The sequence below is a fragment of the Centroberyx gerrardi genome, chromosome 5 (genome assembly GCF_048128805.1).
Source record: "Centroberyx gerrardi isolate f3 chromosome 5, fCenGer3.hap1.cur.20231027, whole genome shotgun sequence".
In the NCBI taxonomy this organism is placed as follows: domain Eukaryota; kingdom Metazoa; phylum Chordata; class Actinopteri; order Beryciformes; family Berycidae; genus Centroberyx; species Centroberyx gerrardi.
Window position 1 is genome coordinate 15,299,901 of NC_136001.1, and position 58,409 is coordinate 15,358,309.

Here is a 58,409-nt window from a genome sequence, read left to right on the forward strand (position 1 = left end):
GCAGGCAGGCAGGCAGGCAGGCAGGCAGGCAGGCAGGCAGGCAGGCAGACAGATGAGACTAAGGGATTCACTTGCGCCAGCACTAAAACAGGCTAACACATGTAACACATGTAATGTATTCTCCGGTGGTTATACCCATCTGATGTAGAGTCTAGCCAGATTGCTTTTTTTTGCCTTTGCCTCCTAACTGTGGGAGTGCAGAGCAGATGCTAAACCCCAGCCTATGGCAGGGCTATTTTTTTTTCTTTCTTTCAGCTCTGTCACTTATTGACACTGTGGGACACAGGCAGGATTGATGTTCCTGCCTGTAATAGTGTAGCAGGCTCTACTTGGGCTATCGATCCCACTGTTTCCAGCCTCCATCCCTACAATATACACAATATATTGTCCTCCACCCTCGGAATATGATTAAGGACTGCATCAAGGGAAAATAAATAGAGGGATAAATGAAATTAAAGTGTATTGATGGGTGTAATGTGACGGAGGAGGGGGTTAGGATAATCATGTCTCTTGATTTATTTAATGCACAAACACATAAGGGGTTTTCAACCTTAATAGATCACTTAAACTGTCGTTTACTGCTGTCTGCTTAGACCGCAATTTATGAGGGGATCACCACCATAAAATGTATCTACAGTGTTACCACCTTAACCATGAACCCAGTCCTGTTTATGTAGAAGAAAAGTTCAGCAGCCATGTCCAGTTTATCTACTATCATTTATATTGCAGGTTTTACTTCATATTGTGATATACTATTAAGACCAAGACCAATTCCATTTCAAAGGAATTAACAAGTAACACCACTAATCAATCTAATCAGTTAGAGCACAATGGGAATTACACAGGAGGTCTTAGTCAGAATCTATTGTCCTCTTGCTGTAGGTGTCGACGCGTTCTGCAGTGTCTGTCTGTAAAAGAGAGTATTTATCAGATAAACAGAGTTAATCTCATTTCATTTTCCACCTCTTTCCCCACTGACCTTTTTTCTCCTCTTCAAAAACCATAATCTCCCCTGTCAGCCTTCATTTTGATTGTGTGTGATGTGTGAGGGGTGAGTGTGTGCCGGTGACAAAGAGCAAGAGTGAGCGAGAGAGGGAGAGAGAGAGAGAGAGAGTGTTAGCTGTTCCAGACTCTGACCCTGTTTTCTCAATCTGACAGGTTCTCCTGGCCAGACTGTGTGACTGTCTGATTGGGACCTGGTGTGTGTCAGGAGGCTATGGTGAGGCGATGTACACTGGCTGGTTTGAGGAGAGACGTACCGGCGTCGGTGGGGAAAGAAGGAGAGGTGGAGGAGTGGATCTTCATCCATGGCTGTGCACCTTGCTGTTGTTCTCGGCTCTGTGGGGCCAGGTGTGCCCCCAGTGCCCGGACAGCTGCCACTGCGCCTGGGACACGGCCACGGTGCTGTGCTCGGACGCCGGGCTGCGGGAGATCCCAGAGGGGATCCCGCCGGACACCGTTTCCCTCCACCTGGAGCGCAACTACATCCGGAGCATCCCCGAGAGCGCCTTCAGCGAACTGCTCCACCTGCGGGACCTGCACCTGTCCCACAACCGCATCGACTCGCTCTCCTCGGGGGCGCTGCGGCATCTGGGCCCCGAGCTGCGCCTGCTGGACCTCTCACATAACCTGCTGAGGCAGGCCAGCAGGGAGGAGTTTGGCTCCACGCGCGCCAAGACGCGCCTCTACCACAACCCCTGGCACTGCGACTGCGCCCTGCAGGAGCTGATGGAGACTCTGAACCTGGAGCCCGAGACGGTGAACGGGATCATGTGCGAGAGCTCGGTGCGCGGGGCGGGCGAGGGGAGCAGGTGGGAGGACCCGACGTCTCAGGGGGAACACGCGGGTCAACCCCTGGTCAAACTGCTGGACTCTGGGGTGAATTTCTGCAGCCTGCAGAGGAAGACCACTGACGTGGCCATGCTGGTGACAATGTTTGTGTGGTTCTTTATGGTGATTGTGTATGTGGTGTACTATGTGAGGCAGAACCAAGCTGAGGCCCGGAGGCATTTGGAGTACCTGAAGAGTTTACCCAGTCCACGCAAGACCCCCATGGAGACAGACACTCTAAGCACTGGTTTCTGAACTCATGCTAGACTGCAATTTAAATGGAATAATCCAGTGCCATTTATGGAGAGCGACTGATGAACTTCAAAATGCTGTATTTGGACAGAGTTAACTGTAAGCTGGCTGTAGAAGATGCTTCTAGATAAGAAATGAACTGTTTACAACTGTGAGCTGTGATTGCAATATTTAATTTTTTTGGTAAATACTGTGCCCCCTATGTTTTTTTATTTATTTATTTATTTATTTCGTCAGGGAAAATGCACATCAATCAACAACAATATCACAAGGTAATGTCAATGTAAATGTTGAACAGGGTTAACTGTAAGAGCTAATTTGCACCCATAGTCCCTGAGCAGTTAACAGTTTTTCCAAATCCTGATGTATGTTTTCTTAATTGAATGAAAGTGAATATTTATTTTCTCCTATTCTACCAGGTGGAATGAGAGGACAGTGAGTGTAATGAACAAAGAAGTGCAGTGGAAGAAAGAATGAAATAAGAATGCAGAGCAAGAGAGAAAAGGGTTTCAACATCAATATCTTGTATCTCTGCTTCTAGTCCTCCTCCCTTTACTTCTGCCATTATGGCCCATGCTGTGTCCTTTTATCTCCCATTAAGGTCTAATTAGTGTTGTCTGACCAACTGGCCCTTAAAAGGCACACTTGAAAGGCACTAATCAGCGTGTGTGTTTATCAGGTCAAAAGGGAGTGTGTGCACCCTCATGTGTGTGTCTATTTAATTGCTTGTATGTGTGTGTGTGTGTGTGTGTGTGTGTGTGGTTAGTACATGTGTGTTTTTGCGCATCATACAGTAATTTTCACTTTGATATGATTGATTTTCCATGCATGCTATATAAGCATTTCCCATTAAAAGATCACTAAGCCAGTGAGAACTGCTGATCTAAATTTACTCTCAGGAAGCGACTAGCTGGAGGTGAAGTGTTTTGTCTCCAAGCTACAGCAATCAGCTCTAAAATATCTGGACAGCTTAGTGTACATACAGCCATCTCTGATATTGAGAAATTTCAAAAGGTTCAATTATTAAGATGCTCATTGTTAGAAATTAGATTAATGCAGCCCGTTATCCTGAGAGAGGCTCTGTTAGTTTAGATTTTAATGAATCTCTTGAGTGCCGCTTTTTCAGACCTCTCTGCACTGACTGCTGTGTACAAATTGTTCCATTTCTCTATTTTCCACGTAGACTGTCTCATAATTGATATTTTTTTTCACTGTGAAAATGCGAAAAACACTTTGATAATAAATGGAATAATTTTCTCAGTTAGTAAATTTAATGGCAGTGATGTTAAGGCTCTTTAATGCCATTACTGAAAAGCGGCATGCGTATAGGTACACTGAATATCCGGCTCAGTGTTCCACATAAATGGAAAAAAACTCGACTGGATTAACAGCCACCTTTTCTAATTTCACTTCATTGTAATCATATTTGCTGTGGCAATACCTGTGGAGCATTATTTTATGAAGGGGGCGGGGGGTGTATTGTATGAGTATTAGTCATTCTTCACTGTTACTAATATGAATTTTAAAAGGCCTCTCTCAATTTGACATTTGACAGTTTTTTATTTCATCTGTGGTCAAGAGGATATTTTCCACGTGTCTGTAACATGTACAGTTACAGCTTTTTGTTAAGTGTTCATGAATATCATAAAACGTCACTGTATTCCATTTTCCTCATCTGGGAATTGGACTGGTAAAGCAGTTAAGAGTTAAGTTAAAACTTAGAATAGGTTGACTTATACTGTAATGTGCTACATGTGGTATGTGTGCTTTGTTATGGTATGCAGAGAAAGATTCTGGTTGGTTGAGGACTGTGGTGTTGTTCAGGGTTAAGATATACTGTGAATTAGAGCTAGAATCAATTAAAATCTGCGAGTAGAACAATGTTGATATTGTTATGATAACTGGTAAAAGTGTAAAAGCTATATAGGCTTTGGTATGTCGTGGTCAACAAATCACGGGCCATGATCTTGGAATAAAAAGGTGGATATTGTCCTGTGACTTTCAAAACTGCATCTCTGTTCATAAACCTGTGGCGCACTGTTGGTGTAACTTTACATACTCTAGATGACAGAGTATTTCTTAGATGTTAGCTGTTTGTCTCAAATCATGAATCTAATGTTGATATACCAGGGTTCAGTTTCTCAAATGCATCTCTACCATTAAGATCATCTTTGGCCCACATTGGCACATCAAGGCACATAGATGCTGTTAGTGCCAAGATGCTGTGGAAACCCCAGTCCAGTTAATTGGGATGCCAGTAACCCAAAAACACAAGAACCAAGCATGTCCTCTGTGTGTAGTTTTTTGTATAGAATTTTTTATTGGTGATGTATTTCTGTCCCGGTGATTTGTTTTCTCTCCTGTTTGTATGCCAATAATTATTCAAACAAGGATTACATCATAGATTTGGAAACCAATACATTAAATAATAAATGAACTATCAAAAAGTGATTTCAGGAAAAAAAAAAAAAAGACAAAATATATAAAAAATAAAACAAACATGGCTCTGTTTTGTTCATAGAAATGCTTCTACCTTTTATTGCTAAGGTGAAAGGTCAGGCAAGAAAATGAAAATGAATAGGAGAAAAGAAGTACAGGATGACAATATAAATTCACAGAATGTGCTGATCATGGTTGGCAGTGTTTCCCATTTCTACTCTACCATGCGTTAAAAGCAATGGAAATAATTGAAAAACTATTTTACATATACAAAAAAAGTACATGATATGAACTTTTACCACCTCCTTCTCCAACTTTTTGCTTGTTTTTGCTATCACCAACAAACAAAAGAAAAACAAAATGGCCCGGCTATCATCCATCTCTCCACTGCCTTTCCTTGAGCGCTCTAAGCCGTTTCTCCCCCTGGAAAAATATCTGGCCACCACCACAAAAACACATAATGGAAATAGGGCACAGCAATAAGGTTAAGTATGACTTCTTTCAGGAATTTTGCACTGACAGAAAAAAGGAAAAACATTAGGGGAGAGTAAAAACCGTTGCCCCAGATATTTCTTGCAAACGTGGGGGAGAAATAACGCGGGGTAAACAAAACAGAAAATAAATCAAATAAAAAGCGACTTCAGTCTGTTACTTGGTTTTGTCTTTTATTTCCAATTTACATTAATTAAAACGTAACAAAAACAAGTCATGATCATAATAATAATAATAATGCTATTATTATTAATAATAATACTATTATTAATAATAAAAAATATACACAACCTCACACATATGCACCCTCTGCACTGGCCGACGGTGACTCCCTTCTCTCTATGGGAGCAGTGGATTGAGTAGTGATGTAGAACTGGAGCAATCAAGTAAGCCACGCCCCAAATCTCTTCAATTATGTGTGTGTGCCAAGGCAGAGGGCACGTCCTGTGTGAGGGGACAGCTAGGGACTGATGGGAGGAAGTCGAGAGGGATGGGGTCAAAGGTCATAGCAAAGGGGGCAGCAGACACCGGGCTTTCATGACCAGGCTTCTCACAATACGGGTCACATTGATATTTTGCCTGATATTTGGGTTTGTAAACTCAGATTCAGGGGTAAAAGGCCTTATTTTGCTTCGTGTAGTTGCTTTTTTTTTAGTGTGAGGTAGCTTTAAAATATCAAAACAAAAAAAATGAATAAAACTAAAAAGAAAATTCAATTCAGGATTCAGTCCAAATTGGACATGTCTTGATTAAAAAAATTCATCATGGACATGTTTGTTTATGTATGGGGGCTGAAGCAGGAGGGTGGGGCAAGGCAGGGATCGCTGGACAGGGACATTTATCACACTGAAATACAAAATCCCAGGGTGAAATGTACTCTCTGAGAAACTGTATATATATGTATACACACATATACATATATATACATATATACAAGTCACTACATATCAGTATCTGGTTGTTTAAAAAATACAGACTGTTTTACAACAATAGCACCATTGATTTTATTATAATACACAGTAACTTTCTGATACACTGTGGTGGTAGAAATAGGAACACCTGCACTTTCTAACGTAGCTAGATTTTTGGTTTCAACAAGATATGTATGTTTTAGTGGATATGGTAAGGGAGTGGGGGTGGGGGGTGGAGAAGAGGAGGAAGTAAGAGAGGATGTTGGAGGATAAGGGTCTTTTTTAATATGTGTAAGTGGGCTTTTTTACTTAGCAACACACTCAGTCCTAACATACCTGGGACCCAAACCTAAACAATAAATAAATAACACCAACACATTGTTCCTCACTCTCGTTCCCTGGCATGTTCCCTCACTCTCCTCGTACTTCCTCCTTCTTGTTCGTAGGGGGGGGGGGGGGGGGGGGGGGGGGTCGCTGTTCACCCAGGGGGGGGTGGGGGCTCTGCGGGATGCTGGGTGTCCATAAGGGGCGATTTAACTGGAGGCAATGCTGGATGAATCGCAGATGACAGTTGCTGGTGCCATTCAGTGCAGATATCCTACGGAGTACGACTTGGAAAAGCACTTTTTACTTAGAAAAAAAGTCCCATTTTAAAAAAAGTGTCTTGATCTTTCTTTTTCTCTCTTTCTCTCTTCCTTTATTTGAAGTGTGTTCTTCTCTCATCTTTTTGTTGTTTTTTTAATTTCCACTTCTTTCTTTCTCTTTTTCGATTCCCTCGCTCTTTACAAGAAGCAGACTGCTCCTACATCGACTCCAAACTCCTGGTCTGCTCCACCGATATCCATGGGGGCAATGTCCACAATGGGCAGACGGGAGGTCTTCTGCGATCTGTATTCAATCACTGTCTTGCCCCACTGTCCTGTGTGTTTCTGTGGAGAGGGAAAAATCGCAACAATTGTTAGATGACCTTTGACACCTCTAGACCGCCAGAGAATGAGATTGGTTTGGCGAGTGTGCGAGTGAGCAACAGAGAATAAGAGAGACGGCGCTTGAGTGTCTCTCATTTGTGCATAAGCGAGGGAACACGAAACAAAACACCGCGTGAATTTGTTTCATAGTGTATTGTGTACCAGTGTGAGTATGTCCTTCTCTTTGTGTACTGCTTGTCTGTTCCATTATATTATGTACCGATGCGTGTGAGTACTCACCGTGCAGCCGTCCTCCATCACGCTGTAGGTGAAGCGGCTGTTGCCCTCGGCTCTGATCTCCACGTCGTTGGAGCCCTGCAGCAGCACGGCCTTCTTCAGGTTGCCCGTCGAGGCGTCCATGTAGGCCACGCTGTTCTTACAGTGGTAGGTGAGGTTCTGGGAAGCCTCGGTGGACAGCAGTCTCAGGAAAGTCATCTGGATGGCGGCAGTGTTGGGCGCCAGGCTGTCATCGCCGTAGCTGAACTGCATGGGGCCGCCGGTGAGGGGGGAAGAGGGGAAAGTGAGAATAACAGTGTTATGATGGCTGTTACAATCATTTTGATCATAGAAACTGTCATGATCATGTCTCATATTTATGCTAAAATGCTCATACTGAGACTCAGATTGATTGATTACACTACTAACAGCACTGGAGGGAATATTTCAGCTTAAAGAGTAACTAAACCCCAAAGTGGTGAAACCTGATTATTGGCTGATCTTTGGTGCCAGGTGATGTCACCTTCTACAGAGTGGTACAGGTGGTGACATCACCTGGCACTAAAGACCAGCCAATAGCAGATGGCCAGTTCAGTACCCTACTTTTTACCATCAGATGTCAGACTTCACCAAAGATTTGGCTTTGGGGTTTAGTTACTCTTTAACTGATTGCATAGCAGACTGGAAATCATGTTAACGACTCACGTGGAATCCTCCGTTCATTGTCTCTCCGAACCAGACGTGTTTGCGGTCCTTGCTCTTGCTGGACCACCAGTTCTTGCGAGGGATGCTGGAAGGCTTGGGGTAGACGCAGGACTCGCCGGTCTCCATGTTGCAGAAGACCTTGATGGCGTCAATGGTGCAGCCCTGGTTAGGATCGATCCAGTACTCTCCTACAGGCAGAGGGAAAGAGGGAGGACCACAATGTAAAGACAACGTAAAATAATTGACAATCTTTGGAAATTTATCTTAGAATTCTGTCATGTTATGCTAATATTTCAAAAAATGGACTCTGAATCATCCACATCCAAACGTCCCCACACTACACACACTACACTTAACCCAAATCCAGACTTTACCAAACTTGAACTGCCAACATATACTGAATGTCTACTTTATTGTCTCACCCCAATTTGACCAATTCCTCTCCCTGTCACTCACCGCTCTTCCAGTCAGGATGGCAGAGCTTCAGGTCTCTGCAGGTGCGAGCGGGGTTCTTCTTGGATCCCTCGGGGCTGCGGATGTTCTCGATCTGGTTGTTAAGGGACTTGAGCGTGGCGTCTACCTCAGCGTCGTGCTGGCGGAGGTTTCCGGAGGCCTGGTCAGCCCTCATGTAACGCAGGGGATCAGGGGCCTTCTCAGGCTGAGACAGGCCAGCGAAGGCAGACATGTCGATGCCAGGGCCAGGGGGACCAGGAGGACCGGGGGGTCCGGGGTTTCCTGGGGGACCCTGAGAGGAAAAGAGGAATGGGGAGAAAGAACGAAGGGTTATACTTGGCTCCCCCTTTCTTGTGTTGTCATCACTCCGCCTGATCTTGAGTCTTTTTGGCTCACAAATGGTGGAATGACCTTTCTGCTCCAAAGAAAAAGACAAATCCCTCCCCATCTTCTGTCATAGATGTAGAAAACTTGTTCAAAACTCCCACTAATTGCTCTCAAAAATCATATTCTATCTCTCTCCTTAGCTGTAATTATTTTTTATTGTCCTAGCACTTCACTCTTACATGATCATTCTATGGTCACAGGAATATTGTGAGGGGTACTAATGCCCCAACCCGTTGTAATTTTGGTGATCTAGCAACTGATGCTAATTCTACTGTTGCACTCATTGTGAGCCACTCTGGATAAGAGCGTCAACCAGATATATATGTAAATGTAAATGCGTGTTACAGAAGAATTTTCCATCGTCACTTAGGATATGATTCAGATGGTTATAAGTATGCTGCAGCATGTGAGGTCAATTTTGCGCCACCATAGAATATTCCTTTACAAGTCAAACAGAGAGCGTGAGGAAAGATGAAAGAGAGTTATACTGGATGTATTCACTGGAAAGTGAATCAGTAGTGTGGATCGCCACGTTACATCATATGGGACACATTTTCATCTGCTGCATTACACTTTTCAAGTCGCTCACTTCATATCCAACACTGGCATCATTTAGCAAAGGGAATCATAATGCGATATTATGTGGTGTGAATTTTGCACAGTCAAAAGCTATTCCTGTTTGAATCAGAATACGCAATATGCATTTATTCCACCCGTGAAGGCACTTTGTATTCGTGAATGCATAATTTGCAATGTGCATGTAACGTATGTGTTATGCATAACTCATGGTTGCAATTAAGTGTTGTGATTCAAGTAGGTATCATGTGAAAGAGCCCATTTACCGGCTAAAGGATATTTTTTAGCATCTTATCATTTCTGCGTTAGCGGGACTCACAGAGGGACCAGTCTCTCCAGAGCGACCACGGGGTCCAGGGGGTCCGATGGGTCCTGGCATACCGTTGGAACCGTCCTTTCCAGCGGGGCCAACAGGTCCAGGTGGTCCCTATATACACAGATGGAGAAAAGCTGTCAATATCAAGCTCTAAAGACCTTGCATGTTAAAAAAAACCAAATTTGATTGAATTACTGGAAAGGAATTTGCATTAAATGTAATATTCATGAGATTTCTCACAGTACAAATGCCGACTGAGGATCATTTGTCAGATCGCATGACCACGTAAACTTAATTTTATCTTAAGAGGCAAACAGTTCTCAGATCAGCACTCCTATTCTTTGAGTATTTTATAAATATTTATACTCACTCTTGCTCCAGAAGGTCCAGAAGGTCCAGTGGCACCCTGGTCTCCAGCTTGACCCTTGAAGAGGAGAAAAGATAATGATGATAATGATAAATATAGAAACTGTAGTTGAAAACTATATCTACTACAGCTACAGTGAGGAACTGAATGTCAGAGGGATGATGACAAGGCAAATATACTCTGTAGCCAAAGCAAGGATCAATTCAACGATCCTGTATGATATCCTTTGCTTGGAACAGAGCTAGGACACAGATATGTTTACATTCAGTGTGGATACTTACGGGAGGTCCAGGCAGACCCTGCAGACCGGTGAAGCCTCTGTGTCCCTTCTGTCCTCTCTCGCCACCCTCTCCAGCCTCACCCTTGTCTCCACGGGGTCCTTGGGGTCCCTGAGAAGGAGTGCACAACATCCTTGTCAGGGAAAACTAACTAAGTATAAATAGGGCATGAAACTTTTTTGTCAACTGGCCGCAGTGGCTCGTGGATTCAGAATTTCACCAGACAATTTATTGTATTCGCGTTGTAGTGTTTGCCTGGTGACTAATGTTATTTTCAAGTCTTAATTCTGCTTTGAATTATAAGAATAATACTTTTACACAATGAGTTATGTGGTCTGGATAATTAGGATATATCTGTGAAACCTTGGGTAAAATTTTGCGATGGAAATATCAATTCTGTGTTAATTTGCTTTGGCCAGAGAGAATGCAAAACTTTTGTGTGTGTGTGTGCTGTATGTGTGTGTGTGTGTGTGTTTATATTCAAAAATATACATACAGCCATTCCTCTAGCTCCAGCGGGTCCTGAAGGTCCAGCAGGCCCTTGGGCTCCCTAAGAAAGAAAAATGAAACAAAGTTCTGAGTTTACAATAGAAATATAGTGCTCTAAAGGTTTCCTGGTGCATTGGTTTGAAATGACAGAGATGCATTTAAGATATAAATGTTGCTATATTTAAGAGTGGAATGCTGTCATCTACTGACAGTTTTCCTTTTTAAAAAATTATTTTAGTTTGTTTTTTTCCGTGTTGCCCGCAGCCAAGCACCTACATGCTGATGTGCGTACATATCACTCTTGTCTCAATAAATAATCATTTACTCATAATCTGTCTGCCCCCTTGTCTCTATTTCTGTCTCTGAATTATACAGTGTGTTCAACAAGATGGATTCATATGGTGCTGTCATCTGCCTGTCTTACTCGATATGTGCTGCTGTAGCTTAAGAACAGGGTCCGACTTTCCAAAAGCATCTTGGTAACTCTGAAAGCCAACTGTGTCCATTGACTTACAATGGAATAAGGACAACTTAAACGCTAAGGAGCATTTAGAAACACCCAGCCAATTTGAGCTGATAAAGTTAGTAAAATAGAAGACATTGATAAAGCTCTGCTGAAATGTAAGCAGTCAATAAATGAGAGATATTATTTTCATCTATCAATATGGCACCATGGTTATCGAGGCAAATTCAAGTCAGTCAGAAACACTTGAGACACCCTCCTATCCTATCCCCGCTATCACATTTTGTTATGGTTTACAGCACTTTATAAAATAAGTCACTTTATACAAATCATGTCTGTTCTTTACTAAGCAGTATCTAATTAACTTCCCACCTTACATTTTCACACAACTTCCACCTCTCATAAGAAAGAGCAATACATCCTCACCATGAATGCTCCGTGGGACAGTACTTTTTTATTTTTTATTTTCAATTTTGCTTTCAGTTAAGTTAGTACTCACAGCCTCTCCTCTGTCTCCCTGTTTGCCGGTGGGACCAACTGGGCCAGGAGCACCAGGAGAGCCTGGAGCACCAGGAGCGCCAGCAGGACCGGTGTTACCGCGGTCACCCTGCAGCACAGAGAGCACAACACAGGCAGAGTCAGTCATGGCAAAGGAGGTTACAAATATAGAGATCACTGTTCACAGTCTACCCTGTATTTGGAAATAATGTTGACATAAAACAAAATTTCCTCTATATACACATATGATCAAAGATGTTTAATGAAGACATTGTTAAAATTAGATTTTGTTTGAGTGGTTGCATTTAAAGTTATTGCATTTTCAAAAACCCTAACCCTGACCTAGTATAATATCTCTGCTAGATGCTAATTCTGATGAAGCATGATGCCGTTGATCTCACCTTGATTCCAGTGGCACCATCTCTACCAGGGGGGCCATCAGATCCAGCATTGCCCTGTCAGATGACAAAACAATATTGCGTGTTAAGTAGCTTCTACTTCCTCTAAGTGAGCTGTTTTTCAGAATACTGATCCATTGCATAATAAATCCTAGTCCAATTTAGACACAAATAAATAAGCGCATAATAAGGCGTACACGTAATATACTGATAACATACCCACAATTTGTCAGAGGACTTTTTCTAGGGGTCCATACATGACAAAAGTAGCAGTATATTTCAATCAACTTCCCCAGGCTGACACCAAAATTGACTTAATTTTATTCTTGGGATAACAACAGTTATGAGCCACTGGACTAGATATAAGGTGACAGAGTTGCATCAAAAACAGCCATGCTGTGTGGGCCATTCCCTGACCTCTCTGCCAGGCTCTCCAGCAGGTCCAGTAAGTCCAGGGGGTCCAACAGGTCCAGGGGGTCCGCGGTCTCCACCGCCGCCAGGAGCTCCCTGCTTACCAGGCTCACCCTGAGGAGAGGACAGGACGATGGTTAGAGGGTGAGCAACAGGGATTTTACTACACTTAAACTCAAAGTAATAATTTACAAGACACATCATGAATTAACTTGACACAAAAACACAACTCATTAATTGATCCACCCACTAACTTAATTCACACTCCATATTATATGAGTGTATTTGCTGCCATTGTGTTGTTGTCATGGGTTTACCACTGAGCTAAGGTAAGTCTGGCTTCAGAACACAGATGAAAATACATGCTGCTGCGTGTGAAGCTATTTTTCCTGTCAAAGAGTCATGAAACAATGAGAAGAGGTTGGCTCTACTGTAAACTGATCTTGGTTCAACTGTCAGGTTTTCTTTTGATAGTGTTTTATGTTAAAATTCTGATGGAGTAAGTGGATAATATAGTCAGCACATGTCAAATGAATGAATTCGGCATCCCTTCTTATGTATCTGTGGTCTGTGAATATATATATATATTCAATCTAACATCCAAATGAATTGTAAATGTTTTTGTAAACATCTGTGTGAAGACAGCTAGCATTAGTCCAGCGTATTGGTTTGCCGATATATCAGGCCAATATTGGCCATTCAATAAAAATAAAAATATTTCCCACTGCTGATATGATGGAGGTGAGGATATGCTTTTACTCAGCCAGCTTTAGGTGTAGCAGTCTGAAAATATCTGCAATGAAATCTGCCTAACCCTGCCTTAAAGAGCTGCTTACCTGCTGTACAAATTTCATTAGCATGAATTTTATAGGAGAGTTTTAGTGTCTCATGATGTAAATGTGTTTCAGAGGCTTTTCCATAAAATTTAGGGAAAACACTGGATCATGAAATTTTGAGGAGTTTTTTTTTTTTTAAATATCTTGGCATGAAAATGGTCAAATATAAATAAATAGAACATAAGCACAAAATATTGGTCATCAGCAGCTTCAGTCCAAAAATATTGGTACTGTTATTGGCCTTCAACACCCATATCAGTTAAACCCTAAACACAGTTGCTGCCTTCAAAGAGACCGACTTGTAGAAAACTCTTCTCTACAGAAGCTCATAGATATCCTCAGATAAACAGAACTTTACATCATTAAAAATATATTCTCTGCTTGAAGCATTCCTGAGTGGGTTTTGTCTCACCCCCACTTTCTTTCCCTCTCTTTCATGTGCATTGATAAATAATTAATGGTGCGGACGCGCCTGCTGAGATGCTGTAAGTAGGGAACATGGCTCATGTCATATATCAAATAGCATGAGATGTTGTTAGTCGGGGGAGCTTCTTGTCTCATGTCATATATCAAATAGCATCGGTTCACCAGGAGACGAGTCCTGGTTCATGTGAGATTTTAATTACGATTCTTGTCCAATTAGGACACTTCAGTAGACACAGAAGCTGTCTGCGGGTTGTCTACCTTTCCTAATATTGAGGTACAAAACAGTCAGTGTTGTGATCTTAAGGCAGATTTATGAATATTTATGTAGTTAACAGCCAGTTTATTTTATTGAAGGATACAGAACAGTATGTCACTTGCAATAGCAAAAGAGAAATAGCCCTTGTCAAGACCATGACTCATTGGCAGCGATGTTGTCATCAACGTTAACAGACAATCTAACTAAGGTTTAGTGTAAGAAATGTCTCATAATCAAACCAAAAAGAACGTTTATACATATGAATCATACAACTTAACTTAGAACCATTTTGGAGCATTTGGTAGATTATATAATTTCATAAGGTGATCATTAAGGTACTTACAGATGGTCCAGGCAGACCGGGGAAACCTCTCTCACCACGCTGTCCAGGCAGACCCACAATACCACGCTGGCCGGCCAGACCCTGAGGACCTGAGGGACCATCGGGACCCTGAGAGGGAAGAGCAGGGAGGAGAGAACAACAGCAGGGAAAGGGATAATTGTATAGTTAATGTATCAATAGTTAATAAGTAAATATTTAATTTTTTTCTATCATATATCCTTCTCCTAGGGATGGGACGATACGCTTATCTCACGATACCAATCGATACGCGATATGGGGTTCACGATTCGATACAACCACGACACGATGTAATAAATAAAAGTTCAGTGACAACAAAGTATGACTGTGCAGAATTATGTTTATTTCGGAGCCACAAATCTTTCTAGCAATGGCATTGGCTTGCTAGAATGTAAACAACAATTTAAAAATGTCCTTACAAAGTGCAGATAATATAATTTGGATGGAGAGCTTGTGAAATTGTGATGGTCAAGCCGTCTCATTTGTGATTATGACAGCAGAATAAAATGTAGCTAATACTGCGATTCATTTTTCTGACCCACGATACGTATTGTCACATTTTGTCCCATCCCTACCTTTTCCCATTCCGGTCATTTTTATTTGCCTACAGAATTCTGTAATATTGTGTTATGGTGTGTGGTTTTCGTGTTGTTGTGTTATAACAAGATTTATCTCTGTTCTGCTCTACTCCTGCAAAGATCTCTGGCTTTCTTCTGCCCCACACCCTCCTCCTGTGACTTTACGACCCTCAAATGCAGCAGCTCAGATCAACATCAACTCCCACCGCCTCTCTCTCTCTCATCTCCCTGGTCTACTTGAGCCACATGACCACAGTCCACTCCGCCACGTCCTGCTGTGCAAAAGTGAAAGCTCCCTTAACCTTTCAGATGTGCTTACTATAAATACCTGACTCCATGTGATACCTCAGACATACAATTCGGTCTGACAAAGGCTATTATGTGTTGATTTGTGGCTCAAGATTTCATATGAATAATCTATAGATGGGAAGGATCTTGACACAGCTGGTATCTTTATGTTTGAGGATGCAATCAACTGTGATATGTTATTATCTTGTCAGGGCTTGTCATGTGTTTATGTTGGATGTGTATGTAATGTTGAGTGCAGGAAAGGTAAAAGCCTGAGGTCCTGTCACCAGGCTGCCTGTCACTGGGTTTCTGCCGGCCTGTGATATGTCTTGGTCTGCTATTATAGTCAGTGATGGACACTGACAGCTCTGTGTATTAATGGAGAGTGCGCTAGGCTGCTGTCCATTACTGATGAAATTGCCTCTTTGGGCTGACAGAGCTACATACAAGTCGATTGAAAAGTAGAAAGCAAACACATCAAAGTATTTTCTTTTCACCGTAATGAACACCTGTGGTCATCTTCATGGTGTGCAAGGAGACGTGTGGTCAAGAGAGAGAGTGAGAGTGTGTGTGTGTGTGTGTGTGTGTGTGAGTGGCTATATGTGTGGGTGGTGGTGGTGCCAGTGGAGGAGTGGAGTGATATTTCCGTGTCTTAAGGTAAGAAGACGCTACAGAGCTTGTAGAGACCCAGGAGCATGATGAACTTACAGGGGGACCGTCCTCTCCAGGATCTCCCTTCTCTCCTGAGGCACCAGCAGGACCGCGGAGCCCAGCGTCACCCTGTCTGCCGGGGGGACCGCCGTCTCCCCTCACACCCTTGGGTCCGTCTTTACCAGGAGGGCCGGCGGGACCAGATGGTCCAGGATTGCCCTATAGGACACGTAAGGAGGGTGAAACGATCAGTACGTTTGGATATGAATACTATGAAATGCACTCACACATGCACACCACACAAAGTGTTCACAGATATTGGGATTATTGAAACAGCAGCAGGTCTTGAAGTGTGCAGATAGATAATCCATATCTATTTAGTAATAATGCATGCTTAGATTCGTTTTACCACAACGTTTTACTACTTTTTAGCACCGTAGAAAGGCAGGAATCACTCACGTCATTGCTTAACCATTCATTACATATAGAGATGGCAATACAGTTTGACTTGGCGGTATGGTTCTACCCTTGGTGATGCTACCTGCTGCAGCAATACAGCATAACAGCATAGCACATGATAAATACGATGCAGGGAGCAATGCAAATAATGCCCCATGGGAACTAATTTAGAAATAAAGACCCTCCAGGATGCATACAATCAGAGCAGAACCACAGCAGGTGCAGGCTGGGTGGAGGAGGCAGCAGCCGTAATAGCAGCAAAATACACATCAGCATACAGAGTGAATGTGAGTGTGAAGGCCTTTAAATAGACCGCCAAGTCACTGCAGTGAGATGTGATGCAATAGGTATGGCAGCAGTCAGCTGACACAGCGAAGCATGACTTAGAGTGTCCTGCCAGAGCTAGGTCATTATCAAATAACACACTGTAATGGTTGTGTGTGGGTGCTGAGGCAATGAGACTAACTACTCTTCAGCACGGTTATTCAGGTGAGGTCGGAGTTGTTGGGTGTAGTTGGCAGGAGACTGAACTTACATTGGGACCAGGAGGTCCGACTCTGCCAGCAGCACCAGGGAAACCAGTAGCACCCTGACAGAGAAAGGAGAGGTTAAGGTGGGCAAAACAAAACAGGATAACAGTCCGAAACAAATATGGTTTCTCCATCTAGGAAAACTATAAAATGACTGCAAAATCACATAACGTTTTCAATGGTTTATGATTGAAGTAGTAAAATCTAACAGAGACAGTCTCATTGCTGAAGATCGTATATTCAAAAGGTTAAGGTCAACACTTACAGGAGGTCCCTGAGCACCACGAGCACCTTTAGGTCCAGAAACACCCGTAGGACCCTGAAATAGAAAACACACCTTACTGTCTGGTATTGGTGAGAGGTTTTATGACAGAAGATTAAAACGTCTCTAAAACACTTTCAGCGACCTTGAAGTTATATTGGATTCCATTTGGCTCAGTGGGAGGTGTGCCAAAGACATGTTTTATTCTGCTTGAAAACCACAATCAAGGACAAAGAGAGACCAATTTTCTCCCTGACACAGTAGCTGTTACCTGCTCAGCAGCCTCACTGTGCTGGTCCAAGTCGTTCCTACTTACAATACACAGTTCCAGCCACTGTGATGAGTTGTTAACCAAAGCTCAACGGCTGATTTCCCCACTGTTCAGAGCTTAATTTAGATATTTGTTTATTTAATTTTAGGGATTTGCTGGATTTTTATTGGATATCTTTCTATCTTCTATCTTTCTTTCTTTGTTTTTTTTCTTCTCATCATAAAGACTGACTGTCAATTGATTTTACAACAATCTCTGTCTTGCTGTAAAAGATCTCTGACAATGAAAAAAAATATTGATAATGGGCTATGAACATTCAGGGTTTTGGGTATGAGGGTTCATTATCAAAAAGTCTTGTTTGGTATCGGTTTGGCAATGTCAAAAAGCATGGAGTGACACCTACTGCAGGTCCGGGGGCACCAGATGGTCCCTGGGGTCCTGGGGCGCCAGCGTCACCCTTCTGTCCGCCTTCTCCCTGCTCTCCCTTGGCTCCAGGCTGACCGTCAGCACCCTGAAGGAATAAACAGAAACAACTATGAAATATGGCAGCGATAGACATACAACAACAAAACGTAGTTCAGAGGGACACAGCAGGTTTATGAAGAATTGTGAATAAGTGATTTGTTCAAAATTGTAGATGCTAAGGTAAATTGTTGTTTCCCCAAAATATATATGGTTAAAAGAGAGAATGCATGTATAAATTCATACTAATAAGGGAGATGTTGTACCCTTTAACCCCCATAAAATCAGCTGTAAGCACAACAGACACACTACAACTATCAAGCTGTACTCATCTATATTATATATACAGATTTTCTATATAAATATATATTTCTATATTTAAACTCTCACGTATAAAAGAATATGGGACTTTTAGGGTGAAAATAAGTCTTAAAATAAGCAGTGTGTGATGACATTTGTTTCTGTCACAGGAGACTTGATTATGATTGCTTAAACAGGAATAATAAAAAAAAAAAGATAAAAGTATGTACTCGGATTTCAAAAGATTAAATAAAAACTGCTGATGTTTTAAAAATACCAGTTCTATTATAGCGTTTGTGATGATTAGGTGTTATGAGATTAATTACATGGATAGTTTAGTCTAGTTTTACGACATGTTACAGTCTGTGAACTGTGAGCCAAAAATGATTTAGACACCTCGAATACTTATTCATCCTGACATTAATTCAATAATTAATCATATCGCAACCTTGGAAAGAAAAAAAACACTTTCATGATAAATAGCAGTGGCCCATTTTTACGAAACAGCTACTGAAAAATCTTTTAATAAACATCCGTTTGGGAGGATGCAGCCTATCAAAAACATTTATTTGATGTCAGCCGTGAGTCTTTGGTAGGAACAAAATGGATGACACTGAGTGGCACAAAAAGACTTCAAAATGGCTAAATATCTAATGTCTCTCCACCCCTGAGTTCCACAGTGCAATACACTGAGGAAACAAGACATTTGTCAAGATCAGAAAATGATTCACTGAGGCCTCAGACAGACGTATTGTAAAGGTAATTGGATATCAAAGTCTTTCCAGATACTAGTTGTAGAAGGAGGATCTGAAATAACGTGTTGTAAGACAAGCTGTCAGAGTTCAGCTCATGTCTTGTGATGAGGAAACATGTATAAACTAAAGCTGGAGTCTCATTCTCTAAATAGGTAAACTTTCATATCCTAGTTTTTCACCTAGAGAACAGATGCAGTAGAATATTGTGCTGATGCCACATTTTAACTACTGCTTGATTTGATTAACCTGTTTACTGTTATATTATATAGCACATTCGTCTTATTATCATTGTCAAGAAGGTATTTGTTTTTGTATATCTACTGTGCTATAGTTCTATAATAAAATATTATATCTTTCTAATGCAAAATATTGGGGGGAGTAACAGTATTTCTGTACTTATTACTTTACTAAGTAACTTAGTAATATGGCCGACTACTTTTTAAAAAAGTGTTTTATTAGATAATTGTTAGTTATTTTCTATTTCTGTATTCTACATTTCTATATTCTATTTCTATTATATAGATTCATATTAAATATACAGTATATCCATCTTTTTCTGAGTGTTATATACACAGATTTTAAAAGCCAAGCTGTTTATCAAATTCATGCTGTAACTAATTTTCTGTTCTTGTAAAATGATATGATCAAAGAAAGATGGCAGCTTTGATGGATGACAAAATACCTTGTTTGTAAGAGTCATTTGTGAAAATGATTCAAATTCAATTTACTCCATATAACGTAATTGAGTATAATCTAAAACCATCTAGTAAGTCTACAAAGAGAACTACAATATGTCTTACTATTTTGATTAAAATTGTATTTTTTTTTCAGATAACTCCCTAAACCCTGCTACTAGCAGATCTCCTGACATTTACTGTAGAAATACACAGCATGGCCTTGGCTCGATGTTCTTGAGTTTTGCAGCATGACAGAAAACTGGTAGAAGAGTTATTTTCTGTCATATTTGGTCTTGTTACTTACTGGGGGTCCGGCAAATCCAGCAGGTCCAGGAGGTCCAGTCTCACCCCTGTCACCCTGAAAGAGGAAGGAAGAGAGGAGACAGTGAGGTCAGAGGTCAGTTTAGGCTGGAAACTGCACAGCGAGGGTCCTCAACTCTAACACTGCCAACTGAAAGTGATGCCAGTGGCTCATTTGTTCATCAATGAAGAGCTTTGTTCCAAAACACACATCTGCCATTATAAAATTGTGATGGTTGGCACTAAAGCAAAACTCACTATTGAGTATTGTTGAAGTTGTTGACTCTCTGTTGGACTTTCCCCTTCAAATGAACATGAGGGGTGGTGGAGAGGTAAATCAGTGGTTTTTCTCAGGTTTTTCTCATAATCTGAACTCACAAGGGGAATGGGGATCCCATTTTATCCCCTAAAATCAACCTCTGGAAATCTTTCATCCTTCTCTATGACCGTCTTTGAATGCACCATCTTAGGGAATAACTAAATAGCTCAGTGTGAAATATCGCTGGTTGAAGGGTGAGCGACACTTACAGGAGCGCCGCGGGTTCCAGCAGCACCAGGAGGACCGGAAGGACCAGATTCACCCTAGAGGAAGACAAAGAAGCTTTAGCCACACACATCCAGCTATGAACGATGGGTTCAGATACACAGTTAGTGGCAGTTATGGCCCATAAACCCCAATCAACAATGAGATGCAACAAATGCAGAAATCATACAAACTGGGAGAGAAAATTCTACAAATTGGGACAGTGAGCTATCTAAGTCTTTTTTGCTGCTGACTCATCTAACAGATTTCACATTGGAAGATGAACGTGAGGCAAAAGAAACAATCATAGCTTTGGCTTCCATGTTTTAACAATGTCAAAACAAAAGCACCAGCTAAAAAGAACACTTTTAGTCCACTGTACCAATGTCGATCATGAAAAAGGATAAAATGTTCACCTTCTCGCCGTTGGGACCAGAAGGACCATTAGGACCAATGGGACCAGTGAGACCCTATGACAGGAAACAAGTGAAAGATTTTAGTGCTGAAATTCTCCATGAGCTATTGAATACCGCCACATGTAAAAAACAAGGATATGAACTGCTGACATTTGTGACACGTGAATGAGGGGAACTCAGCCCGAATGAATATTCAACATTGACTATCGGCGGTCATGAAAAACAAAACGGGTGACGATCACTCACTCTGGCACCGTCTTTGCCGGGAGCACCCTCAGGTCCTTTCTCTCCATTGTCACCCTATAGGGGAAAAAACAGATACAAAGACAGTTTACCTGCCTGGGGGAAATGAAACAAATCTAATCACATAGGAACAAGTAGAAGTCAATTCAACCAATTAAACATTTAAGTATTCTGTCATTGAGGCTTTGACGGCTTACTCTGTCTCCTTTGGGTCCGGGGATGCCTGAGGCTCCACGCTCTCCTGGCATACCCTGCAGGCCGGGGGGACCTTGGGCTCCGCCGGCGCCGGCAGGTCCAATGGCTCCCTATTATGGAGAGGAAATAAATGGAGGTAGGGTAATGGAGAGAGAGAGAGAAAGACAGACAGTGAGAGAGCAGGAGGGGCAGACAGAGAGAGAAAAGGTACTTTAGGTCTCTGTGTGTAAGCACTTGCTACAGATATGATGAGGAGCCACATTATTACTGATGCACCGCAGGGTTTTATATTGAAACAACACACTTCTTATCTCCGCCTAACGCTTTTCTCAGTACGTTCTGTTGTCTTCAGAAAATGTCTTCTGTCAGATTGCTTAAGCTGAGGTTTAATGTATCTATATTTACTTATGATTCATCATCATGGAAATGGTGTTGTCGCAGCGTGAGAAGACATCCAATCAGTCAACAAAAGAAACCCCCGCACGCCCTTTTTTCTGTGTTAGAGGATATCAGATGAATGAAAGAATGAAAGAAAAGGGCTGCACGCTGTGAAGACGCTTACAACATTCAAAGCCCTAATCCTGACTTTATGACCATGTAAATTGTGGCCTACAGTGATTCACACTGATTGTTCACTTGTTGGCAGAAAATAAGCAACAACTCATGTTTGGCTTTTGTGTGCTGTTTGTCTTTATATCAACAAATCAGTAAAAAAAAATTGAGACAAAAAAAAAAGTCTCCAATCTCATTTTCCTTTTGGTGGCGGGGCTACCTTCTGTTATCATAACAACATCTCGAATCAGAGCAGAACATCTAAGCAAAGGAAATGGAAGCAAATGCACGCTTTTTCCTTCGATTTTATAAGTCGCTCCACCAGGCCCACTGCCGGTCCAAAGTTGGCAGGCAACTGTTATCAGCACCGCTTTCTGTTTCAGCCTCAGACTGGAGATCAAACACGCAAATACCAACTCTGCTGCATATCTCCCACCATTAAGCTGTAACCACAAGCCTCACACAGCCTTTCTGCTGGGCCAATACCTTCAAACTGTGTTTTATCAGTTTTAAGATAGTGGATTTGTCTGTTGTAGCAGACTTGCTACAAAAACTTGCTTCTCCCTCCAAACCTTGTTTGTTCATCCCGCCATCCCTCATCACCCTCATGTCAGGTCTATGATCCCATCCTCTATCTTTCCCCTCATGTCTGACCTTCAGGAAAACCTTTGAACTGGGATTAAAATCTGACCAGACAACAAATAAAAAAAAATAGGGATTCAACCTGTTCTGTGTTCTTTCTCTACACATCATAACAAAGTTTGTTTGACTTTTTAAAGGTTGGATTACCTTATGGTTGTGACAAATTACTGAGGGCTGCCATTTGTTGACAGCAGCTACACAAGTGACTGTGTAGCTTAATTGAAAATATAGTCACTTCATAGGAAAAGTCTTTGAAGGACATTTGGCAGCTTGATTGTTTCAAGTTACAAGGTGTTGATTCCTGAACACAGACAGCTGTGCTAAGCTGCTCTCTAAGCCCAAATGCCAACCATTCATCCAAAAGAACATCTTGATTTTCCTGTCACATGTACGTGATTTCAAACTACTGCCGCTATATTAATCAGTAAAACGTAATCCCATAAATAAATGGGTATAGCCCAGTGACACTGACTGCAGATCAAGGCTTTCAACTCATGGTGGTCCTTGTTATGGTAATCACATGGTTTTCTATTCAAACCCAGCATAAAGTGTCAAAACATGGCCAAAGCTCAACTTTCAAACACCAGAGTCCATTAGTATTCATTATGCTAGCATTGCTGTGCCTGCAAGCTCAAGGATCATTTTGTTTCATAATGTAATGTAATAAAACTTGCACACTCCATGATCCACTATCATCTAGACTCTCCTCATATTAGGCCAAACAGTGGACTCACCTTGGGTCCGTCGGTTCCAGGAGTTCCAGGCAGACCACGAGGTCCCTGCAGACCCTGAGGGCCAGCGCCTCCTCTCTCTCCAGGGAAACCACGCTCACCCTGCACAGACACACATCCAGGAGCGGGACGGACAATCAGCGGTATGTTTCACAATCAGTCAACCAATCAGATGTAAAGTTAAATGAGCATAATCGACTTACTCTGGGTCCAGTAGCACCAGCAGATCCAGCCTCTCCAGGAACACCCTTGAAGGAGAGAAAGAGAGAGAAGATATGAGGTTGTCATACAAGTGGATGGGATCAGCGAATGAGAAGTCATGTCATGCATCCTTTGTAAAAAGAAATGAATGTTACAATGCTGAATTATACTTGTTTTTGTTTTTACCATATTGATGTACAGCAGTTCGGTATCTAAGACAAATTTCACATCTTATCTTATCTTATCTTATCTTATGAACTGCAATATAGAGGTTAGATATAGATAGGGATATGACAGTGGGCCAGCTAACTCAAAATTAATCAGTGAGAGTAAACCATTTAGGGGATGGTTGTTCTAATAACATTTCAGTATTATATAAGATGTTAAGAAAACATGGACCTGGTTTAACAACATCATCTTCACACTAAGTTAATCTTTTTCTATTGGCAGTGAGACAAAGATGATCTGAATGGTAAGATGAATGTGGGAATAAATACTGCCAATTTAATGGTAAGATGCTTTTATGAAACAGCATTGCAGGTAGGCTTAATGTTCCAAGTTTCATTCATGTGGGGACAAAAAGGCTTCAAGGTCCTGTACCGCTAAACAGGTGGAGCAGGGCACTAACACTGCCAGGGTTAGGAGTGAGGTAACAGCAGGGTTAGGTACTGTAAGGTAATTTGGATAGTAGCATCCGCCAAACGGCATGGCTAACATGTACAGCTTCCTTTTGGAAGCTTTAAGTCTCTTCCTAGTGTCCAAACCCATGAGCTCTGTCCCTGTCATCATGATAGATGACTTACAGATGGAGATAATTCAAAAGACAAATGATAGTAGTTCCTCTAAGTCAGTTTATGTGACTTCATCAACTCCATTTCATCAAAAGGTGCACCCACCTGGTCTCCGGGCTTGCCTCCCTCACCAGGGGGGCCAGGAGGTCCGGGCAGACCCTGTGTACAAAGACAGAGACAAAGACATGAACAAAAACAAATACAGAAACAAAACATATGATGAATGATGTTAAGATTTTTTATGTTATTTTACAGAATAGATGCATAGCAATAAAAAATAAATAAATAAAATAAAAACATCTGGATATCCCTGGACAAACAATGCATAATAGAGGAATTTTCAATCAGATCAGTCAGTTTGTATTTTCAATCAGATCAGTCAGCTCCGTCAGTTTGATTTTAATTCACACTGTAGCCGCTGTTTACACAGCTCAGTGGGATGTCAGACAGAAACCGAGTGACTGATGTATTTGTCAAAGTGATAGATGGAGAAAGCCCTTGCATGTGAGGATACAGTCACCGCTGCACTTATAGACACCATCGGAGTTACAGCTGTACTCAGTTGCATTTACACTTACAGATGCAGGTAAAGGTAGAAGTGCGAGCGGACAGACTCACCTGGAAACCTGAAGGACCAGGCTGTCCTTGCTCTCCTCTCTCTCCAGCAGGGCCCTGTGGAGTTTAAAGGTGAACAAAGACAATCAGCTACTATCACAAACTAAATGTCAGGAACGCCACATATGACTTTCATGTAACAGATGGTGATTTGTTCTTGTGCTGATACATGTACTTGAACAAGAACAACGAAAACTTATATTTTCTCGAACAGGTCAGCAAAAACTGTTCTCATTATCTTGGGAAACAGACATTATAGTATAAAGATGTGAAAGTAGTAATAGAATTTTTACATCTTACATTGCATTTTTATATTAAATACATTATTAACTTCAGACTGAACATCTGTGAGTCAGTGATGCTGGCTACAATGGCCAGACTTTTGTGTCAAGGACTTTTTTCCAGACATACAGTAGCTATCGACGAGGCAGCCTGGGAAATGAAGATACTGCAGGTTGCTTCTGAGAGCAAATTGAGGGGGGATAAGATCAGTGTTGAAGCTATGGAGTGGGATGAGTGAGATAGAGATACATACAGCAGGGCCGGGGGGTCCAGCAGCGCCGGTCTCTCCGTCCTTACCAGGCAGACCCTGAGGAGGGGAAGGGAGAGAGAGGGGGAGGGAGAGGAGGAGGGAGCAGGAATGGAGGACAAATAGAAAGATATCAACAGTTAGGCCATAGGCGATGCTATCCACTAGATAGAGGTCTGATAGCTATAATTAAGCCTTTCAACGTGCTTCTCATGTGGAGATTGAGCCACCGATATGACAGTGAATCAATGGTTGGGGAAAGAAGCCGTGCAAAACAAAACGCCCTGTGTAACGTTGACAAACCAATGTTTATTTTGGTTATCTTATTAATAATTTGGACCTTTCATAATCACGAACATCTAGATTCTGAAAGCATGGTCTACAGTATTTTAGCATGATTGTAATTACCTGGTAGCTTGCACGTTTTCTATACTGTATATTATGTAGCAGTCATCTAATTTCTGTTTATTACCTGCTTAAAAATGTAAAACCATCAAGTTATCTTTTATATAAATATGGAAGTTTAGAAATCAATGAGTGCTCAATGAGATCTTCAGTATAGTCAATCACAGGTAGGCTGACTTAAAAGTGTTATGAAATGGAAACATGTTTGTATGTGATATCAGTCAAATGCTTTTTTTTTTGGTTGAATTTGGTTAAACTTCTGCAGTGGATAAGTGAAAGCAGGAAAGGTGGATAACTTACTCTCAGACCGGGGGCACCGAGCAGTCCCTTCTCTCCAGCCTTGCCACCTTCACCCTGATCAGAGCAGAAACAAAATGCTGCGGTTAGTCACAAGGCCACCGCTGATTTGCTTTGTCATGCACCTATTTCGAGGGGAGAGAGCGCATTTGTGATGCTGCACATCAAATGGCGTGAAATTGTTCGTTGATATGCCAGGTATGATGTGAGCATCGCTATTATCAGGTCAAAATGGTTCACAATATTTATGGTGTTTTTTTAAAAATTTTTTTAGATTCTTACTTTAAATAAGAACAAACAAGGCTAAATTCTAAAGTTCTGTTGGCCCATAATGTAGGATCGCTGTCATGAATCAAATATCTTTAAAATAAGTGGAGGCCATATTTTTTTCCATTTAGACAATTTTTCTGGCTTCATTACCTATACACATTTTCTGGACCTAATAATTAGACTTTTTTCCCAACTTTTGATGTAATTATTATTACTCACAGTGGCTCCCTTGGGTCCGGGGAATCCCATGACACCAGGCTGTCCGCGGGCTCCCTGCGGGCCAGGGGGTCCTGGGCGACCGTCCTCACCAGCAGCACCCTAGCAGAGAGAAGTAAAGCAGAGTCAGAAGACATACAGCCAGAACTTAATCTGTTCAAATTTACAAAAGGGGATGGTGGGTTTGAAAAGCATTGTTTTCTCTCAGTAACTCACTATGTCATACTTTAGTGGATGCCTTTCTCAAAAAATAAAACGTGGGGTAAAAAACTATGGGTGAAATCAGGAATCCATCCATCCGTCCATCCGTCCACCGTCAGTCAGTCAATAAATCAACCAATCAATCAATTGCTTCATCAATATGATTAAACTGTGAGGTTTTGAGTAAACTCAATCCTCAAACAGCTCACTTTGTAGTGTTATAAAATGTGAACATATTCTCATCCTCATGCTCATATAATCAAAGTAAATCCATGAAAAATCTAAATTAAATATAACTGTCTTACTATAGTGCAGCAGTAATTCTCATAGTAAAGTATCTCAAATAACTAAAGTCATAGTAATTCATAAGAAAAAAAAGTGGGATGCACAACACAACAATGGTAACAGAATGAGTTTAGACCAATTTCATCTTCTTCTGAAAAGGCAATTTTCCCTAAACAATTTGCCGACCCACAGAAAAGAATTCAATTTGTATAGGTTTCAGTGCAGAGTGTTAGAGCCACTTGGTCTACATGCTGTTTCAGAGGACTTCCCACTGAGCCGAGAAAAAAGCCTGGGGGAAACAGGACTAGACAGAAAATAAAGCTTAAATACACTTCAGGATTAAGGGCTATCATGAAAACCATGAGCCTATCTGGCAAATTGAACCCCAAGTGCAGTTGATAAATCTATGTTCTGAGCCGAATGCGAACGTTGAAGCCAGTTATCGATGTCTATCTCAATGAGACTTTCTAGTCATAAAAAAACAGCACAATTAAGAATATTTGAAACACAAACCACTCTGGGGGTAAGGCCAGTAGATAATGGGCGGATAAATCTCCTGCAATTCAATTTGATGAACCACTTATGAGTCATTAGGTGATGGGAGCACATTTGGTAAAATTACAGCTCCCCGCCAGGCTGTTCCACATGTGATATCACAGAGCTTACAGCCCCTAAATACTGCATGAGGGTGCATACTGTGTGATTACTCATACTGATTTACAAACACACAACAACAACAACAACAACAACAACAACAACATTACAGATGTTACAGCATGCAGAAGTGCACTTACAGATGGTCCAACTTTGCCTTGAGGACCAGCATCACCAGGACGTCCAGTGAGACCCTGCAAGTGGAGAATAGAAACAGACGAAATCCACATGAGCCATCAGACCTCTCTGTGCAGACATGAGCTAAACTGAGGCGGTAACATATGGCACTGTGGGAAATTGATTTTACACCACTGATTGAGGCCTTTTAAGCACCGAGCAACAGTTTTAACACCTATTGATGGAAATGATTAATGCTTGAAACATGAATGAGACAACATTTGTGTTACTGATTTCAATGGGCTAGATTTATAAAGATATTTGCCTTTTTTTTTTTTAAATAGGTGCACTGGACAGAATGAAATCAATCCAGGAGTATGCCATTTTTATATACCTGATCCACTGTAAAAAAAAATAGTAGGCTTCAAGTGGGTTTACTTGCTATCTACAGTGGCATACAAGTACAAAACAATGTATTATTACAGTAAAACAGACCCTGTCTAACAGTAGATTGTCAGTTAAGAATTGAAGCTCTGTAACAAATCAGCACCAGTCCGATGCTTCAGCCATTAGGCAATACTTTATTGATGCCAACCAGAAACCTTGTATCTTCAATTACAGTATTCATTCTTCCTATCAATGACTGATATCAGACATTGTCTCTCACCTGTATATCTCATAACCTGGAACCAAGCCAAACTGCCTATTGTAAAATGGCCAAAATATATGGGCATCAGTCTGAAAATCAATTACTTTTTCCTTATTTATGAAAAGCTGCATTTTTTGACACCACCAACATCAAGATTAGTGGTAAAAAAAAAAAAAAGGTTAATTGTCATCAAGGAAGAGCTTACCCTAGCACCAGGCAGACCAGACTCTCCAGGACGGCCAGGGTCACCGTTAGCACCCTTGGGACCACCAGCACCAGAGGGTCCGCGCTCACCGGGGGCTCCCTGTGTTAGGAGAGAGAGAATAGAACAGGAGTGGGCCACTCAGTCATTCACTAAGGAGGAGACATTTCAATTCCCTACCCTCTGGGGAAATGAGTTTTTCTTTTAATGGTGTGAGCGAGCTTCATTGACTTGCTGAAGATGAGAAGACTAAATTCTGACAGATTCATTTTGGTGTAAATGAAACAGCATGGGGGTAGATAATGTTAAATGAGATGTCTGTTTTGTGGTGGATATGGGACATGTGGGTCACTAGTGCACCATGGGTTTAAGAGCTATGCTGCCATCTTATGGCCACATGGTGGAACTGCATATATTACTGTTCAGCAAGCTTTAGGCACGTACCAAACACTCTAAGAAATAGGCGAGTTGACCAATTTGACTCTTTCTGTTGGTCTTCACTGAAAAATAAAGCTGATTAATGATGTACCTCATTAACTCTCAGAATGAGAGAGTGCTGATCTGGGACCTGTGTGAACCTTAAAGGGCCACTTCACTTATTATGTGCCTCATTGAACTCGTAATCTCAAAACTGTATGCCGCTTTGTGCAATTTAACTTGGTTTGAGAATTATTAAGAGTTAATGAGGTGAAAAATTATCTTCCAGAGATGTCATCACGGACCACTGAATCAACAAAAGCTCAGTGAAACCTTCTGCCAAAATGATGTTTAATGTTTCATCCATTTATTTTGGCGATTGCCCCCTGGTTAGATAGTGAAGGAAAAAGTGCAATAGCTTTTCACAATGAATTGGTAATCTTTGGTGTTCTAAATCCACTGTCAGGTCTCACCTCTGATGTTGCTTTTTTAAGTAACCTTTTCTTAGTTCAATTCTTTATTCACAATTTGGAAAGCCAGTTTTAATGCTTTTAAATGAATAAATTGTATCAGTGGCAGGGACAAAACAGGGCATTCAGATGTTTTATGGATAAAAAGTCACAGTGAGTTAATATGGTCATATGACACACTTGCAGATTTCTTAGTGTTTTGTTTTGGAAATGTTTTAGTTAAGCGGTTTCCATTTATTGTGTACATTCACAAGGTGTGAAAACCACAGAAAGCTTATCATCAGATTGTTCACAGTGTGGCGACTGACAGATTCAACCACGGCAACACTGTCAGGAATGATTCATGCATGAACTGAGAGTTGCTATGGATATGAATCTTCCTTCATGATAACAATTTTTTCTCACTGTGCAATGTGTTTGAAAACTTCAAACACATTATAAGAATAGAGAAATTAGAGAGTAGCTATAGCTTGCCAGATTAAATTATACCTTCAGAAATAGGTTCGGAATCGTTTTCATGCAGAGTGTGAGACATGATACAGAGAATCATTTGTATAGGTGTTCCTTGTACACACCTAGATTTAAAGCCCTTAGGTGGCTTTCAAACTATTTTCCAAACCAGTGCCGTATTGGTGCAAAGTAAAAGGCTTTTGCAACCCCTGGGAGTGTGTATTTGATAGGTTTAACAAATCTAAAATCTTGTCAAAATGTTTTGATGAGCAAGTGTGTACAAGTCCTTAGAATCTCATGGGTACAAACCCAGATACTTGATAGTTTTTCCACCGTGATTATCAAACCTGAACTAAGCTGTATTAGATCTTAGTCACTGGACTAAAGCTTACTATACCAGATAGTATCAAAACAATACAATTAATACAACATGATCATGCATGTGCTTGAGGAGATCATGTGCAGGAGATGATCTGGGAGAAGGTAGTACAGACACTACAGCACTAGTTCTTTAAGAGTACTATCTTCTTCATGGTTCAATTTGAAGGATATTGAGTCAGACTGAGTCAAATTAAATTGAAATTCATGGAGATGTGATTTTTAAGCAAATACGAGTCACCTGTGTGACAATATTATGATTAGGTAATTCAAAAATGTCATTTTCGCACTGTGACTAGCACAAACATACAGGAAGCCAGATTAGAATATTGGACCTGGTTTGTTGACAGCAATTTCCAAATACAATCAGCGGCAGATGGACCACATAATTATTAGTTCCACAGATTTACAACCATGACTCCTGACGCATCAGTTTCATACAGTTTCTTATCTCTTCCTTCCTCTGCCAGATTCAGATGTTCTGTTTATCTGAATGCATCCCTGTTCATTTCCTGTTTCACAGCAGATTTTCCATTCCTACAGCAATAATAAACCCTCCTCTGGGACGGGTGTAACCATGGTGACACTCACCTTGGGACCAGCCAGACCATCTTGACCAGGGAAACCACGGTTACCGGGAGATCCCTAAATAGAAAACACCAGACCAGAGTTAGGATTAGGATAAGAACAACAATATTATCTTAGTCATTAGTTCTCAAAGTGCGGTCTGGAAACCCCCAGTGGTCCTTGATGGGGTTCCAGGTTGACCCAAGCAAAATGAGGAATAGCTTAATTTTACTATAATTTAATGCACTTGAAATTATCCTGATTAGACAATGTATAAGCAAAACTATTCTGATCATAGGTTTCACTCTCACCAATATTATCTCCACATGTACAATATAGACAGGTATGAAATTCACACTATAACATCATTTTCCCTGGGACAAAATCGTATCAAATGGGGGTCCCTGGCCTAATGTGTGTCTACTTTGTGTCAACCTCTGATCTAAGCAACTACACATATTAATTAATTCATTAATTGGGATTGTATTAACTGGGATGGCTGTGAAACAAAGCAGAATGTTGCCAACCAGCACAAACTTTCATAAACAACTATAACCTGGTTTTAACAAATTTGATGGTACTCACTCTCTCTCCGGGAGGTCCCAGAGGTCCAGCAGCGCCGGGCTCTCCCCTGGGTCCACGCTTGCCCTCCTCTCCTGCCGGGCCATGGGCTCCCTGAGGACCACCTGGTCCCTACAAAACACATCCAGGACAAACTAGGTTAGCATGGAAAAAGGAATTGTTTATGGTCGGCTTTAACAAATCAAAAAAACACAATTTCCAAACTTATACTTCAATATTACACATTAACATTCCACATGAACTGTTTTGTGATTGTCATGAAGAAAGGTGGACAGTGATTTTAAAGATGAGTGAGTTAGATGAGTAATTTTGTGTGCTACTGATTAGTGTCATGATTGTACATGCCAAAAAATGATGTGAAGAAAAAAAAAATCCTATTTCTGCATGAGGGAGCAATTTTCTTTCCTTTGGGTTTCTATGTTCTGTATTTCTCAAACCTTCTGAGAAACTGTGAAAAGCAGAATGGGTAGCAAACCAAGCAAATAGTGTACTTAGTTCTATTGAGGCAGTATTTTGTATGGAACAAGTAAGATAGTATGAGATTGTCTGGTGAATGAATCAGATATGGATTTGGTCTGGATTTGGGCAAGAGGTCCAAACAATACGGAGTACATGAACAAGTGTCAAAGCATAGTTTCCATATTCATATTTTCATATTCATAGGAAAAACTCACAATCTCTCCTTTGGGTCCAGCCTCTCCCTTGAACCCTGGAATACCTAGGTCTCCCTGAAGAGAAACAGATAGATAGATAGATAGATAGAGAGAGAGAGAGAGAGAGAGAGAGAGAGAGAGAGAGAGAGAGAGACAGAGAGAGAGAGAGAGAGAGAGAGAGAGAGAGAGAGAGAGAGAGAGAGAGAACATTTTATTATGACTAAAGATATAAACTATTAGTGGTTATCTAATTATAATTGCTCCAAATAGTAACAAGGAACTTAAAATGTATACCTCCCTGCGCACCAACAATAATAATGGTGCCCTACATTATATATCTAGGGTTAATGAACTATTCGGTGAATACATACAGCTGTTCCTTTGGGCCCAAGAGGTCCAGTTGCTCCCTGAGGCCCAGGAGGCCCACGAGGTCCAGGGAAACCAGGAGCACCAGCAATACCAGGAGCACCCTGCAGAGAGAAGCAGTGATGGCAGTCTATCAGTGTAATCATTCTATCATCCATTCATGCATTCACTCATCCATCCATCAAACTGGGTATAGCCTTAGAGGGCAATAGGTTGCTACTGATTATAGTATCAGTTAATAACTTGTGTAACATCAATGAGAAATGTATCACTGAGAAAATCCTCCTGTACAGATTGCAGAAGCCCCACTTTTTAAAAAAATATTTGCTGCTGTGAGGCTGCATTGTTGGTCCACCTATATAAATCCTGCACTATTAATGCAGGACAGATACACAGTCAGGTGATGTCAATGACAACAGTGGTTCTAACTGTAATGTTTGACTGACTGGTGCATTAAAGATGCTTTTGAGATGCAATAAAAAGCTCAGTGAGAGTGTTATTCTGTTCAGTGGACACATACCACCAGAGTGGATCTGATTCTGGCTATTCAGTTAGTTTACTTTACGGACCAGCTCAGTTATCGTTAGACAAGCCTATAGACTGGTGCTCTGACAAGTGTTACAATTTCATTTACAAAACAATCGGCCAGGCTTTCTGTATTTTAAATGCAAATGTGTTAGGCTATGTAGATGATGTCAGAGAAGCAGTGTCGGTGGAAACATCACCTGTCATTTCCACTGTAGCAAAGTGGCAGAATTAGAGCGTAACAGAGTGGCAATATGAAATACAGATGAAGTGCAGTTTTCTACTTACAGCTGATCCTTTAGCTCCGGGGATACCATCAGTACCAGGGTTTCCCTGCAGAGAAGAAGAGACAAAGCAAGTGAACACACTGCAATAGTCACAATTGAGCCTGATTCAGTTACTTTTCTGGGATTGATTGATCTAGCTGTACATATGATAAGAAAATATATTGTTTTCATCTTGAAACTTCTTTTCTACAACTCTCAACTCTCTCAGTGCATTAGAAACAGTGCTCATAATACCTGAGTTCAGTCACTCAGAAATACATAAAAAAAAAAAATGTAGAAAACACAACAGGATATAAGAAATAAATTATTCAGGATAATATATAGTTGGTGGCATAGCCCATCTGCACTGCATATTGCTTTCGTATCATGGCTTTTAGATGACAAAGAGTATTTCCTATTGACACTAAAGCCTATAGCTTTTTCTTTTTAATATATCTTTATTGCTTCACTCACAGATGCGCCAGAGGGTCCGGATGATCCTGGAGTACCAGACTCTCCACGGGGTCCCTGAGCGCCCTCAGGTCCACGAGCGCCGGTGGGGCCAGCTTCTCCCTGGTCAGCAGCACAGAGGAAACAGGAGGGTTGAAATTACATGAGTATTTATTTGAAAAGTCAATCTACAAATAATTATCGTCTATCTGCTCAAGTTGTCTGTAGAATGGACAAATTCGCTGGTAGCTGGTGCAAATTTTCCAATTTTTTATGTAGCCTGTTCATTCTTTGACTGCATTTGTGACTGCTATGATGAGGGACGATATTAGACAAATAAATACTCAATTACAATATAATTAAGTATTTAAATAATTAAATTAAATTAAATTGCTCAAGTAGAAGTAAAAGCACAGAAAATAAGTGCTGCTCTAAAAATCTAGTAGTTAGAGCTATTTAAAGCTTGAATTTATGATTTGGAAGGCTCCATACATTCAAAATGTCCATACATTCAAAATGTATTCAGCTACTCTGCCTGGGCCTGGATTGATTAAATGCATAGTGTGCAACAGAATATAATATCAGTAAGTAAGTTGAAGACAAGGTTCTACAAAGATGCACCATTTGAGAATCATTTAGCATACGCAACATGATATATAATGACTAGGAATACACAAAAACAGAAGAAAAATAAGGATCAATAGATAAAGAAACTGATGGCATAGAAGAGGGGAAGAGGCTCCAAATGAGGGCTTGGAGCTAAAGAGTGTAAATGGCATAAAGCGTGAAAATGAGTTTCATTCTGCATAAAAAAATAAAGCTCTTGGTGAGACCAAGTATCAATAAGTAGAAAATATTTAAATTGACCTAGACATTTGATTTGATTTTGGCTACAAGCCTTTTTACAATATTTAAGTACAATTTTAAAGAAGCTCACTTAAGTTGGTGACAATTACAAAATTCAAGAGCTATCTTAGAATAATAAATGTAACTAACAACACATTAGTAGTATTTCGCAAAATGACTGGCATGTAATAAGCTACGCAGTGAGATATCAATATTACTACTATAGTCCGCAAAAAAATATAGAAAAAGCTGTAATATATTTTTAATTAATGATGAATCATTTGTAACAGTAAAATTAACTAATGAAATTATTAATTAGCATTTGTCTTAATTTGTTTGAGAAAAGAAACAAACAAACCATTGCTCGGAAACCAAAGTTTCCACATTTAATTAGCAAAGTTTACACGTTTTAGTGGTAAACCAATGAAATTAGAGTTGAATGTTTACAGAACAGCACCATTTAAAAGAAAAAAACAAACAATTAGCTGTCCTTTCAATAAACCAAATTAATGTGGGTTTGTCTCAAAAGTGTACTAGTCATAGCCAAGCATCTAATGTTTTGCAGACCTTCTGGTCCAGTAAAACAGACTCGGGCCAGCATTCACAGACACTCAAGTAAATATTTTGAGCCCCCGCCCCCTAATGGACATCAGCCAGAGATTTCACCACACTGCGAGTTTGCAGCTTTTTCAGCATGTTGGTGAATGGAATTCCTTTGCCATTGCTGTAGCATTTTATACATCATGACTCAATAGCATGACATAATAGAGTTTGTATGTGTTTGCAAACACGGCGCTGTGGTGGCTGAAATCTTTCTTCTCCCACAGCCCATTGTCAAGGCCAATACACTACTGGCTCTGAAACTGGGTTAAAAAGGGTGCATATGGGGACAAAAGGGGGAACATCTGCCAGTTATTTTAAGGTTATGGAAAAAATTCTCTGCATTTTAGAGGCGGTGGCAGCATGGCTGTTGCTGGATAATAAAAGTACAAAGTTTACTCTGTTCTAGGTAAAAACATGGCAGTGTTCTCATCTGACAATATTTGCATTGTGTTGGGTGCAAGACACATTCAGAAGTGCTAGGTTTATTCAGCTGAGGTTAAAACAACTGTGGCGTTTTTGTGTTTCTACATTTTACTGTGTTTGTCTTGGGTCCTTTTAACTGTGCTAAGCCTTGCACAGAGAGTAAAAAACTGTAAACAAGGCTGGATTTCATGAGCACAAAGGGAGTTAACAGGCAGGCCTGATCCAAATAGACAGCACATGGGATCCTGCAGGTACTGCTCAATAACTCATATTATGAGATTTCTAAGGTCCCTCACCATGGGACACTTCCTGGAATATTATTAAGTCTACAAACACACACAAACACACACTCACAGGCACACACACACTCCTGCATACACACATAAACATATACATGCATAAAGTGTTTATGGATGTAAGTTTGTACAATGCACACACGCACACACACACACACACACACACACACACGCGTGCATGCACCCACCCACACACACACACACACACACACACACACACACACACACACTTCCACATCTTGAGCTTAGTTTGCAGTGATTACTTCAAGGCATTCTTGGATTTTGTAAACAGAGACTTGCATTTTTAATTCCTAAACGATTTCCCTGACTATCGAGGGGATAGAAGAAGAAAGCAAACCACCAGCACAGGGCCCTCAAGCACCGAGCTGAGCCTGTCTGCCGAGCAGGAGGAATAAATCAGTCCCAAATAAGCAGAGAGAGAGAAGAAGAAGAGAAGACAGCGAGAGAGAGAGAGAGTGAGAGAGAGAGAGAGGGAGAGAGTAACGCTTTAAAACCCCCTCCTCTCTAATTTTCCACACAGATGGAGGCGTAGAGCACTTTTCAATGCAGCGCAGCCTTCTCCTATTTCACTAACACATTTCAACTTGTCCCCACAAAATCCTCCCTGAGCTGCCACCATTTTCTGAGCCCTAAACGTTCTGATTTGATTCACTAAGACACTGTCCCAACTACATGGACCGTGCGAAGTGCACATTTTGGCACCTTTTAAACACTTCATGCAAGTTGGTTTGTGTGCAAAGTGCCCAAAATAAGTGGCAGAAAGTTCAGTGGCGATGGTTTATTTTTTTTAGAGAAAGAGAGACAGATACACACACAGAGACAGACAGACAGACAGACAGACAGACACTCTCTTACTTACTCTCTCACTCACAAACTAAAGACAACAATGGTGAAGGGAAAGAGGAAGGGGGGGGGGGAGGGACCAGTAAGAGAGCTGTGACTTACCTTAGAACCAGGAGAGCCGGGGAAGCCTGGAGCTCCAGCAGGACCGACGGGGCCCTGCAGAGAGGAGAGGACAGGCTGTCAGCTCAACTACCGATCACTGACACTAGAGGTTACACTCGGCAGCTCCCAGGTGTAACTCTGCAACCCTCCCTCCACACACAGACCTACGGCCCCCAGGCAACTGCTCAAAATAAGAACTTGTTGGTGAAAATGGGGATAAAACATAGGCTACTACCATACAGGTGAGAGAGAGAGAAAGACGGGTGTGTGCGGGGAGAGAAAAGAGGGGAAGGCAGGGAGAGATAAGGGGAAAGAGAGGGGTGGGAAAGGAGATATGGATGCACTAGGGAAGGGTGGGGAGGAGTGAGTGGAAGGTGGAAAAAGGAGAGAGAGGGGCATGTGGGGGTTAGCATGGGGGGGGTGTTGTGGGAAAAGGGAGGGGGTGATCTCAGAAGAATTGAGGAAAGATGGAGAGAATGAATGATGGGCATAGAGGAATAAAGAAGAGTAGTGAAGAGGAGGAGGGTAAATAAACAATGTCTTCTATATTCACAAGGTTTGAAGGAGTGTTCCTATTTCTAACTAAACCTAAAGGAGATAAACAGGGAAAGTGAAATTAAAAAAAGACCCAAAATGATACTTACAGGAGGACCAGCGGGACCGGGCAAGCCATCATTTCCACGTGCTCCCTGGATATCAAAAACAAAGCAGTATCAGCACACGTCAGAAAAACACCTGGTTCTTATAGTAGAATGTAAATAAAGCGGGGATTTTGCAGTTTTACACAAACTATTCATACAAAGATGATTTACTCAAATCAGCGGACAGGTACAGGGGGAGTAATAGATTATGGCTGACACATGAAGATATAATATCTACTGCAAATTATGACTACAACAAGTGCTGATGTTTGGTGTAGTGAAGGTAATACTCAGCACTGAATTATACTCTGAGTTATGCTCTCCGCCTCTGAGTTTTACTCTGAGTGAGCAAAGCGTTGCACCTAATACATCTGCTGTGGATCAGATGTTAGTTTCTGTGTCCAAGTAGAGTTTATAGACAGAAAGATGGCACTCACAGCGGCTCCGGAGGGTCCAGGACGGCCTCTCTCACCAGGCAAACCACGAGGTCCCTGTGTAAAGGAGAGGGGGAGAGGGAGAATGGACATATTACAATCTGTGTAATCCATAGCATGACTGAAATCTTATACCTGATGTGTTATGACATTTTAGCATGGCAAGCCCATTTGAGAGTGAGAAGAAAAGACTAATGTCTCCTACTCCTGAGCAAATAGTCTCTGTAATATTGTACATCTTAGATTAAATTTGTGTAATCTAGAATTGTATTTGTTGACTGTAGCTAATAGGATGTCATTGTGAATTAATGTTCTTTGATAGATGTTGTTAATGTCCAGAAATACGCACCATTGGTCCGGGAGCGCCGTTCTCTCCAGGAGCACCAGACTCACCCTAAAGAGAGAAAAGACTCCAATCATTGCAAGTCAAATTTATATGATAACAGACAATCCATGTTTGGTGGATTACTCAAACCATGAAATCCGGTCTGATTACAGAAAAATACTCCCATACTGACTGTTACTGAAATTGTTGTAGCATTTTGTTCTGCTGTATCTTATCTAGCTAGGTCACCATCAACATAGAAAATCATACAGAAAACAATAGGAGCGTGGTGAGTTAAAGAGAAAGAAAAAAAGTGGGCGCAGACAGAGAAAATCCTACCTTAGAGCCAGCAGCTCCAAGCTCTCCCTTTGTACCATCAAGACCTGGATAGCCCTAAAAGACAGAGGAGGGACAAAACACACCATTAGGAAACCAAGAATAGGGACTAAAACAACGATCTAGTTTGTTTGAAATTGGTGAAACGTCTGTTGACAGTGAACACACTCACTCTGTGTCCCTTGATGCCGGGCAGACCGGGAGTTCCTGGGAATCCACGAGCTCCCTTTTATGGGACAGGAGAGGAGACAGAGGAGCACAAAGTGGAGACAGAGGAGATGAAGATAAGAGCGTGGAACAGTATCACTATCCAGATCTCTTTTCCTCCACTGGGTGGGAGCCAGTGGGACAAATGACATCAGGGCAGATTTTCCCCAGACAGACAAAGGTTCTTCGTAGACAAATTAAGGAACAAGATTCAAACCAAACTGTTTTCATTAGCGTGGAATTATCTATTGAAATACACTTTGAAAGGTTAAATCCAAAAGCTGATTCTTCGGAGTGCCAGGCCGCTGCTAAGAGGTTTGGCCATGTGACACTCTCAGAGAAAAAAAGCTTTTATTGACTTAATATAATCGACTCTTGGCTAAATGATTCCACCTTAAATTGATAACATATTTATAATATAATAACACTGAATCTCAGCTTGACATATGGTTTTCCTCAAATACAGAATGGACAGCTCAGTCTGTATAGTGAACATTCACTACTGTCAATCACAAATTAGAATCTGAGTTCTCTGGTCTCTAATTTTCACCAAAACCTATCCATTTTCACAAATTATTACTAGGCTAGTCTTTGGCCTTTAGAAAAAACAAACAAAAAGAAAATCTTTAAATCAAGCGTTGTTCACCTTTAACAAACTACTCAATATTCATGTATATATATCATCAGAAACATGGCTGATATCAGTAATCAGAATAAATCAAAAGCATGAGAAATCTTACCTGAGGTCCAGCAGGTCCACGCTCACCACCCTTGCCAGGTTTGCCAGCCTCACCCTAAAACAGAAACAGACAGGAGCAGTGATGTGAAAATTGCATTGAAATTGTTTTGAATTCATTCATTTCATGTGATTGTTCTTTATAAAATCCACAAACTGATTAGCAATACTAAGAAAAGAAAAGAATCACGTATTTTTCCCCATCTATCCACTGTATATTCAATTTTAGTTGTTTTGAGATTGAGCGCCCCTAGTGGACACAATCTGACATATCAAGTCTGCTGCCATCAAGTGGTGAAAAGTGGGCATGAAATTTTTAAGTTTTCAATTAAATCATTGCTTCAATTAAATGAGTAATAAAGTAGTCAATTTGTTTGAACAAGTTGGATGAAAATGCTGACATTGCTTAATTGAACAGAACAGGAGGCCAGAAAAAGAAAAAGTAATGTAAGCTACAAGAAGAAAAGTTAGAGATGCCCTGTTGTTGAGATTCATCCCATAACACACCATGTTGCATTTATACCAGGCTTTAGGAATTTGATCACAAGAACAATAAAGACAAGAGATTTTGGCAGGCAGTTTCCGTCTGATTTGTACAACACAAAGTGCAATCTACTATAGAGAAAGTTTCTATTGTGTAGTGAACAGTTTAACATTTAATGAAGATGGCAAAGACCCACATATATGTTTAGACAACTCAAAATCAATTTCTGATTAAAACACTACTGTTAAATAGTTTCACAAGGATGTTCAAATCATATTGTTTTTTTTTCTATGCTGGCATAGCAAACAACACAAAGGCATAACACAAAGTAAAATTGAAGTGAGTAAATACAGTAGGTCTGGCTATGGAAGACCAATTGGATGTTCATAATAACAATAGCCGGAAGACACATTATGGTAGAGCAGCAAACTAGAGTGAGTGTAATTGGTGTGCGAATGGAGTTTGTGAAAGCAATGATTGGCCAGCTAACAGTGAGATAGATCAAATGGATTGTTAATGGAGGGACTTTGTATTCACACTTTACAACATTGATCTTATAAATGCAAGCACACATTCAGTATTTGCATCCTTTGATGTGACAGATTGTATGTAATGTACAAGGGAGTGGAGTGGACAATTGAGAAGCAGTACAATTCATCATGATAATTATGAACAGGACACAGTATGGATGTGGGTGTAGTCATGGAGGGCCATGAGGAAAATGCTTTATTACTTTTTTTGATTGTTTTAGGGAGAATTTATAGGCCGTTTTCTGTGAGTCTGCTGTAAGATGACAGTGACTGAGCTTCACCCAGTGGCAATTGTATCCTTCTAGAGCAATCACATATGAGTGGGAAGTAGGTGGGAGTGGACTGGACACAACAGAGACAGATACTTTTGTGGCAGAGGGATTGTCATGGTTTCTGGTTGTTGGTTGTGTTTTGACAGTTGTGTCTGTGACAGAGATACTTACATCATCTCCAGGTTTGCCAGAAGGTCCAGGGGGGCCACGGGGACCCATGGGGCCCTATTAGGGAAGAGAGAGAGAAAAAAAAAAGCCAAGGTGAGACACTATTACCTTTCATAACCAATAGGGGGCAACGTTACACAGGTTAAGCCTGGAGTCTGGAGTAATTCATAGCATGTGGTGACAATGTTTTTTCTCCTTTTCTTTACAAGCACCCCTGGCACAAAACATTCTTCAAAGAGATGCCAAATGAGATATAAAAAAAAGCAGGACTACAGACGATTCTCATTATCAATTGGATTGCACGAGTGTGTGTGTTACACTCGCTGACAAAAGCTGCCATTAATAATGCATTTCCTACTACACTAATCAAAAGCATTGAGCCACCTATTGTGGCTCACATTAATCAAAGCAATCCTATCTTGCTGATTTGTGTGGATAGTTTATCAGCTGACTGAGAGAAACTAGCTTGAAAACTGACATGAATTAGTCAGAAACTAACATTTATTTGCACCTAATCACAGCACAAATGTCAATGAACTCTTTAAGAAACACATGAACTTCACTTTCCAATGTAGGCTTCTCTTCTTCATCTAAAAAGTGTAAAAGTAATGAATTCTCACACAATTCTGACAATATTACGGCCATCTTCATAAGACAATTTTTCTATGAGAAGAGTTGAGAATCAGTAAGATTTACAGGTTAGATTAGGGAGGAAAAGGGAACAGATACTTCAATATCCTTATCCAGATTACTTAGTATGCTGTCCAGCTGTTTCCTTCTCTCTCTCTGTTCCTGTCTGCCTCTCGTTCTCTCTCAGCTTTCTCACTGAGTGTGTGTTTGTCTACGTCCTTTTGTCCTTTCACCATTTCCTTTCTGTCTGAATGTCCTCTCATTCTCTCTGTCTCTCTCTCTCTCTCTCTCTCTCTCTCTCTCTCTCCCTCTCTCTCTCTCTCACTCTCTCTCTCAGTCTGTCTGAGCTCAGCAGGTTGAGCCGGAGGCAAAAGCCTATTTCACTTTGCTTAAGTGCTATCATAGAATGAAACACTGACCAGCAATGATATGAAGGATCTTATAATAGGAATACTGATAGGTTTTCCTGTTATCATCATTATGATTATCGTTATCATAATGAGCTCATTAAGGAGACCTTGTCGTTGATCCTAGTCCCTCTACTCTGCGGGAAAACATCATTGCACGTTTGACCGTTTATTATGACTTGAAAGACTAAGCTGATCACTGGATTTCATAAATACTTAGCCAATATAATGACCCCTCTACCACTGCCAAGCCACGATCTGCTAGACAGCTTGATTTTAATCACCGATAATGATGTACTGCAACATTTTGTCTGCGGCTGAAGGTTAAAAGAGGCTGTCTGCCTGCACATCTGAGCTCCACAGGAGCAGATTAGCACAGCGGTGGGGAGACCCTGCTCCGTCTACCTGCTGAGGGGGGGGGGGGGGACAGTTTGCTGGAAGCTTCAGGAGGGGTAAGTGAGGATAGAGAGGGGTAAGAGCTGGGGCAGCGAGGAGAGGGAGAAGCCTAAACAGAGAGGGCAAGGGAAGGGTAAGAAGAAAAGGAAGTGGGGAAAGGGGTAATGTTGGGGGTTGGGGGGGAAGGGTCTGTCTGAGAAGGGTTGGTTGAGGATAGAAAGCCAGCTGTAGTTGGGGAGCGGTGGAGATTTGTCTGAGGAGGAATATGAAGGAACAGGAAAGGTTCGACAGATCTAGTGGCGCTGTCAGTAAGAAGAGAGGCAAGGAAGGCTGGGAAAAGCCAGAGAAGGGTAAAGGCCTGACTCAAGAGGGTTGTAGGAGGGGGAGGAGCTGTCTCAGAGGGGATAGCGAAGGATATAGGAGGTAGGGATCAAGGTTAGGAGGTGTTACAGGCTTTGGAGAACTGGGGATAGCTATGGAGGGGAAGGGACAGCAGCATATTCTACAAGGAGAGGTGATAAGAATAGTGGAAGGTTGGAAAGACAGCATCCAATCCAGTTGTGTCTTTGCTTGTCATCTTGATTTTGTTGCTGTTTCTGTCTCTTGTTTCTTGTCTTCTTGTTTCTTTTCTTTTCTTGTCTTTTAAACTAAACTAAACTAAACTAAACTACAATGTATTTTCTACCATTTTTTTTATACTAGGCACTTTCATTCAGAGCTAATTCCCATGTACAATGACAGCCTGAGAAAAGGCAAAGAGACAAGAGAGGGCAGGGAGGAAAGAACAGAGAGGCTTATGGGAGGCTGCAGGGGAGGCGAGACACCTAGGGAGGTCTGAGAAGGGCTAAGGAGCAAGAACCTATAATAAACCATCTAGGGAGGGCCGCAGGGAAGGAATTGCACCCTGTGGGATACTTACAGATTGTCCGGGCTCTCCAGCCTCTCCTGGGTTGCCTTGGAAACCTTGTGGGCCCTGGGATGTAGAAAGAAGAGAGAGATAGAAGAGACTATCAGGTGTTTTATACATTGGTTGGTGAAAATCAGAGGAGGCAAATTAAAAATGTATGGGTGACTTTGGACTTATAACCAATGATTATGAATTGGCTGTACTACAGAGCGGTTATATAGTGTAGTATCTCTTTGTATCCCATTTCCACAAGATGAAGATGGATATAAAGATACAGTGACAGTCAGAATACAATCTACCCCGTTTGAATGCTATCTAAAACCAGACGAAGGTGTACATGGAGAGATTATGTCTCCCCAAATGTGGGTTCAGTGTGATTAAACCATCAAGTTGAGACAAGTCAGCTGCCATTGCCTACAACTTAATAGCTTTACTCTGGAGGCTGGGAGGGCTGCAAGGGCTGCAGGTAGAGCTTGGTTGAGGGCAAGAGAAGAGAAGAAAAGGGGGGGGGGGGGGGGGGGGGCAGCCCCCAGGTAAATTGTCAGGTGTTGCATGTCTGGGTTGTGGCATAGGAAAAAGCCCTGCAGCCTGCAGCTGGGAGATGAAAATATTCTCAGTGTGCCACCTTCCTCCGGAAAGCAACAGATACTCACAGCACAGTAAAACAGGAGTGTGTGTAAATATTTATCTGTCAGTTTATGGTATGTCCTCCTTTGTTGGAGTGTGCAAAGTGGCCTTTAGTCACAGGTCATTTTGGGGTCATCATAGTTATCAAAAACGCTCAGGGGAAGTAGACAATAGCACAAAAGTACACAACAATATGCAACAAGTTACAATTATACGAGGCAGCCTAGAATATACTGCCTGTCATTGGACAGAGGATCTAGTGTACAGGTGTGTCTGGCCTGTGTGTTGTTTGGAGAGTGCAGGAGGTACTTACAGGTGCTCCGGAGGGGCCAGGTGGTCCTCTAGGACCCATAGGGCCCTGGGGGAAAGAAAAGAGACACGAGACACAACATCAGGATAACGACAGGTAATCACATCCTCCACCAATACACACACCGTAACCTCCACAAACACACATAGAAAACACGCTTAAGCACAGGTATGTTTCACATTTCGCAGTTCTGTATGTGGGTTTGAGGAAAAATAAAACCTAGCTTTCTTCCAACTTTTTCAGGAGCTATAAAAACATTTTGCCTGCTTTGCCCCAAAGCTACTGAAAACTCAACGGCTCTGCCTGTCAGATCCATAAATCGCTTGGAATTCCACAGTGGCATTCAGACTTTCTCTCTCTCTGGTCTTATCACTGTCAAATCTCCCTCCCACCCCTATCCCCCCTTTCTCTCAGTCTCTCTCTCTTTCCCACCCGCTGTGCATTTCTATAGTTCAAAGGTCATCAGCAGTAGTGCTGTACTCCTGAGAGGAGTGCTTGAACTCTACATGACTTCTTCTCACACCTTCACATGGGATGAAAAACAATGTAATACCGAACTGTTTGGTTTCCATAGATAAATTCTTAATCCCATAAAAGTTATATTTCAGGGATCAAAACAGAGGGTGTGATTTCTTCACCTAAATCCTCTCTGACTGAACCTTAATCTGCCATGTGAGAGCTTCTGGCTGGAATCATAATGTCAAAGTAATTTTTACTTCACCTCCATGCCTCATTGCTCAGCAAGAGAAAATCACATTCTATGGAGGTGATGAGCCAAATCCCTCTCTCGCTTTCTCTCTCTCTTTCTCTCTCCCTCTCTCCCTCTTTCTCTCTCTCTCTCTCTCTCACACACACACACAAAGAAAACCATTAACTGTACAAGGAATGATGGACTGTAGGTTTTCACAAGATTCCCAGTTCCTCCATGAAAAAAATGCTTTGATTAGGCTTACTTGTGACAACTCTCTTCATGGATAAAAAAAAAAAGTATTCCTTTCAATGGACTTCTTTTTATAAACCTCCCCTTTCTGCATCATGATTATGCTTGAGAAATGTGGGGTGGCAGCCAAAGAAAACGTCAAAACGCGGCACTGCACAGTGGTTCTCAGAAGGGAATGAAAGTCACCTTTCAGTGGGTGTGGGAGGCCTACACCGCAATGGGTAGGGACTCGTCAATGGGGCTCTATATCTTCAGGACTGTTTGTATGTGTGTTTAGGGGATGTGCGTATGTGGGGTTATGCGTGTGTGTGTTTATGCGTGTGTGTGTGTGCTTACATCTCAGTGAGAGCGTTGTTTTAGTGTCTGGTATGTAGGTGCAGGGATATGGGTTGGGGTGAGGTGTGTGTGTGTGTGTGTGTGTGTGTGTGTGTGTGTGTGGAGGGGGTGGGGGGTGGGGTGGTTATGACTTTGACTTGTGATTTAGACGTCAGTCCAGTCTGTCCTTTCACTTCTCTCTCCCCCATCAGGCTGGCAAATGCCAAGCTAAATGTGGGCTGGCTTCAAAAGGACCCAGTATTGTGGTGAGCACTCAGACTCAGGCAGACACGCGAATGGACAGACAGAGGAGTGAAGCCGCAGAGGCTGCAGCTCGCTGTGGGGATCTGATCGACTCCAGCCCCCTCCTGGCGTCTCAGACTTCAGCTGAGCTGAGCCGGGGCCAAGCTGCGCTGTGGCTTTCCAAACCAAAATAGCTCCCAGTGTGCTCCTCACTCCAGCGCAGGCAATCTGTCATGCCAGCTAGCTGGCGGCAGCAGTGGTTTTTCATGGGCTTGAAAATTAATAACGATCAATGGCTGTTTCCTCAATTTTTAAAACCAGCCCTCTATACTCCATGGGAGGTGTTTATTTTTCCATCAGGACCCAGAAGGCCGAAGTTTCTTTTCTCCAACACTAGGGGACAGAGCCCACTTTTACAGGAGGCCATGAGCTTTCTCCGAAGACCATAAACAAATATTGGGAAAAAAAACATTGCTGATGAGACAGGATGCTATATATCATGGAGACTAGTCTCGAATCGGTGGTGTGTGTTGTTTCCTCGCGTCATTTAGGTCATTTGCCGTCAAACTGATTTTAAATCCTAGAAGGGTATCTCCGCTCCTGGTGAAAAACAATCATGTTCCCTTAGCAGATGTCCATCCTGTAGCTGTCGTTGTTATATGTAATAATAATGTGAAACTTTACTGATCCACGTAAGGAAATTCTCATTTTCTTTTCCCCCCTCCAGGAAGGTCGGAGTGCAGAGTCAGATACAAAACAGCGCCACTGCAGCTGGTAGGGATTCGGTGTGTGGCTCAAGGACACTCCAGCAGGGCGGATTCTTGCTGACACAGGGATTTACCCCGGGTCATCCAGATGAAGGACAGTCTCTCTAACCAGTAGGCCACCCTGCTGACCCCCCCAAAAACTGTAACGTCCCAGCAGATTGAGGGGTTCAGCAGCGTACTGTGAAAAGAACATGGCAGTGGCAGTAGGTCTCATCATCGCTCTCTCACCATTGGTCCCTGCATCACACCCATCTGTGCGCCGCCAGCCTTCTCGTCGAATCCGCCAGCCATCTGAGCAGCAAAGTTCTGTGGAAGGCAAGAGGAAAATACAGATTATTAAGAGATTGTTAAGATTATTATCCACACACACATGAATGGTGACCAGGTATCTTTTGTGTCAGTTTGTGGCATGTTGGTGTCATTATGGTTTGGCAGCATTTGAGGTTATTAGCGAAACAAAGGTTATCTGACTTTGGCTGCAGGGTAAAGATTTGGAATAGATAAAATAGTGGGATGAATTGCCAACAACTTTTTGGCAAGAGAGAGGGTCAGGTTTTAAGTGTTTGTCAACAGTAGAGTTGATGGGAATACAGGGCAGACAGAGGAGAGACAGAGGGCATGTGAACTGTTTTCATCTTTCTACTGCTTCACAAAAGATCTCCTTGTCTTTCCCAAAAAAAGCCCCCTCCCTTTCCTTCCCCAAGTCTATCATACTACCTCCTGTCTCTCCACCTCCCCTCCCTGCAACCCACTGCCTCCCTCCTTTTCTCTCACAAAGAATGAGAAGCATTCTGTCTATTCTCTCTCTCCGTATCCCCTCACGGTTGTCTTTCTACCTCCTCCCAATACCAGCAATTTCCCCCTTCTTTTGTGCTCTTGTTTTCTCTTGAAACCTCTTGCTTCCACCGCTTCACCATTCTCCCCGCTTCTTCCACCCAGTCAAAGTGAACCCATTCTCAGCCTTGCATCAATGTTCAACCTGTCAGCCCCTATGTCTGTAGTGAGTGCGAACCCCCCACCGCCCCCTACTTGTCATGGGATACTTACTCCACCAAGGCCAGGGGGTCCATTAGGTCCTGGAGGTCCAGGGGGGCCGGGGTTTCCGGGGGTACCAGGCTCGCCATCTCTGCCGCGGGGACCGGAGCCTCCCTGAAACAGATAAATAAATGAAACTGAAATTAAAACAAAACCGATAAAACAACAAGGATATGGCCTGCTTATGAGGAGAAAGAGTCTTTTTCATTTGTAATGACGTGTACCAAATGATCAATTTATTAATGAATAACCAAAAAATGTATGCGGATGAAAATTGTAGTTACCTCTTTGTAAGCTAAAACAACCAACGGATGCAACCTCTTAAGAGTAACTAAAATAATAAGCAATTTAATATAATATTAAAAAATAATAAAATATTGAGCTATGTTTATTATCATATCAGTGGTATGTCACATTTTAATTACTTATTTGACAACTAAGAACACCTGAAATGTTACGCAAATCAAATTGCATATCCTTTATTAAACATCAAACTATGTGGCTTTTATGTAATATCAGCAACAAACACACTAGGGCAAATTCCTTATTGAATATATGTGAATGCAGATAAGGAAAGTGTTAAAAAATTATCTTTAGAATTTCTCATTCATTAATTGGAAGCGTGTGTATCAATATTTGAACTCTATTTGAATATTTGTACTTTGGATAAACCATTACACAACAGCTGTCAGATGTTACACCAAACAACAGCTGTCGGATGCTGCGGACAGAAGCCTAATACCCAGCTGAACCTTCTCCAAACTGAGCTGATGTTCTACATGAGGGAACATGACAACAGCTCGCACCTGACCAGCTGGTGGCAGACAGCAATCCATCATGTCTGACATTTGTCTTTTTGAGCTGGATTGCCAAACAGGAGATTAAAAGCTATTGTTGATCTAACACCATTGCTAGCTCTACCATTTAAAATAGTGTGATAAAAAATGACAAAATGTAGATTTTTTGGAGGCAGTGTGTGCTGATGATTTATCAGGACAAATCAGACACTAACCGGCATACCACAGTGCATGTAGCGACAAATTACCCTGCAAGGGGATACTAAACAAAGAATGTGTTGAACACCTCAAAGGTTGCTAAGTTGTGCAAACACTAGCTTAATGATGACATATTACTATAAAAAAAAATACCTCGAATTAACTGTTTAGAAGACATGGTGGCTTTACATGTTTTAGGATTTTGACAGACAGCTACACAAAAACAAACAGAGATACTAAATCTGAAACAGCATGACAAGCAATTTCTTAAACAAACCATATCTGAAAGAGGCGTTGCACAAGAAGCATATGCATATTACACTGTAATAAGAAAGACAAATATGCTAGGCCTTGTTGTAATACCAATGTTGCAATAAAAGCATTGCTAAACAGTAGGAGTCGACTGAAATTCCAACTCATGACCTCCTATGAGGTTAAGAATGGTGAGAATTTCCATCATAGTGCTTACTGCAGCTTAGCCACATATTTCTTACTTTTTTAAAATGACTCACTAGACTCCATGTAATGTCTCAAAAATGCTCCACTTAAGTGATAACACATACAGAACAACTCTCTAAGAAAACAATAGTTACTTCTAGGAACATGCCAGCAGACATTTCCGAACAACTCTAATGATAAAAACGGCTCATTAAAATTCCTCCTCTAAAGCGACTCCAACCTGGAGAAAATCAATTCACCTTGCGCGGAAATATGCATAAACAAGACAACTACACCGTATAAACTCCTTGCCTGCAGCCATTATCACATCCAAGTGTTGTTACATTAATGCAGTGATCAAAGCCCAACCAGTGCCGCAACACTGGTTTCCCACACTGGCTGACTGAGGCCTCAGCGGCAGCCAGAGGTTTACATTATGAGTCTCCGAAAAGGCCCACATCTGTTAAACAACCCAGCCCGCAGCAGACCACACAGCCTAATGGAAACGACACATGACTAGTTTGACTGAGCTGCTCAATGAAAGGCTACCATTCTGCAAACCTGCAAGTTATAGCAGATACCCCACCTCCCCACCCCCTCCACCTCCCCCAAAGACCTAACGCTATCAGATTCAATAGGACATGCTGTACTTTTAAAGGGGACAGAGTACGGGTTCTCAAGTCTAGTATTTTTTAAAGGGTCAGGGAGAGAAAATGACAAGGGGGGGGGGGGGGTATTTATGTGTCGGACTCACCTTCTCTCCTTTGTCTCCTCTTGATCCGCGTGGTCCTTGCTCTCCTGGTGGGCCCTAGGTGAGCAGGAGACAATAAATAACTTCAGGTGTTATCTCAGTACATGTGAGCGGTACGTTCGAGAGCTGAAGAAACAGTTGTAGTCCATGAACTCTGCTACTGTTATTGTAATCCTATTCCCATTTCATGTAGATGTAAACGACAATGAAGTACTCTGTAATATCTTAGATTGCTCTTAACGCAATCTCATTTTATCTTACATATACACACAGTTAGGACAGAAATCTCGCTGCATCCAGCAAATTGCACATGGCTTCTAAGAAATTTGGTAAAAATGTGTAAACGCTGAAAGCAGTGCATACCATAGGGCCAGATGGTCCTCTTGGTCCTACAACCTGGGAAATGAAAGAGAAGAAAAGAGAGAAAAGAGAATGTGTCAGCACTACTACATTGCTTATCTTTCAGAAAACATTATCTTAAATCTTTAAGGTTGTTATTCAAATAAAGCAAATCCTGTAAAACCGTTGATTAGGATATGTTATAATGTGGACAAAGTGAATATTTTTTCTATCTGCTTTGAAGAACTTCCAAGTCTTAAATTTACCAGATCTACTGGGACAGGTAAATATTGCACTGTTGATTGTAAATGGACGGAAATATTGTCGTTCTCCCATCAGAGCAGAACTGTTGATTGCTAATCTCTTCGGGCAAAGCATTATAACAAACACACAATAAACAATGCCTTCTTATTTCCTGCCACGGGCTTCTATTCCCTCAGAGGGGTAAAGTATTTCCATGTGCAGCGGCAGGCAGCTCTCTCTCTCTCTCTCTCTCTCTCTCTCTCTCTCTCTCTTGGCCTATGGAGATCTTTAGGGAGGGATTGTATGGAGGCCTTATTGTGCTTGGCTGTCTTCCTGACGAGTGGGCTAACAGGCCTAATGGACTGAGAAGACACCCCCCCCCCCCTCTTTCTCTCTCTTCCCCCCTTTTCTCTATTTCTTACGCTTTCTCTGGTAGGCTGTTGGCACATAATCTTTGAAATCTTCAGTTCTTTTGCTCACCCTCTCACTCTCTCTCTGTAACTAATTACTAAACTGCACTTGCACACTTCCACAGCTGGAGGTATTACGCAACCCTCAGCATTAATACTGCACTCTCACTATGCCTCTGAAAATAAGGACGCAAAAGGGGGAGTGTTTCTTGTGACGATGAAACAATTCTCCATCACTTGGGGATTTTAAACTCCAAGGTAATTTAGAAATTAGCATTCTCATAGAAATGAAAAGAATGGTGACCTGAGTGAGTTTTTCCTCTGAATACAGGATATTGAGGGTGTTAACTTACATCGGTAATGTCTCCAGGTTCGCCTTTCTGACCCTGGTATTGGAAAGATAAAGCATAATGACAGCAATTAGGATTAGGGCTAGAAAATGATATCCATGCATTCATTCAGTTCTCTCAGCCATTTCTCCTCCATTATTTGCAACCCTGCCCATGAGTGAGCATTTGGAAAATCCTTTTCGATGGAAAATTAGCAATTTTAACAGGAAACTGCTCAACAGAAAAGTGTTGAAAATAAGTATGCCCTGCAATATCATGAGACACATAAATATGGCACCCAGTGTGAGGCAGGAAATAACTATTACCGGCCTGACAAAGTTCTTTCACATCAAAGTATCACCTAAATCCATAAACTACAGGGCCATGCTGCAGCACTGATATGAGTCTGGGATAGCTCCAGAGTTAATTGTAGGTACTGGGGAGCTGCATTTCACAAAAACACACAGGCACAGACACACACATGCAATCATGCACACACACACACACACACACACACACACACACACACACACACACACATACACACAAAACCACACACACAGCGTCTCAATATCCTACAGTGTCTCACCTTAGCTCCAGGTGCTCCTGTTATGTGGTTGAGAAGAGAAGAGGGGGAAATAAATCACAGTTAGCAAATGGATTACACAATAACAATCCACCAGGTTTATTTTCCCTGGAAGCCCATACAATCTACACCTGTAGATAGCTAATTGTACTTTCCTAAATCAGACTACACTAAAGACCACCACCAAATCTTAGTCCTGGTACCCAAAGAACCCATCTGGTTGATGAAGTGTTGGTTGAGGCACCATCTTCGAACTCAAAGCAGAAGCAAAGCAGGAGCAGGTGAAAGGGAGTGGTAGAAAGCAAGGGAATCAGAATAGCCTATGCAAAGTACCTGTTTCTGAACATCTAGTCTGGTATATGCCAGGGTTGGGTTTTTCATAAGCAAATTCAAAGCATTCTGAGTTCATCTTTGTTCTGTTGCAAGTCAAAAGAATGAAGATGACCGAGGTGCAAATTTGCTTCTGAAAAATCCAACCCTGAGTTAGTTAAACTGGGATTTACCAATCCCATAGCACTGTAAGATAACAATATTGGTAAATAAGAAGCTTTTTTACTTTTGAGTTGGTTGATAACTTAAAATGATACTGTATATGTTACATACTTTTAGCTAAGCACTTCATATTGCCTTGAATTAAAAAAATGTATTCCATACAGCATTTTTATCAATAGGCATGTTTTTATGTGGACAGTGACACTTCTGATTTCACTGATGCTCCTCAACCAATTTTGTTCATATTTCCAACGCTGATACGTTTGGATGTAAAGGGCCTTGCTTTATCAGGAGTGATTAAATTTTGTGAATACCTGCAAATACCTCAAACTTCAGTTGACCCTCACAATTATTTCTTTGACATCAGATTTGCAGAATTCCACAGAGAGGATACAGAGTAGAACTGCTCAGCCATGTCTGCTGGAGTGAGGTATTTCCATAATGACTCCCACATGTTTTCATGATACTAAGGGTAGGAGAGAGTATTCAAACAAGATGGGGCCAAGGTGAGCCAGCGATGGAAAAATTACGTTGAGGTAGCATTTCACTGAAATCTAGTCAGAAGTGCCATTGTTATTCTTTTTTTCTGATCATTTGTTTGTTTGGGGGATAGAAAACAGCATTCAAATCAAAGGATGACATATAGGTCTGTTTAAAGCATAAATGTAAAAGATAAAAGCAACAGGGATTAAATGGTAACTGGCCATCCTTTGATTAGTTGTCCACATGGCGTTTTCTCCCCAAAAGAAACAACATAATCTTGTACAGTAATTTATTTATGAGAGGTGTGAGATAAATAAATTACGACCACTGGGTGGAGCCTGGTCAGCGGCGCAGATGGGGCAACACTCTCCGAATGGGATTTCAGGTTTGGGGCAGTCTTTTAGCTCCTCGCAGATAATTTCGTCGCACAGGACGGTTCCCGTGTCACACACACAGATACGACAAGGCTCTGGTTTCCATACGTCCTTGTCGCTATAGCGTTGTCCATCTTGTACACAGCTAAAAACATCCTCCTCTGTGTGTGTGAGACCATAGTAAGGTACACACAGAGGCCCAGGCAGGTAGTTGGTGGGAGGAAAAAGGAGATTATGCATCAGGTTTGAATAGCAGTCGCTGCAATGTTACTCATAAACAACAATTACAGTATTTAAATCATAACATGTCTTCAAGACATAAAACAAACTAAGCAATGTTTTGTTTAGGTGGGAAACACCTTTACTGTGTATCAACAGGTACTTCAATGTGTTAATAAGAAAAATAAAAACATTAGAAAGGCATAAATTTAAATAAGAAATGGCCCAAGAATTTATTCCTGATAATACAAATGTACTGTGATACTTCATTGATCCCTGTAGAAAATCTTTTCGCTTTCCCCCACACAGGGAGGTCAGAGGTCAGCGACAGAACAGCATTTCTGAAGCTGGTTGGGATTCAGTGTCTTGCTCAAAGACACTTCAGCAGGGCAGATGCTTGATAACACACAACCTGACATCAGGTCCTCTTCCCATTACAATTCATGACATACCTATTGATGACTAATGTCACCAATCCAGATTTATCTTTGTCAACACAACCTCTACAAATCACAAATCATGTGCCAACATTCCCTTTGAACGAATAACCAAAGTCCAATACCAAAAGCAATCCTGGAGATTAACACAAGAGCTTGCAACTTCTAAACAAGCCACATGGTGGCAGTGTAACCTCACAGAATGAAGCGCCACAGCTGATCTCTGCAAGACTTTCAGGAAACCTCCCATAACTTCACAGGCGCTAGAGACCATGTGTCTGAATTCCCCCCTAATTGCACTGCAAAGGTAAATATAGGGCTAGTTTACATTGTGAAGACGCCCTAAATTACTCCACATGAAACACAGTCTTTGCATTCACTTGATGAAAAATCTTTCGATGTTTTTTATCGGACCACAGCTTGGCATAGAGTGCGTAACGGAATGTGATGGAAGTGGGGCGTGTGTCAACACAGGTACACTAACCATAGGCCTACTGTACATGGTCTAAATTACACCGCACAGTGAAATTTATCAATGAACTTGTTGGACATTAGCCACATTCCAGTTCATTTTCCACTCAGACAACTAATTCAATAGTCAACAGAAGACCAAACACATGCTCAAACAAATGCTCTGATTGGAGCCACTGAACCTTCACCAAGGGGTGAAAGTGGTTGACGCACCAGGAAGGAGGCCTCAGGGAATGCAGAGCAGAGAGAGGCAGTGAGATGCGGAGAGCAGAAGGAGTAAGTACAGTAGTTATATTTACCTTTGAGGCCTGCTTAAGTCTAGGTAACCTAACGGACCTCAGCAGCAATGAATGAGGCCTTTCTGGAAAGGGACAGAGTGGGCAATTCACGAACTATTGCCTTGTACAAACATAGGGCACATTTTAAACCCCATCTGGAAGCCATAGCTGTGTCGGATGCCAGTTCAAACACCTCAGAGAAAGGAAAATGGTCAGCTTTCATGCACATAATTTGCCTTTTTGATATTTAGTTTTATAGGCTCCAGTGAACTGTCAGAGGCCTGCACCTGTCCTTTCACTGGATCAAATATGAAAGATTCTTGTGAAATGGGATATTCTGGGACAAGTTGCTTATCATGCTGATATAGAGGAGCCATTTCATCACTGCAACTCCAGAGATAGTTTGTAATTCTCTTCCCCCATGTGTTGGCAGCCATACTGTTTGCCAGAGGAGTAAAATGATGAAAATGGTAAAGTGAACCCAGGTGTGCTTCTGGGACGTTAGGCTCAACTCTGGTTTCCAGCTGAGGCCGCTACACAGGAGTATTTAGTAACTTATAGGCCTTGGCCCTGCTTCTGCCCCTGTCAGCTCGGCCCTCTGGCCTCCTTGCTTCCATGGATGGTCAGTCAGCAGCCTCCAAATTGAAAGGTAAAGAACTGACCCCTGTCCCCTCTGAGTGACTCGGAGCCAGTAGCTGTTTGCTGCCCTTTGAGCCTGCTAGGCTGGGGTCACAGCCAGACACTCTGGCCTCTTTAGGGCTTCTTAGCGCGTCCCAGAAAAAAAAAAATTCTGCCACCAGTTAATTCTCAGGAAAAGAAGGGTTTGCATTATGTCCAGGGGCCTACATCTCTGAAAGGGTAACCTGAGACTTGCAATTGCATGAGTGTTTTTTGCCTTGGCTTGAGTTTTTTTCCCCCTTTCTCTCTTTCCTCTTGAAACACCAACTCCTCTCTCTTTTAATTTGGGGCCTTGGCATGCCTCACCTATTGTATACTCAAAACAATGCACCTTTTAGAATTATAATAATAAAACCCCCTTCTTATATTTTTCCAGTCATTTCTCTCTCATTTTCTCTCTTCTCCTTCTGTGTCTCTCTCCCACCCTCTCCCTCCCTCCCTCCCTCTCTCTCTAGGCTGACTGTCACAGCCTCTGGGTAATCTTTTAAGCAGATGGAAACCCTGAAATCATATGGAACATTATTTCTGGCCCCAATCTACTAGCATACCTTCACTCTCACATGTCTCCTCTGGATACCATACTTTAATGAATGATGATGATGAATAATCCCAGTCCAATTGAATTGACTGGGCATTGTATAATCGAATATGCAAGATTCTGCATATAGAAGGGTAAGTATACAGGTATAAAGAATAACAGGCCCATTTGGCTTCTTCATGATGTGAACATTAAAATAAACAATTTTCGAGTTTTTTATGGAAGTCTTGGTTATTAGCTCACCATTCCGCTTCAACAAGCCTGGATTCGCCTCGATGCCCTCTGACAGCAAAGGAATGTTAACGCTTTTCACCAAAGGCCCTTGAGCCTCACCACCTTTCGCTTTTTGCCCCCCCACACCTCAATGAAGTGGATCTGGAGTTAAAAGGGGAGCCTGTCAAGGCCTCCAAAGCACCCACAGGTGTCCGGCGGCGCAACTTGCGAGAGAGGGGGGAGGTGGGGGTAAGGCAAAGAGCTGAGTCCACTATTGAGTGAGATCAAAATCTGAATCTTATGATTTTCGCATCGCGTTTAAAGTGCCACAAAAAATTAAACCTGTACTGAGAATGATTAAATACTCTTAACAACTAATTAAGTGTAATTTAAAATAATCAAACCTCAGTTTTGGGCGCATTATCTCACATAAACTGCCCACGTCCCACAACCCATTCCATCACTTTTACGCACATCCATAAACTCTAATATATCGAGTTTTCTCACATAAACAACTTTGCAGATAACATCAAAACACTTATTAGCCAGTAGAACCACAATTATCATCAATTGGACACTTTTCCAAGCAACTGGTGTCTAAACAACCCCGCACAAGCTGTGCGTAAAAGGTGCGAAGGAATAACCAAATCAATCCAAGCACCAAAACAATGGGCAGCTATTCAAAGTACAGGTGCTGTGCTTACAGGGCGACAAAGTAAAACATATGACAGGGTAATTTGACTTGTAGAACCATTTTGCCCTTAATATGCATCTTATGGCAAGTACTGCTTTAGCATTTTTTTCAGAATAACCACACTTTCTTTGAGAGAAATAAAAAAAACTGCCACTTACGGTCGTCCTCCTGACATCTCACAACGGCTAATAGACAGACTTGGGTTGCTACAAGTAGCAGTACAGTCCTCGAATCCACAAAGCTGAACATGTCTAAATATTAGACATGCAGGGCCTTTGGGGGAGAAAAAAAGAAGGGTACGAAGGGAGCGGAGGCTTCTCTCAGTATTTAGTGTGTGTGTTCCCAGTTACAAAGCCGAACCATTCAACATTCAACCTTCCAAAACCGATGGGGGAATCCAGTGGCAGGACCCAGACCCCAGCAGAAACTCAGCACCGACCGCTTCAGGTCAGGCACTGTAGTTTTATGTCCCCGTTGCCTTCAATGAATCTTCGTATATTCCCAAATATCAGTCCAGCCCCTTACCCCCTGTCAAGCTGAAATCTGAGCCCCGTTTCCCTCCCATTCTGTCTCCCAGGTTCCATTATCCGAGTCCCAGACCACTCCTTCCTCCATGTGCTGCTACTGAAAAGAGGTACCCAAAACTTTTTTTTCCTCTCAAACTCCGTGGCCCTCCCCCTTTCTCCTCCGCGTTGTTCATCGAAAGCATTTCCAGAATCACTCCGCGACATCTAATTGGCGCTTCTTTTTTTTCATGTCAAGAGGTTTGCCCGCTACCTGTGTGGTGCGATAAATACACACATTACCGGCTCATTTGAAAAGGCAAGCATATAGGCTAACTAGTTTTGTGTGGCTATGCGACTGTGTACATAGCGAAAAAGAACTGTAACCCAGTAAGAATTTTTAGAAAGATACTACAGCAAAACTACATTATAGCTACATTATACACTGTATAGGCCTAATATCATGTATTGCAACAATATTGATATATGAAAATACCATAAAATACAATAACGTCACTGTAAACTAACTATTGAGTGCCACAGACACATCTGAAGTCACTATGGGAATATTAGGCTATGATTTTATATTCAAACCATAGATGATAAAAATATATCTTAAGTATGATAAGGTCACTATAAAGTCACTTCAGACATACTTTAAGGAATAGTGAAATATAGTGATTTCATTAGGGAAATGCAAATAGTAGCAATGGCCTGATGTCACAGAGTAAAGGCAAATATGGATGAGACATTGATTGAAGAAGTCCAAAACTAACATTTTCCATACATATTTTCTCTGCTCATTTTCATTTTGCACCACTGGCTAATATAGACGCTTGTTTCTACATCTGTCATCTGCATAAGATTGTTATTCAAATTCTGTGAGTGTTAGCCTTCATAACTTGTTGCAATGCATTTCTATCACAAATTTGGGCCCAAATTTTCAAAAGCATAATAGTTTTAATCTATGAGTTATCTTTCTTGTGTTACAAGATAATAGACAAGGGTGATCATATTTCTGAAATGGTTTTTGGTACAGCAGAGGACTGGCTCTTTTGATTGGCTGGAAAACTGAGGAAGCTCAGAGAGGGTTATGCCAAAGAAGGAGGAGCCAGGTGCCTCACCTGGTTTGCCTGCTGGACTGTCACTCTCCTGGCTGAGATAAGCTGCCCTGGCCTGTGTGTATAAAGCCTGGACTAGAGTGGAGGGGAGGAATCCGATCTGATCTGGTGTACTATGGAATTCCTGGGAGGACTTTGAGCCTGTGGGAAAAGAGAGGAGGACCCTTCTGAGGTTAAGAGCCTACAGCATGCAGACCATCACTTTGGTATTTCTGGGAAGATAATTTTTTGATGGACATTTATGAGAAACTTTG

At 41.6% G+C, this 58,409-nt stretch overlaps 2 protein-coding genes across 3 annotated transcripts; one reads left to right on the top strand and one right to left on the bottom strand.

Annotated features, from left to right (window-relative positions):
* Positions 1-1,227: 1,227 nt before the first annotated feature.
* LOC139929713 (leucine-rich repeat-containing protein 3-like) lies at positions 1,228-2,085 on the top strand. The gene has a single exon (XM_071922704.2). The coding sequence runs from the start codon at positions 1,228-1,230 to the stop codon at positions 2,083-2,085; it is 858 nt and encodes a 285-aa protein (XP_071778805.2).
* A 4,036-nt stretch (positions 2,086-6,121) lies between these two features.
* On the bottom strand, positions 6,122-56,972 carry col2a1b (collagen, type II, alpha 1b). 2 transcript variants are annotated; one of them, XM_071922685.2, is made up of 54 exons: positions 56,690-56,972; positions 52,955-53,164; positions 51,658-51,674; positions 51,093-51,125; positions 50,111-50,143; positions 49,751-49,804; positions 47,576-47,677; positions 46,757-46,834; positions 44,267-44,311; positions 43,339-43,392; positions 40,990-41,043; positions 39,537-39,590; positions 38,762-38,815; positions 38,593-38,646; positions 38,278-38,322; positions 37,932-37,985; positions 37,498-37,542; positions 36,854-36,907; positions 33,744-33,842; positions 33,292-33,336; positions 32,484-32,582; positions 32,134-32,187; positions 31,463-31,570; positions 30,902-30,955; positions 28,599-28,697; positions 27,768-27,821; positions 26,491-26,589; positions 26,005-26,058; positions 25,306-25,359; positions 24,774-24,827; positions 24,261-24,314; positions 23,367-23,411; positions 23,167-23,265; positions 21,241-21,348; positions 21,047-21,100; positions 20,801-20,854; positions 20,390-20,443; positions 19,866-19,919; positions 17,771-17,878; positions 17,100-17,153; positions 16,840-16,893; positions 15,903-16,064; positions 14,311-14,418; positions 12,456-12,563; positions 12,042-12,095; positions 11,642-11,749; positions 10,687-10,740; positions 10,194-10,301; positions 9,916-9,969; positions 9,549-9,656; positions 8,270-8,558; positions 7,814-8,001; positions 7,133-7,375; positions 6,122-6,853 (listed from the first exon to the last, which is right to left on the bottom strand). In XM_071922685.2, exons 1-54 carry the CDS (start codon positions 56,778-56,780, stop codon positions 6,707-6,709), a joined length of 4,473 nt encoding a protein of 1,490 aa, XP_071778786.1. In that variant the 5' UTR covers positions 56,781-56,972; the 3' UTR covers positions 6,122-6,706. The 2 variants fall into 2 exon arrangements, with proteins under 2 accessions (XP_071778786.1, XP_071778789.1); XM_071922688.2 differs by lacking the exon at positions 52,955-53,164.
* Positions 56,973-58,409: the final 1,437 nt, after the last annotated feature.

Bases quoted from the DNA above. Each gene is read 5' to 3' on its own strand.
- LOC139929713 (XM_071922704.2), top strand. From the start codon at position 1,228: ATGTACACTGGCTGGTTTGAGGAGAGACGTACCGGCGTCGGTGGGGAA.
- col2a1b (XM_071922685.2), bottom strand. From the start codon at position 56,780: ATGTTCAGCTTTGTGGATTCGAGGACTGTACTGCTACTTGTAGCAACC. The intron at 25,360-26,004 runs GTAAGTTATCCA...TCCCCTCCTCAG, and splicing joins TCGGTGCCCCCGGTCTGAGA to GGTCTGCCTGGTAAGGACGG. The intron at 10,302-10,686 runs GTATGTATATTT...ACTCCTTCTCAG, and splicing joins CTGGAGCTAGAGGAATGGCT to GGACCCCAAGGACCCCGTGG.